Below are 57,540 nucleotides of genomic sequence, written 5' to 3' on the forward strand. Positions count from 1 at the left end.
GCGCGCAGTATATGCGACCGGCGCATGTGACCCAACATGCCGCTGCGAGGGGGAAACGGCGGCGCGGGGTGCTACAAAGGGTGTCCTCACCCTGAAAGCGGAGGCGAGGCGAGCGGGCATCGAGGCAACCTATATGATGACGTAATCACGTTTGTACTTGCAAAGTTGACGTGAACATCGGAAGAACAAACTCTGGAAAACTGCGCATGTGCACCCAGAGCAGAGGTGGAAAGGAGGATACGAAAGAGGGAGTGTTTTTTGGCTGCCAGATGTGACGCCGGAGTGTTTTTCGGGTTTGGGTTTTGTGACAAATAACTCTCAAACCTCGAAGGGTGAGGGTCCGAGCTAGTGGGTAGTCAACATGAGGATTCATAGCGCATACAATTGAGAGGACAATTTTTTTATTGCTCTTTTTTATCTCTTCCCTTGACACATCATGACTTTGACAAGATAATCATTGTTAGTAGGTTATACCTGTACCTTATGTGATCTTTATAAGGCTGTCAGCGCCAAATAAAGTTTATTCTGTTTAGCGCTCGAGTTGTGTCCCCTCAATTGTGTGCGCTATGGATCATGTCATCTCAAACCAAGACGTGCAAATAATGCCGAGGTCGAGGATGGCGCGCATTTCAGAGAACGGTTGTATGTGCCAGCGCAACGCCTTGTGTGCGCTATGCGAGCTCGGTGAATTTTGCTTTCAGTTCGTGGTTTAGGCAGTCCTACCTTCAACCTTCTCCAGACTGAGGTGAGTGCTGTGAGAATACTTCGTTGTGCACACACGATGTTGTTGCATACTTGCCCGCTACCTCTAGATAGTGTTCTTCGTCGCTTCCTCATCGCCCAGCAGCTTGTTGGCAGAACTGCTGCACGACAGCGCAAGTGTGCAATGGACTCTATTATTAATGCGGCGCCTTCGGATGTAACAATTTCGCGACAGCCTCTGAGTGAAGCCGCGCGGAGAGACTGCGGAGTGGCGTCAATGAGGTCGTTTCTTTGCGACTGTTACATGTTTGCTGCTGTGCACCAATCGATAGCCGCTGGCCTCTAACAAAATTTGCCTCTTTCAAGATTCATCTTCTTCGCGCATGGCCTCTTTATAAATTTTGGCTGCAGTTGTTGCGTCTGTGTGCCAGCTAGCGTAACCGCTCTGAATGTGGGATTTTATTGCCTTCCTCGCAGCTTCAGCAGACAGGGTACGCAACTTGCGCTATGAAACCGTCGGGCTTCGCGACAGGTAGGTGGTACTTACCTGTGCGAACCACTCATGTTTCTTATTTTTCACGCGGTGGTGCAGTGCAGAAAATCAGCTTCTTTGCACTGCCGAAGGGCGAAAGAAGGGGTTGCTGGCCAGCGGGGAGCCAAAGTTTAAATATAAGTTAGCTCATTGTGAAATAAAACTGGCATATCTCGTAGTGGCATCAACCTTCTGTACAGCTTGAGATTGCAGTAAAGTTTGTGCACAGGACATGTATGTAATGCATCCATTGTGTTTACTCGCTCAGGCCTGTCACTGCCAAGTAACTCATTTGTATGGCGGTGGACGCCACAAGGAAGTCATCTTGTATACAGAGATGACTTATTAGCCTTCAGCTTTCGAGGTCCGTGGAAATATTTGTAATTTTACAACCGAAATAACAGCATCTGTATACTTCCTTGAGCTTGTTTAAACACCTTGATTTAACATTTGGGATGCCTGTCCCTACCACAGTTTCTCAACATTTGTTCTGCATGCTCTAGTGCATTCAAGGAAGCTGTGGGAAAGTCTTCCAGAAAAAATAATGCACCCATTAATAACAGACAGTGCGAGGGGAGAGCTAGAGGCCACTGCATGGGCCTCACGTGGCCATCAAGCAACAAGGCAGCTGGTACTATAACCACTTTCCAGTGCAGTTCCTAGCAAGTAACATATATGGCACGTGATGTATCAATGGATCCACTGCACTGTTTGTTTGTTGCTGATTAATTGTCTTGTAAATGCACTAGATGTTCATGTGTGTGTTTACCAGTAGCTGCCAATGTCATTACTTTGTTTTTCGGCTGCTGCAGGAGCCCTCACTTGTTTTACTCATTCTGGGAGTGAGATTGTTGAATTTATCTGTGTAAACTAGCTGCAGTTGTAGCGTTACTCTGATCTGCAGTGTCCTTCTTTCTTGCCTCCTTTTTTATTTGCCTGTGCAGAGGCAGTGAGCTCTTGGGGCTGATGTGCGAGTTCCCAGCTCGATTCTACCTTGACCACAGTGAGCTGGGATTGGTATGACGATATGCATAATCTCACTGTTTCCACAGGTTCACATTGTGGCCCTGGTTAAGTTTAAACAGTTTGTAATTTTAAAAGGCTTATGCGCATTTAATTTTATTGTGGAATGTGTATTTGGGCATCTCTGCATTTCCTAGTATGCTGCTGTTTGAAAATTATTCTGAGCACTTTCAGCTACATGATTTGCAGAGAGAGAAGTTCGGGAAACAACATTGTGCCTGTGTGATTTCTTGCCAGGTTCGGAATGAATGCAAGATTCAGGCCGGAGCAAATCTGCACTTGATTCATAAGCATACAGTGTACCATATAAAACAAGCTAGACTCGGGTTCCTTATACAGCAAGGGTTCAGAAAACAAGCTCCTTGGAATACTTATTTGGTTCCTAAGATCCCTCTCCGTTGTCTGCACTCTTTCCTTTACCGACTTCATTTCGGGACTGATTAATACTATGATTGCTCATAGCAGAATATTTCACCATTCATCCAGTTGTTACTAAATGCATTTGGGTATTTTTGTCCTCCGTGTCTGCGTGATTTTTATGTCCATGTCAGGAAGGTATGAAGTCGGGACACAGGGTTCCACAGCAACTTGAGAACCCTTGTTCCACAGGCATGACCCTTGTTCGGTATGAGCACTTTTACTACTGGTGGGTGTTTTGTTCAGACACGCATCATGAAATCAGCCACGTCTGTTTGTAGTCACTTCGCAGTGTGTACTGCATTACATATGAGGCAGCATTTGGAGTGGACTTGGGAGCAGCAGGCTGGACACGAAGCTCGAAAATATACCCTACTTATGCCTACAGAAGTGACAATATTTTTTCTTTTCCTGCTGCCCAGCTCACTCACTGTCAGAAATATCAAATTTTTGTCAGCAAATTTTTTTTTATGTTCTGTGGTATCGAGTCATACCCTGGCCCAAATGACAAAGAAATGTACTACAGTATGTGGTTGGGCTAAGGAACATGAGATCCTCTATTAATAACCTAAAACAAAGAGAAAGCAAAATAAAAATAAAAAATCCCATTTGAGCAAAAACAGGTGCAAACAATTAAAAAGAAAATGCTGTATGTCGGCAGAAAAAAGCTCATTTGATCTCACCTGAAGCGGTAACAGCATGAAGAGATGTTCCTCGTGACGTGGCGTACAGTGATGACAGCCATTGCCTAACTCTGCCACTGCCGCTGGTACACCCACACGAAGTGAAACTTGGCAGCAGAGCGGTGCTTTCAGCAGTGTTGCTCGATTGTGGCTGCTTCAGTGTTCAGTCACCTTCTGTTATCAGATAATTAGACCGGCACTAGTTCATTGCACAGTGGTGCCTAATTACATTTCTGAGATGCTGCAAAATGCAATAAATGAGAGATGCACCCTATGTTCCTTTTACGGTTCCACAGCTCCTACCAAACATTCAGTAAATCGTACATGCATGTTGGCAGCTTCATCACTTAAACCACACAAAAAAAAACTTTACTTGCAAAATATATATCATTGCTGGGCTCGCCAAAGTGAAGCGTGGATGCAGCAAGAGAACAGTGAACCAATGTCTTTATTAAACACAGGTACTTATAGCACACTCAATATGAAAGAGAGTGAGTGTGTTATCGTGCATCCGACAGCGGCATGCTCCTGATTGCTGGAACCCATGCTTGGCGCACATGCGTCCACCAGCGCAAGCAGATATGATACAGTGTAGATCAGAAGTCATGTATGTACCCGCGACCTCCTCTTTTTCTGTAGGCTAATTTCACGAGTCGTTTTCGGGCGATGGACGAAGTTTTCTGCAAATCGAGAACCTGAGAGGTTCAGTGGCCCTCAGCTCACTGCTGCGAATCATATCACCTCATGCAGTTAGCACTTTGCGATAGAGTTGATGAACTTGAGAATAGCACTCCAAGAAAGAACTTGGTTGCACAAAGTTAGACGTCGGCTTTCCAGTGAAAAGCAGAAGTTTATAACAGTATGCCAAATACATTTTTTAAATTAATTTTAATGGAAAAATGTCACATCAGAATATTGACATGGATGATAGCTATTGGGAACCATTTACACAGAATCCCGAGAGAGAAAGAAATGCAAAAGCCATGGGTGTGTAGAGACTATGGGATTGTTGGACAACAGCCTCAAACACACACACAGGGAGCCAGTGCCAGAGTTGTACGTAACGTGTTACAGGTAATTGATTACTTGTAATTTTGTAATTAATCAGTTTCTTTTTTGAAGTGGTAACGTTCTGGGTAATCCAGTTACTTTCTTCTGTAATTGATTACTGGTAATCAGTTACTGTTCTTTCAAAAACAACTTGTAACCAACGGTACAGCGTTGAGAACCTCTACCTAATGGAAAGCTATCGCATTCCTTTCTCTATTTGCTCTTTTACTCCCACATTACTCCATTCCCTTGAGGATATCTTGTTTGTGCTGCCTATATCTGCGATCAAAACATGCGTTCCTTGTGGTCAGTGATATGTAATGCTTTGCCTGATGGCTTATTACATGATACATTTGCCATGAGCTTGACTAAATGCATTCTTACTGCTGGTAGCACGCTGCCACTTTCTTGTGCCTTCGACCAGTCGACCACAAAACAAGCGTGAAGTAACATGCATCCCTTATTTTTTTCATGCAGACTACTCCCGTACATTCACGGCGCTGCACATTATATATAAAACTGAGGGTAGAGCTAGCAGGAATGTTTCCTTCGTGACAGAGCGACAATGGACCGACGGCCGAGAAGCATCGCGTGCAATTGTGTCTGGACCACAGCCGGGTCACTGCCATCTTCTGCTGCAGTTCTCAGTCCCTAGAAATATCAAGTGACCACTCTCTATGGCTGCCCCCTCCTCCCCCCCATCTTTTCAGTTGGTGCCACAACTTACTTCTACACTGAGCTTCCACACAGAGCATGGACGCAGGGATATAGCTCAAGAAGGCGTGTAAAGCAAGGAGTCTTTTGAAACCAGCACTATTTTATTTATTTATTTACAGAATACTGCAGACCGAATTGGTCAAAGCAGGAGAGGGTGCATACATTTGTTAGTAAGCACTATGACTTAGGATCAGCAACAATGTTGAAGTTACAATATACAAGAAAACATAACAAAAATAAACAAGGTTACAAAGCAAATACACTTTGTGAGAGTGCATGCCCCAATCACAAACATAGACAAAGAAGAACACTATGCACTCTTAACAAATAATAATTTCTAACCATACAGTCAGATATAAAGGCGCTCAAAAGGTTGAAGAAAGGAGAGGTGAATCATGAGGCAGGGAATTCCAGTCGGGTATTGTTTTTGGGAAAAATGAATATTTGTAGAAATTCGTGCGGGCAAATATTGGCTTGATGCTGTGACTATGTTTATGTCATGAAGGTCTGGTTGTGTCCCTTTCGTAGTAGTCTTGTGGCTGAATGCCTAGTTTTTGAAAATACAAAGAGTGAAAAAAACACAGCCGGGCAGCCTTTCTTCTTCCAGGCAATGGCTCAAGGGCTGCCTGATGTAACATGGCGGATGGAGAGTCCCTTCGCTTATACAGGTGCACTTATATCTGCACGCTTATACCGGTACCGGTGCTACAGTGTTTAGTATTATCAGAAGGAAAAGTATGTGGACCATGTAAGCTTCTATTGTGGATAAAATAACAGCACAGCAAGGACGAAAAGACACAGGCTTGGCGGTGCTGTGTTTATTCAAGTTACTCACAGGCTCCTTTACATTGGAGCATTGTGTGAGTGGGGCAGTACATAGAAGTTAGAGAACAGCGCAAAAAGGACAGAAGAAAAACTTTATACAATAGTTAGCAAGAGGCACTCAGAAGAATACAAATAAAGTAATACAACACACAATAATTACGTGTTACAAAATGTGGCAACATGGAAATGGAACACGATTTGACAGAGAGGTTAAAAAGTGCACAAGTTAGTTCACACAAAGCAGCAATAAAACATTTTTCGCAAGAATACACAGAAATGAGACAACTAGGCAAAGATTGCGGTTATTTTATCACGAAATGTAGCAGGATTTCTGGTATTAGTAGCATCGTCAGGAAGGCTGTTCCAGTAGTTTATGGCACGTGGGAGAGCAGACATGTTGAATGCTTTTGTATGACCAAAAATACGCGTAAAGCTGCTATGATTATGGAGGCGATGAGATGTGCGACATGGCCGTGACAAAGGTAATGTGTGACTGTGAAGACTGAAAATCATTTTATGAAATAAGCAAAGAAGGGCTACGGTACGACGTGATTCTAAAGACTCAAGTGATAGCGATAACTTGATCTTAGTGACGCTGGAATGCCGGTTATAATCACGAGCGATGAAGCGTGCAGCACGGTTCTGTATAGATTCGAGATTACGTGTTAGATACGCTTGGTGAGGTGACCAGATGGGTGATGCAAATTCTAGTTGTGGGCGGACAAACGTCTGGTAGGCTAGTTTTCGAGTGTCAGATGGTGCACCATGAAGATTACACTTTAAGTATCCAAGGGTTCGTGAAGCCTTAGCTGTAATTTTATTAATGTGTGTCGACCAGGAAAGGTTTCGATTTAGGTGAATGCCGAGATATTTATATGAGGACGCTGTTGTCACATGATTACTGCTGAGCGAGTAGGAGAAAGAAGAGTTTGAAAGTTTACGGCTGAAAGTCATTAATTTACACTTATCAGTGTTGACCGGCATTAGCCACATGGAACACCAGTTTGTTATATGGTCTAGATCTTTCTGTAAAGCGATATGATCGGTTTGATTAGAAATTCTGCGGTAAATAATACAGTCGTCAGCAAACAAACGGATGTTAGAGGTAATGTCGGTTGGCAGGTCATTAATATATATTAAAAATAGTAACGGGCCCAGGACACTGCCCTGGGGAACACCGGACGATACTTCAGAGAGAGAGGATGAACAATTATTTATACTGGTAAATTGTTTGCGAAATGAGAGGAAATTTCTAATCCATGATAGCGTTAATGAGTCGATATTTAAAGCAGAGAATTTGGCAATTAAACGACAATGTGCTACCCGATCAAAAGCCTTAGAAAAGTCGATGAAAATGCAATCAGTCTGTTGGTTATCATTCATGTTAGAACTTCGTGCGTAAATTCCATGAGTTGAGTATCGCATGACAGTCCTTTTCTAAAACCGTGCTGATGAGGGTAAAAAAAGCGGTTTTGTTCAAGGTGCTGCGCAACATTTGAAGCAATAATATGTTCTAGGAGCTTACATGCAATACTGGTTAAAGATATAGGTCGGTAGTTACTGATGTTACTTCTGTCTCCGGATTTGAACACGGGGATGACTTTGCCTATTTTCCAATCAAACGGAAGTTCACCTGTAGATAAAGACTGCTGAAAAATGTGATACAAGATTAAGCTGCTCGAGTTTATAGTGAGTTTAAGAATTTTGGCGTTGATTCCGTCAATACCAGAGCTAGTGGACATTTTAAGGTTTTTGATAAGTGACGCGATGCCTTCAACAGTTAATTCGATGGGGGTCATATATCTGTAGTCGACTTCGGCGGTGGCAGGAATGTTAGAAAGATCTTCATGGGTGAACACTGAAGTAAAATAATTGTTAAAGATAGTCGCACTTTCTTCGTCAGTAATGAAATTTCCGGTATTGTCCTGTAGAGCGATTTGGGCATGAGTGTTAGTTGGGGATATTGTACGCCAGAATTTTTTAGGGTTGTTGCGCATAAGGGATTGAAGATCATGAGAATAAAATTTATGTCTCGCTTTACGAACGGCACGGCAGTATTGTTTTTCGCAGTCTTTCTGTTGCAGTTTCAGAGAGGGAGATCCAGATTTTTTCATTGCTTTAAATAAGCGCTTCTTTTTATTCTTAATTGTGCGAAGTGACCTATGATACCATGGCTTAGAAATGTTGACCCGAAATGAAGTTTGTGGTACGTGAGCAACCATTAATGACAGCAACTTTTCTTTAAATAAGGTCCAGTTTTCATTGACGGTACGGGAAGAGAAAGTGGAAAGGTACGAGGAGCAAAATTCTTGCAGACCAACGTTAAGAGCTTTGCAATCAGCTTTTTTATAGTTGAAGATGAGCTTAGACGTTAGATGCCGCGTATGTGATGGAATGCTAACTGCAAAATTAAGAATCAGATGGTCACTGAATCCCTCACTAGTAGAGACGATGCTTGAATTGTCGGGGCATGAAGTCAAAACAAGGTCAAGAATATTCGTTCCGCGTGTAGGTTGGTTTACTAACTGAGTTAAAGAAAAATCTAAAGTTAAGTCGATGAAATCTTTAGAAGAGCGAGAGTCAGAGGTGAGGTTAGACCACTCAATGTCCGGGAAATTGAAGTCCCCCATAAGAAATATATTAGCTTCAGGAAACTTGGTCCTTATGGCACTGAGGTTATCGCGCAAGTGAGATATGAAAGCAGCGGAGCTATCTGGTGGTCTGTAACATGCACCTATTATTGAATTAACGAATGATGACGTAATGCAGATCCATATAATCTCAAGGGGACTGGGTAAATTAACAAGATGAGATGCTATACGCTTCTTGACGGCTATTAGGACACCTCCTCCTCTTTTGTTTTCTCTATCTTTGCGGAAGATTATGTACTCGTTAGTATCGGGCAGTACCTCAGTGTCAGAAATATCAGGATTAAGCCACGTTTCAGTTAATGCTAAAATGTCACACTCACTGTTATCCAGGTATGAACATAGTTCAACACGTTTGGGTAGCAAACTACGCATATTAGTGCATGATAAGTGTAATCGTGATGGCGTGTGATTACGACAAGTAGAGTTTGAATGATCGATTGTACCAGCTATCTTTTCCCTTGTGAGCTATCTTGTAGATCGAATGACGCTCCCAGATGCAACATCAAATACGAAGGTGACGTCACCGATGTGCAGTCTGTCTACGCTAAGTTTATACGTGGCGTTTTGTGACTTCGCAAAATCAAGTAGGTGTTTCCTTGATATTCGTGTTTTTAACGAAAAATCTTCTCGTACAGCATAATTTGTATTCTTGAATTTGGGCCCCTTTTCCAGAACGAGCTGTTTGTCTTTGAAAAGTGCAAATTTAACAATGACAGGTCTGCATTTGACTTCCTGGTACTTCCCAAGGCGATGTGCGCGCTCTATTTGAGACGGCTCGACTGTTACACCGAGGGTTTCCGAGCATAAGTTTATTACTTTTGTCTCAGCGGATGACCAGGTTTCGTCAGAGGTGTCAGGTAGGCCGAAGAAAAGGAGATTGGAACGGCGTAGACGGTTTTCGGCGTCATCGCAGCGCGATTCGATAGACTTTAACTTGTCCGAGATTTCGAGAGCAACCTCGGGCGCCTGAACTGGTGAAGCACTACTGTTTTTTAGAGCAGCAGTGTCCACCTCTAGCACCCGAATTCGAGCTGACAGCTGTCTCAACTCAACATCAACGGACGCCTGCCAATTCTTTAAAGCGCGAAGGTCGTTGCGGATATCATCCTGGCCTAATTCAATTCTTTGCACAGTTTGCAAGACAGTTGCTAGAACTTCATCCGCTCCCGGGCCAGGATTCGATTCAACATCCCCTGACAGAAGCAATAGGATTCTACACAGCAGGTCTTTTACAAACTTGTCACAGTTCATGAAAGCAACAGACCACTCACTGGGGCACAACACCACAATAAGAAAACGATTGTCGCTCTTTACGCGGCAGTAGGAGCAGTCAAGGTAACTGACCTGAAAGAGCAACATCGGTGAGCGCTCCATTGCAGTCGTGGTGCTGTGCCCCAGCGGGGCGCGGTGAAATGGCGGTTGATATACTGTGCATCCTGTGGTGATAGCGTCGACACGTGTGGTCCATCCCGGTTGCCAGCAGAGGCGGTGGCAGCTGTCCAGAAGTGGCGACCGCTTCCAGTTTTCGCGTCCATCATGCCTGGTAGAGCTCGCGCAGGATTTTGCGGACTGTGCCTCCAGAGACGCGCCGAGAAAAAGGGCCACCTGAAAGAGCAACATCGGTGAGCGCTCCATTGCAGTCGTGGTGCTGTGTGTTTTTCTATTTTCTTTCCTCGGCATTTATATCTAGCCAGATTGAAGTTTGACACTCTGTGCCTTTAAGGTTGTGTTGTAGAAGCACCTAACAATGCAGCCAAGAAATCAGGAGCACCGAAATGGCTGTCCGCCAAACAAGCAAATGCCTACTGACAGCATGAACTTGCATTGTGATATCAAGATGCAAGGAAGAAAAATTTTAATCTGCTTCCACGGCACACCTACTTCTCTTGTGGCTAATACCCATAAATATGCGGAACGAACATCAGTGGTAGTGATCTGAGAATACAGTCATGCCCCGTTAATACAACCTCCGTCAATATGGACAACTTGAATTATGGATAGTTTTCCTGTGGACCACACTTTTTCAGTGTATTTAGGCTTCGTTAATATAGAAACTCGCTGTCCGGACAATGCACTAGGTAAAATGCATGGAGCCAATTGGGATCGGAGCCAATTGGGATCCCTGTATTTTTGTCAAACCGTTAAAGGAGCTCTGAAACAACTTCTGAGGAGAGCAAATCAGCTTGCTCAATCACTGCATTGTGTTGTCATGAAAACCTGAGCATTCAAAAAGTGACTAGAGGAGAGGGAAAGGTGCGAAGGTGCTGAAATTCAAATTTTGACTACAGATAACTCGGCTTCTACAAAGTGCATTAAAAAATTCTTACTGGACAATATTCGTGAAGCAGCGTGCTTTAACATCCCAGGCATACCACTACTTTATTAGAGCCCCTTTCAAAGACCTTTTAATATGAACAATGATGAAAACAAAATCCCGAGTAACACTACCAGATGTTTTGCTCCCTATAATTTGTGTGCATAACACCCGCAGTAGGCAGTGTGAATGTGCAAATGCCATAGTGATGGACTTTTTGTGTATGCATGGGTTCATGCTTTATAGTGGGAAGGGGACTGGTCAAAGCTACTTACAATTTATCACATTGTATGGATGGCTATGAAAAAATTCTCTATTTAAAACCATATTCAGCACTGTCCGTCTAGTGAGTACAGTTTTGTAGCGGTAGCTACATTATGGTAGCATTTCGAGCCTTAGCGGGGCGGTGCCGTGGCAGTGGCTGCGCTGCCACCTTGTGGCTGTGCCGCCACACTGTCACGTGGTTGGTCACGTGGTGCGGAGCATTTACCGGCGCCGCACGCCAATGGCCGATCATGTAGTTTGTCACGTGGTTGGTCAAGTGACCAAGTTCCACTCGGCCAGCTGTACCTATCGCGTCACTCCAGGTTTAACCAGAGCTAAACCACCGCCAGTAAAGCTTTGTAGGGGGCTAGTTGGTCGTTACATACTGAGACTGGGGAGCGCTACAATCAAGACAAGGGTACAACACCACATAAGAACACCACAAGACACGAGACGCGATTGCGCTCGTGCACCGCCAATTTTTTTCGGAAATGTGCAGAGTGGTCACAGTCCGCTACTGTGACCACTCTGCCCATTTCTCATAGAAGTTTCAGAGACAATTGAAAAGCGCAAAATTAAGTACTTTCACCAGCGCAACTTATGATAACCGTACTTGCAGAGGATTGCGTTTGCTTCATTTCGAAGACTGGCGGTGGCCGCGCATTGCATGCAGTAACGACTTTCACTTCATGGATTAATTCACACAAATAGGAGCAGTGATGGCGTAGAGGTACAGCATCCGCCTCGCATGCGAGAGGACCGTGGTTCAAATCCTAGTGCCGCGCTATTCTCCACCGGGCTTGCAAAAAAAAAATCGCCGTGTCGATGGAATTGCATAACCAGGCCTGGGGTGCGGCCTGATCTCGATGAGCAGAACCGACAACGCACTCCCTCACCAAAACAGGATTTGGCCACCCTGGTGTAGTACTTGGCCACAACCTCCTATGAACAAACCAATTAACCCTCGGCCCTCAGTCGCCAGCGGCTGCGGAGCAACTGGCCACGGCGGTGGTTCTACCTGTGACGCAGCGGAGGGTGCTAAGAATTTCTGGCTCCGAACAGGCCGCCATTGGAATCTGAACCTGGCAACATTTAACGCTAGAACTTTATCCGGTGAGGCTAGCGTAGCAGTGCTGTTGGAGGAACGAGCGGGAAATGGGATGTCTTAGGGCTTAGTGAAGTTAGGAGGACAGGTGAGGCATATACAGTACTAAAGGATGGACACATACTGTGCTAACGCGGATTAGTGGACAGACCAGAACTAGGTTTGGGATTCCTCATTAATCAGAATATAGCTGGCAACGTAGAGTAGCTCTATAGTATTAACGAGGGGGTAGCAGCCATTGTAATTAGGCACAATAGGAGGTACAAGCTAAAAAGTGGTGCAGGCCTACGTGCCTACATCAAGCCATGATGACCAGGCCGTTAAAAGTTTCTATGAAAACATGGAATCGGCAGTGAATAAAGTAAAATCACACTACACAGTACTCATGGACGACTTTAATGCGAAGGTGGGCAAGAAGCAGGCTGGCGAACACACGGTAGGCAACTATGGGATAGGTTCGAGAAATAGCAGGGGAGAGTTATTAGTAGAATTCGCAGATGGAAATAATTTACGATCATGAATACCTTCTTCCGCAAACGAGAGAGCAGGAAGTGGACCTGGAAGAGCCCCAATAGTGAGACTAAAAATGAAATCCACTTCATACTGTGCTCAACCTGGCATCGTTCAGGATATGGCCATCCTCGGAAAGGTGCGCTGTAGCGACCACAGAATCGTAGGGTCTCGAATTAGAGTAGACCTAAAGAGGGAACGGAAGAAGCTAGTGAAGGGGAAGTCCATTAACGAGTTAGCAGTAAGAGGGAAAGTAGAGGAACTCAGGATATTGCTGCAAAACAGATATTCGGCTTTAACTGAGGAAGACGATCTTGATGTTCATACAATGAACGATAATCTGACAGCCATCATTACAGAGTGTGCAGTAGAAGTAGGCGGTAGGACAATTCAACAGGATACCGGAAAGCTACCACAGGTGACGAAAGATCTCATTAAGAAACGCCAAAGCATGAGGGCGTCTAATCCGGCCGACAGAATAGAACTGACAGAGCTATCGAAGTTAATAAATAAGCGCAAGGTAGCCAACGTAAGGAAGTTTTATATGGAGAGAATCGAGCATGCTCTAAAGGAACGGAGGTAGCCTAAAAGCGGTGAAGAGGAAACTAGGCATAGGTAAAAACCAGATGTATGCGTTAAGAGGCAAGGAGGGCAATGTCATTAGCAATATGGATAAGCTAGTTAAAGTAGCCGAAGAGTTCTACACAAATCTGTACAGTAGCCAATGCAATCATAGCGTTAATGAGAGAGAGTAGCGTAGAGCAAAGCGTCATCCCACCAGTAACGAAAGAGGAAGTAAAGAAATTTTTAGGAGCAATGGAAAGGGAAAAGCAGTTGGGGATCAGGTAACAGCAGACCTGTTGAAGGATGGAGGGGAGATCGTGCTAGAAAAACTAGCTACCCTGTATACGCAATGTCTTATGACTTCAACCGCACCAGTAGCTTGGAAGAGTGCAAACATTATCTTAAATCATAAGAAGGGAGACTCCAAGGACTTGAAAAATTACGGGCTGATCAGCTTACTATCTGTTGCGTACAAGGTATTCACTAAGGTAATCGCTAATAGAGTCAGGGCCACCTTAGACTAATCAACCAAATGATCAGGCAGGCTTTCGTAAAGGTTATTCCACAATAGATCATATTCACACTATAATCAGGTGATAGAAAAATGCGCAGAATATAACCAACCTCTATATATAGCCTTCATTAATTTCAGAAAGCATTCGACTCGGTGGAATCCTCAGCAGTGATACAGGCATTGCATAATCAGGGTGTAGAGCCTTATGTCAAAATACTGGAAGATATATATAGCAACTGCAGAGCTACCATAGTCCTCCATAGTCCTCATTTATTGAAACCAGGTACTAAACAGAATGATAGTCTGCAAATCACGATCAACGATCAGCAATTAACTGGTATGCAATTAGCATCTCATTTTAACGAATACTTCACAACTCTTGCAAATAGCAGCCATAATGAAAATGCAAAACTCTTTTTAGGTGCACCTAATGCAAACTCTGCTTTTTTTGAACCTATTACACCACAGGAAACTCACTCAGTTTTTATGTCCTGCAAAAACAGCAAAGCACGAGATATAGACGGGCTGGAAATCAGGCCTATTAAGTTTGTTGTCGACCTCCTGGAAGATGTTATTGCCCATATTTTCAATGTTTGCCTAGACACTGGTGTCTTTCCAGTGAACATGCAGAGGGCTAAAGTAACTGTCCTGTACAAATCTGAAAAGAAAAATGAGCTTTCGAACTACCGCCCAGTTTCGGTGCTGCCAGTTATCTCAAAGGGATTTGAAAAAGTCATCTGTAAAAGGATTATGTCATTTTGTAATGAGCATAATGTTTTGTCGGAGCGCCAGTTTGGTTTCCGCCAAAATCTGTCTACGGAACTGGCTCTTCTAACCCAAAAAGATTTCATTATCAAAGGATTCGAAGAAAGAAAAATAACATTAGGTGTTTACGTTGACTTTTCAAAGGCTTTCGACAGAATTAATCATCAAACTCTTTTCGCTAAATTAGAGCACTACGGTTTTCGTGGCATTGTCCTTGCTCTCCTAAGATCTTATTTAGAAAACAGAAAACAATGCGTTTCTATCAGAGAAGAGCAGTCCACATTACGAAGCATAACATGCGGAGTACCACAGGGCAGTGTCCTCGGACCGGTACTCTTCAATATATACATTAATGATATAACACGGGTATCCCCAGAAGCCTCTTTGGTAATTTATGCAGATGACACGAGCTTTTTCATTCAATGTGACGATACGACGGAACTCGAGAAATTAGGAAATATTACCCTGAATACATTGTCAGAATGGAGCAAAATTAATTCTTTAGCAATAAACAATAAAAAAACAAAGGCTGTCATTTTCTCGCCATCACAAAAATTTGTTGACCGTTATCTTAATCTCTATTCAGGATCTGAGAAGATAGAAATAACAAAAGAAGTGAAAACGCTCGGTGTCACCTTTCACGAGAACTTGATCTGGGATATCCATGTAGACTGTGTGATTAAATGTCTGGCCAGGGCTTGCGGGATACTTTGCCGATTTAGACAAGTTCTTCCACTCAAAATAAAGCTGCTACTTTATAATGCTATTTTCAATCCTCACCTAAACTATTGTAATCTTGTATGGGGAACTACATCACTAACGAACATCAACAAACTCCTTCTTTTACAAAAAAGAGCTCTCCGTCACATAGCAGATGCTCCATACGACGCTCACACAAGTGACCTGTTCCCCTTACTTGGTGTTGTTCCTGTGACACATATGTACGAGCTGAATGCCCTATTAAAATACAAATATTCCCTGAAATTTAATCGGATGCCTTTTCTACGATTATGCAATTTAACAAAACCACCCGAGGTACCGTACAATATAAGAACAAGAGAAGTATGGTTGGTGCCGTTTTCCCGCACGAATCATGGTCAGAACAGACTACAATACATTCTGCCTACTTTACTTAACAACTATCATAATTCAAACACGGACATCCACACACTATCGAAACAACACCTCAAGCGTTTGTTCACTTACAATTTAGGAAGGTAACATCAATGTTTTGAAATCTTGTTTTATTATTGCAGCCTTTTGTACACGTATTTTCAATGGTGGCTGCATTACAGCTGTGTGTCGTAAAACTGCGGTCTGCACTTCTATGCCTGCAAATGTAGCAGGAAATGTTTGTAGTCCTGTATAGCCATATGTCAATTTCGCCGTTAGATGTTCTTCAGTGTGCAAAATATTGGTGATTAAGTATTAGTATTCGTCTTATTGAATCCATGTCTATCAGTTACATTGAACCGGTATTATTACTTTTTACTAATATGCGGCATTTTGTGTTTGGAATTACTATGTATATTATGTATTTTGTGTTTCTATATATTTTGTGTTTACAATTTCTATGTATACTGCATGCTCTTATCTTCGTACAATTTTTAATCGCAGCTTTGTATTATTTCTGCTGTTACCCGTTGTCAAGAGAAAACAAGGGGTAAGAACCGTTGTCAAGCTGCTCGAGAAGCAGCTTTTTGTTCTTATCCTTGCATTTATTTCTGTATTGAAAGAAATGCTAAATAAATTGATTGAATTGATTGATTGAAGTCAGCAATAAAATTCCAATAAGCAAGGGTGTCAGGCAAGGAGACACGATCTCACCAATGCTATTCACCGCCTGTTTACAGGAGGTATTCCGAGGCCTGAATTGGGAACAGTTGGGAATAAGAGTTAATGGAGAATACCAAAATAATCTGCGATTCGCTGACGACATTGCCTTGCTGAGTCACTCAGGAGGTGAACTGCAAATCATGATCAATGAGTTAGGCAGAGTAGATAGCTGGGTCTAAAAATTAACATGCAGAAAAGCAAAGTAGTGTACAACAGTCTAGCAAGGGAACAGCAGTTCACAGTTGGCAGCGAGGGGCTAGAAGTGCTAAAGGCCTACTTAGGGCAGGTAGTGACAGCTGATCCTGATCATGAGAGGGAAATAACTAGAAGGATAAGAATGGGGTGGACCGCATATGGCAGGTTCTCTCAGATCATGAATGGCAGTTTACCAATTTCCCTCAAGAGAAAAGTGTACAACTGCTGTATCTCACCGGTACTAACCCACAGGGCAGAAACATGGAGGCTAACGAAAAGAGTTCAGCTTAAGTTAAGGACAACGCAGCGAACAACGGAAAGAAAAATTGTAGGTGTAACGTTAAGAGACCAGAAGCAGTGGGCAGAGTGTGTGAGGGAACAAACGTGGGTTAATGACATCCTAGTCGAAATCAAGAGGAAGAAATGGACTTGGGCAGGGCATGTAATGCGAAGGCAAGATAACCGCTGGTCCTTAAGGGTAACGGAGGGGATTCCTAGAGAAAGTAAGCATAGCAGGGGGTGGCAGAAGATTAGGTGTCCGGATGAGATCAAGAAGTTTGTAGGCAAAAGGTGAATGCAGCTGGCAAAGGACAGGGTTAATGGAGAAACATGGAAGAGGCCTTTGCTCTGCAGTGGGTGTAGTAAGGTTGATGATGATGATGATGATGAAATACTCGCATGTTGCACTTGTCAGCATGAACACGGCCGTCACTTGCTTGTCATAGGAGAGGTTTCTTTTCCTAATTCATGTTTTTCTTGGCAAATCCGTAAATGCAGCGCCAGGATATGCTGAGAGCCGGCACTTTATTAGTGCATGCAAATTAGTTTGTCATAGAAAACTGGGGGCTCGGGTAAGTTTCTCGCGGCACGAACATATCCTATGCATGGACATAGGGCGCGTCCAGCAATAGCGCACTACACCAATGAAACGTTTCGATTTTTTACAATACAAAAACAGAAGCTTCTGTAACATAGTATTTTAAGCACCAGCAATTTTTTTGAAAAATTACTGGCTCTGAAAAGTGTCTCTCAAACTCAAAAATTATTTTCCATGCTTAGCTACATTTGGCGGCATGAAGAGAAAGTCATGATCAAGCCATGATAAAATTAGGCTATCGTTTGCTTTTCTGCTCATTTATTGCAATGTACAGTAAGCATATTTTATTACAGGACATATTGATTGCAAACCAATGTTTCCTTGCAACATATAATTTGCAAAAATTTGTATTTCTGGAGTCGTATTCATGTTTTAGGGCCAAGCCAAGTGCGCCTTGCTGTCTTCCCGGCATTCTCACGGTGGATGAAGTGCTCTTTCGTTGCTCCTTCAGAAACTCGCATAGAGGGTGGTGCCAGCTTTCCCTCTAAGTAATATTTAGAAACTCTGTGTGTATGGGTGTTCGGCTTGCAGAGTGGAACTCAGCTACAAAATATCACATTTCATGCAATTATATTAAGAAAAAATTGTCTTCCGATTTACCTGGGTAAGGTAAGCGCGACTTGGATGCGCGAGCACGTTTGCCTTTGTTTAGCTTAGTTTAGCCACTTTCGTGTGTAAATTCGCCTAGGTTCTCCCGACATGCCCATATAAGCGGAATCGGTTATTCTCTACTTTATATTCATAGATCCCGGGGGGCCATCGTACCACTTCTGGCGCAGTGGTGCACCAGTTAAGCGATGCGCCCCTGCCCAGGGAGGTGACTATTTTGAACACAGCCACTGGCGGGGCTTGCGAGACCCGGGTTGCTCTCCCCTAGCAACCTCTCGCGTGCAGTCATTAATTTAACAGTCGCCTGCCATGGTGAGCAGTTTGCTTGCAGTCTTATGGGCAGTTTCCCACCTTCCACGGTGGGCAGGTTGTGCACAAGGTCACGTTACCTAGGTGGCAGGTTGGCCACCTGCTTGCTTCTCAGGCTTCATTCGCAGACAGGACAGCTTTATCACTAGCGAGGCATCCAGTGCTAGCGCACTAATATTGCAAGCTCCTTCACAAGTTTGGGGCACGTTGGCCGCAGCCCACAGCATTAAAACACGTGAAGCACACACCCACAATCCACCACAATCATCCAAACCCAGGTAAACACAGGCACAAAGGGACGTTGGCAGGTGGCATTATGGCAACACTGAGTACCCTGCAGTGTCATTGGCAGTAGTGGCAGTTAAGCAAAAAAAGAAATGTGGTAGGGTTTTAATATAGTTAAACCAAGCAGACTTGCCAAAGTGTCTACCCTGGTTGGCTAGACACTTTGGTTTTGCTTTGCTGGGTCGTCGGCACGTCTGGCGACAATATTAGTTGGTAATAGTGAAGGGTGGTTTATTGGGACTTTCAAATTCAAATTTATTTGCCACCATGGTACAGATGATGGCGGGGACCCGTAGTAAAAGCTGTCGTAGTAAAAGCTTGACAAGGCCACGGGCCCCCACTTTGACAGCAATACAGTAAAGAAATAAAGAAAATACAATACAATACAATAAAGAAAATACAGGAAATACAGATAACAAAAAAAAAATACATATAGCAGAGTTGTTATCCGGTTACAGTAGTCAGCATAAAATCAACAGCATTGTCCTGGCTGGAAAGAAAACTTACAATGATGGTGAAAGAAAGAAGAATTAGGTAGACAAATCACAGAAAAAGGTTAGGTGTAGTGTAAAAAAAAAATACTCGAACAGTTTGTGGCGTGTTGTGTTTTGGAGATCAATATCTTGAAAAGCGCCGGTGACAAAGACTCTTCCAGAAGTAATCGATGAAGCAGCAGGGCGATAGGCAGGGTCACAAGGAGCAGTTCTCAACCATGACCGCCAGCCAGCCGCCTTAAGAGCTTTATTGTCACTTGTGTCAGCACATGATCACCTTCGTTCCAGTAGTATTAGTTAGTGAAGATGACGACGTACAATGCACAGCGTGAGAGTGTGTTGCAGTTTAACACGAGGCGTGTTCTGCTGCGGTGATAGCGTGGGGCTCTCATGCAGTGGCAAGCGAAGCTGATCGGTTCGAGTGACCACAGGTACGAATCGCAGTTGCGGCAGTATTTATTTTATTTATTTTTGGTTTGGCCAAGGTCGCCTTCAAGGTCAAGCTTCAGTCAAACTCTGTGAGCTGGTTTGACCTCGTGAAGTGACAAAATAAACCCGGCACGCTGGTGCAGCCCTTAATAAGCAGGTTGCTCTCTGTCGCGGTACAAGCTACGGCGCATGAAAGTGCCAGTCGCTGGCATGTGTACGTAATTATGAGCTGATGCGCAAGGTTTTCATACATTGTAATGCTGCCCTTCCCTCCAGTGCATACATTGAGAGAGTGTTCAGTGTCGTCGCTGATCTTTGGTGACAACTTGGAACAAGTCCTCTTGCAAATTAACAGCATGTAACAAAACATCAAGCAGCAAAAGGCGGTAGTTTATTGTACTCTGATTAAATTTGTATTATGGCAATAACAGCTGGACGGCAAATAACACAATAGTGATTGATTACTTTTCTGGGGCTGTAATTAACCACTTAATCAGTCACATTTCAAATAGAGTAATTGTAATCAGTTGCTTATTTTCTGTAATATGTACAAGATTGGCCAGTGCACACTAGGAGGTTCCACATTCTCATCAAACATAGTCTCGGCACTGCCCAGTCGCCCTTAAATTTTTGTCTCACTCTCTGTTCACATCACTTCTGCACTTTCTTTTATTTTTTTGGATTGAAACTAAAAAAAGGCCACCATATAGTGTTTCAGTGGATTCTGGGACACTGAAGAAAAGAGTGCCGTCAACAATGCCCTCAGAACAGTTCCGCTGTACAGTTCCGCTGTTTTCAGACTGGACGGCGCCTGCCTTCTTTCTGGTTTCAGGAGGAGTGGGGGAGCAAGGCACAGGGCTCAACTAGAGACTCGACATATTAAGCCTTTTAAGATGGATACTTGGCTTTTCCTGGTATTCAGTAAAACATGCTGTTGGGCTAGTTGCTACACTGCATTAAGAAATTAAACCAGCCAAAAAGACTCGCACAGGAAAACTGAGAAGAAGGGGAAGATAAGGAAAAGGTCCCTTCTTCTCAGTTTTCCTGTGTGCGTCTCTTTTGGCTGATTTAATTTCTTTCTGGTATTTGATGTTTGTCCAGCAGCAAAATACATATTCATTGCTGAGAAAGTTGCTGCCACTCGATTAAAATTTGCAACATCTGCACCGTGAAGGACTGGTTGCTGCCGTTTTCAACTAAATGGAGCTGTAGCCTGGCCTCCGGGACCTACGGAAAAATTGGGTGTCGATGCATGCAGGTTACTTTCGTATTTTAGCCTCTTCCGTTTTCAGTGAAACTAGCGTCTTTGTTAGTGTGCTAAATCCATCGATACAGGCAATTCAGTTTGTCTTCCTTGTCCCTTTAAGAGCTGTCACAGCCACATTTCGTTGCACAGCATTAATCATGAGTGTCTGTTTTCCTCAACCACCTAATTCTGTTTCTTTAGAAGGACTGCGGACTGAACTTAAGGGTACAGATTTTTTCAGCACAATGTAATCTTTAGTATAAAAAACGCCGGTTTTGACAATGGTTTTGTTGGAATCATAGCATTTTATGGGTAAAGTTTTGATCAGTGCACACTCTCTCCATTAGTACCCCATGTTGGAAGCAGTGAATGGTGAGTGTAGTAGCAATTGCACACTGCAAAAACTGAGGAATCAGAAACCGATGCCGCCCTAGCCAGCCAGACAATACTTGGATGATTGCAGCATCAATTTGCCCCTCTGCTTTGAAAAACAGTACAGCAGACTCACGTATGTCTCGATGAGTTTTCATCATCATCATCTGCACTTTCCGCTGACCCCTACTATGCTTGCCTTCTCTCTCGGTCTCTCAGGCTACAGCCAAATCCGAGGCCATCATTGCCCACCCTTGTCGTGCTGCTCAAAACAACTTTCCCAACCTCCATCTTCACAGTGCCTCTATTCCCTGGCGTAGCGAAGTCCCGTACCAAGGCCTACTCATAGACTCCAACCTAAAATGGGAAACTAACCCCTCTTGATCTACTGCTGAATTCCGCCAAGCAACCTGTGCACTCCAACAGCTCCTTGCACGAGGCAACGGATGCACAGCCACCTGGGCTCTCTGCATCCTTCGTTGACGACACTCGTAGATTCATCTGCAAACATCTCTCCCTCTCCCATCCTGATCCCCGCATAGTCTCTTCTCCCACCTTGTTACAGAACGTGGTCTGACAGGACACCTCCGCTTGCTCCTTCTCCACCTCTGCACTGGTTGTTTGGCAGCACCTACACCGCTGAATGAATGCTCGGCCAATGCTGTGCAACCAGCCTAACCAGCAGAGACATCAGAACCCATCTTCTTTTATAATAAGGGAGTTATTACTCATTGGCATCCACCCAAGCACAGCCATACGACTACAAAGCAGGTCTATACAGCTTTCTCAGAAACTTCGTAGTTAAAGAAGAATTATTCCTGGTCCAGGGTTCGAACCCGGGACCACTGCTTCACCAGAGCAGTCGCTCTGCCAACTTAGCTAACCGGGATGGCAAGCTTATGGTAGGGCGAGAGCGAATTGATCAGTAACTCGAAGTGGGAACAGTGATGGTCAAATGTTTAAGAGAATCCGCCAAGGTGGAGTAGATTTGTAATAAGGGAGTAATTATACTCAGCAGCATCCACCCGAGCACAGCCATACGGCTGCAAAGGAAAGCTCTACAGTCAAGTCATTACTCCCTTGTTACAAATCTACTCCACCTTGGGGATTCCTCTAAACATTTGACCATCACTGTTCCCACTTCCGAGTTTTTGTTCAATTCGCTCTTGCCCTACTATAAGCTTGCCGTCCCAGTTAGCTCAGTTGGTAGAGCGACTGCTCCTGTGAAGCAGTGATCCTGGGTTCCAGCCCCGGACCAGGACAAATCTTTCTTTAACTACGAAGTTTCTGAGAAAGCTGTATACAGCTTTCCTTTGTAGCCGTATGGCTGCACTTGGGTGGATGCCAATGAGTAATTGCGACATTATTATTATAATTACGTTTTCCACCAAACAATAAGGCAACACAAAAATGGCATCCGGCTAATGAATTCAGAATCCAACCCCCTCGCCGAACACTGTGAGCGCGCCGACCACCGGATAGCCTTTGAGGAGGTGAGCATCTTGCCTGTGGAGTCATAGCACATCCGGCTCACAAAGGTGGCGATGAATAGGCCTCCAGGAATGCTCCCCTCTCCATACGTTAGTGGACTGCGCCACGTGCTAACAAAGGGAGAGCGAAGACAGCAACCCGCTGCTGCTGCTGGCACACTTTAGTCACCCCCTAAAGAAGGGACCGAGTTGGTCTCGAAACATTGGGTAAAGTTAAAAATATTGGTTGGCGTCAGTTTTCTCTATCTCAAGAACCCAACCAGACAGACTTCCGTCGAAGATGTTTTCGCTCAAACCTTGGGTGATTCCCCTAAACTTTTGAAAACATCTTTTTTTACTGCCCTTCTTTCTCTATACCAATAAAGGCCGCATTTGGGCGAGTTGGTTTACCATGCCGAACGTAAAAGCGCAAGAAACAAGGACATAGAATAAGACAGACAACACGAGCGCTCACTTCCAACTGACTGTATTACATGCAAGAAACAGAATTTTTACTCTCAATAATGCCTGCAAGGCATCACCACAGAGTGGTGAATCACACTTGAAAGATAAAAGATAGGACATCTCTTTTTGCGACAGCAGAATTGACGGAGCACTTACGCAGTCATCGTCAGCTCTACGCTATTTGCAACGCCTCGACAATTTCGCGCGTAATTTGACATTTGTTGCCGTAAAGGACTTTAAACTTGTGAAAAAGAGGATGACAACCCTCTTTTCTTTTGCATTTTAGACAATGAATGCTCATGTGCCCCTCTTTATTATTGTTCACAACACAGTCATGCTCACCCAATAGCTCATTTAGGCATCTTCCCGTTTGCCTATATAATATTTACCATAGGATAACGGCACTTTGTAAACAACACCTTTCATTCATCTTGCGAACGGCTTTTGATGCCTGATCGTGCAACCAGTTTTTCCTGGGTTTTCTGAAGTGCTAAGCTTACATGATGAACTCAGCTTATATGGGGCAGAGAACAGCACGTCAACGTTTACCCTGTTGCCAATTTTTTTAAGACTGTGTGAAAGCTTATGTTTATAAGGAATGACTGCAAATTTCTTATCGGCTTTTGTCTTTTCCGGCTCTTGCTGAGACTTGGCTTCCCATTTTTTTCTTTTTGATAAGTCCTTCCGCCAGCTTCCCTTCTCCAAGGTTACAGAAACCTACGTTTACCTACATCCACCCTCGACAACCTGCTCTTTCCCAAATGCAGCAGGTCCTCACGCTCATCCGCTGTCTTCATCCTTTACCCCTGCAGGAGCATCTGCACCATGCAGATGATAGTGAGTTGCGACACCACGGCTTCCCGAGCATCTGCAGGGACACCCCCGCAGGGGGATGAAGGTGAGCAGTGCGCCACCACGCACCCGAGCACCCATGTTTAGCCATGCATGGCAGCGTCGGGTCCAAGGAAAAGGGGATCCTGTTGGTTGAGCAGATGCCGAGCGTTTGGACCTTTAAGGCCCCTTGGCGATGGCAATGCACCTTTTTGGCCCCAGCTTCAGCTCCACCCTGACCCGACCGGAGGAAATCGACAGCCATCTTTTCCTGTCCTCCTCCCCTCCCATCTTTCACTCTCCTGTCTCCTACTCTTCTTCTTGGTTTTTCCTTTTTTCCTGGCGGCGAGGGTTAACCTGTGCAGCCAACTACCCTGAGTTACGTCATATTTGGTTAAAACTGGGGTGTACACCTGGCATAGGCAGGACTTGTTTGCAAGTTCCTGTCCCGTCCCCTATTTGGGCTCCATGGTTGGTGGCTGGCACCACGACCGAGAAACAATGTTTGTATGGCTCCCTATCCCGGACAGTGTATTGGCACACCTGTGGCTGCAGGGCAGTGCGCACACACGTGAGTGAACTCTGGTGAGCCTCTGTGTATACATCAAACAGACGGGCTTGATGTCCCATCTGTTCCGCGCCAGGTAACTACTCGCAGTGACAAAACGCTCCGCGTGTGGTAACTTCGGATGCTTTATAGCTGGGCACCCCCACTCCAGTTTTTTTTTTGTACAGTTAGCCACGAGCGTGTGTTTCTGCCGTGTTTTTTTCTTTTCTTTTAGTGGTAGGACTCTGCAAGAGCGCGGCATAAAAATATTTACTGTGAGCGGTCGGTGCGCGACGGCCAAGGGAGAGAGTGTGCGAGAGTCAATTCCCCCACATGCAGACAATAGTCGCGCGCGACGTCGGCCTGGCGTGGGGCAACCCATCTGTGCCGGCATGGAAGACATCGCGTGGGCCGTGACCGGCTGTTCCCCCCCCCTCCAGCAAGCATTTGCACACCCCTGCACCGAGTACTCCTGTCATGCGCAGCGCAGCATCTCGCATTTATTTCCATACTATTTATTTGTACATAGCGTATATTACCCCCAACCCCTATTCCTTCTTACTATCACTCCCCCCTTTCTATCCCTCTCCTTGTCCTTCTATTACCACTAGGTGCAGCTCAGGTGCTTCAGGTTCTGATGGCAGATGCCGCGGCTAGCAGCATCTTTTCCTCTCATTCTTATTTGATTAATAAATAGCCACTAACAACAACATATGGCTCCCCCTTTTCAAAAACTATCGCTCTCTGAAAAGAGGGTGGAATGAAGCAGGTGACATTTTTCATAAAAGAAAGGTAACATTCCCCAAATTTCATGTAATTTATAGCGAAGCAGAAGAAAAACAAGCAAGAACCATATCCCCATTCCTAGTCTCAATGTGCTTGACAGATGCTTTGGGCCTTGGCTACAAGATATCAAAAATGGCCAGCAGTGATTTACTGCTTGAACTGCGTGACTCTGTGCAGTACTCAAAATTCTCAAACATGGTGTCCATAGGGGACATCCCTGTCTCCCTGACTCCCCACCAATATCCAAACACTCTCCGAGGTGTAATCTTGAAAATCGATTTTGTCCACCTCTCTAAGAAATGCTTGAAGGGCTTAATGACCAAAATGTAATAGATGTTTACTGGATCAAGATCCGGAAGGATAACAAGGAAATAGACACCATACACCCGATCCTGACTATCAATACCAGATTGCCTGAAAGCACTGAAGTGGGCTACATAAAAAAATAAATACAGGACTATATGTACCCAACCCGTGCAAATGTTTCAGTTGCCAGAGGTTTGGCCATGGCTAACACAGTTGTCGCGGCCACAAAACTTGCACAGAATGCACTTCAAAAGATTACCTATCTGATGAATGTGACACTGCCACGCGCTGCACAAACTGTGACAGAGACCATGCTGCATACTCCAGGACATCCTGGAAGAAAGAAAAATAATCACACTGAAAACTACTAAAGGCATTTCATTCAAGGAAGCAAGAAGGCGATTTGCTCTAACCACAAACACATTCTCTTTCACCGCAAAAGCAAACTTCGCCGATGTGGTGTGTGGGCGCGGCGCGCCACACAAGGCTTCGGCATCTGGCCAGGCCGCATGCAGCGAGCCTATGACAGGGCCATCCGCACCCCCAGGTGGAACAGCTAACACTACACCGCCAACCCCAAAGCAGGCTTTGCAGACCTTCGGGTCAGCGGGCCTCAAGGCCACTTCCCACAGGTCGAGGTTGAACTCAAATGTCTGTGTGCCTTCAGCACGGTCTTCTAGCACCTCTGAAGAGGTGATGGACATGAGCCAAGGCAGCTTTGTACCGTCCACGTCGGATGGTCGGATTGGTCAAAAATGGGATGCTCCAAGTCAGAGGGCGAACAAACACGTTTTAGGTAAGTTAAGCAACAAAACATAAGAAATCTTTGCTTCACTTTCTCCTGTGGCCGTTTGCGCATAAGAAACGAACCTAGGTCCCCACCACACAAATGTGCTAAAGTAATACGAGGTTTTCCACCGCGATCGAAAGCAGGCTTTCAGGCGAAGTTGCCATTGTAGCACAAAGTAGCCATTGTAGCAGCTCTTGAAGTACCAAAACTAGATTAGAGGCTGTAGCAGCCAATTAGCTGGTTACACATAAAACCATAACAGTGTGCTCCATATACTTCGAGCCAGACCTAGAAGCATCTCACTGGGAATTACAAAACCTTGTAGAGCGCAAGAAATGTTATAACTGTGCAAAAGACAAGGACATAAGGAACGAGGAACACACAAAACACCATGGGCATAGACTGCCAACTGTTTATTCATGAAAATGCATTGCAGTGAACATCAAGTGAAAACCCAAGCATGTGACTGCCTCGTCACTCGCACATGTTCAGATGGAATAGAGGTGAGAGCGCAGCTGAATAACCGTGTAATACTGCTGGATACTAAAGACCAATATAAAAAAATATAAAAACTTGAGCCAAAGGCACACTGCACTTGTTCAAAAAAGAAAAACATGGCAACAGTAGGTGAGCATGACAAAGATGGGAAGAAGGCAAGTGTTATTCAACAATTAACCGGTGTAAGGGTGGAAAGTGGGAAAAAAACATGAAGGCAAAAAATAGAGTAACAGACAACTAGAGTAAATGCGAATTGCAGAAATGTAAAAACGCATTAAAAAGGCAGAATGGGCGCAAGTGTGGGCACAAAAAGCCATGGTAAAAAAAAAGCGTTTAAACAGCCAATGACTCGTGAACAGTTTCATCCCTGGAACACTGAACAGTTCGAAAAAAGACAAGATTTTACAAAAAGCCCTCAAGAAAAGCAATGTCCTCTGGTAACAGCGAAACAGAGGGGGTACTGACACACATGTTACTGGATTTTCCTATGTTCAATGCTTCCAGGACTTCCCTTTCTCTCTGGTCTCTCGATCTGAACACAAAGGTCGTGTTTTGAAAGAGCGGCTTGCAGGGAATCATTTTCTTGCCCTCACCTTTGCCCTTGTCAAGGGATCAGACAGAAAGGGAAGTCGTGGATGTGTTGCACATAAAAAAATCCAGTAACATGCGTGTAGGTACCCCTCTGTTTCGCTGTTCCCAGAGGAAATTGCTTTTCTTGAGAACTTTTTGTAATATCGTATTTTTTCGAACTGTTCAGTCTTCCAGGGATGAAACTGTTCACGAGTCATTGGCTGTTTAAACATTTTTTTTACCATGGTTTTTTTGTGCCCACACTCGCACCCATTCTGCCTTTTTTATGCCAGTTTTTTCATTTTTCCAATTCACGTTCTTAACTTCATCATTTTCACCTTTACTTTGGCTGACTGTTGATTTTAGGATTTTATTATGGTTGTCTGTTGCTCTGTATTTTGTCTCCATGTTTTTATTCCCTCACTTTTCTCCCTTACACCGGTTAATTGTTGAATGGCATCTGCCTTCTTTCCATCTTTGTCGTGGTCACTTATTATTGCCCTTTTTTCTTTTTTAAATAAGATCAGTGTGCGTTTGGATCAAGTTTTTATTTTTTTTATATTGGTCTTTAGTATCCAGCAGTATTACAGGGTTATTCAGCTGTGCTCTCAGCTCTTTTTCATCTTAACATGTGCGAGTGACGAGGCGGTCACATGCTTGGGTTTTCGCTTGATGGGGACTGCAATGCATTTTCATGAATAAACAGTTGGCAGTCTATGCCCGGGGTGTTTGGTGTGTTCCTTGCTGCTTATGTCCTTGTCTTTTGCACAGTTTTAACATTTCTTGAACCAACTAGCCCACTAGAACGTCCTACTTGTAGAACAACTTCCAGAGCCTTGTCTCGTAGTTGGAGACTTCATAGCAGATTCCTCTTTTTAGGGAAGTGAGAAAATGATACCAGAGGTCAGATTATCATCGTCATCAGCCCGGCTATGCCTACTGCAGGGCAAAGGCCTCTCCCATGTGTCTCCAATTAACCCTGTCCTTTGCTAGCTGCATCTACCATATCCCCACAAATTTCTTAATCTCAGAAAAAAGGTTAGTACTGCTGAAATGAGACACAACAGGGGAACAGGAGCAAAAACTGCAACACAGGTGCAAACTTCCAACTGTTTATTCGAGACCGAAAGGAAAATGCTATATAAGGGATGAACCTAGGCGCATAACCATTGCTCATTCACACAAGACCTGATTAAAATCTGGATCACATTGATCAGATTTTTATGTTGCAGAAGGGCCAGTAAACCACAGAGCATTCAGTCAGCATGTCCCCAGACACTCCATGTCAAGAAAATGATTAAAAACAAGTAACGAACCTAACAATCGACTTGAGTAAAAAGGGTGAAAAATATGCGAAGTGTGAAGATGATGACCCAGACAAAGCAGATGGCTTGTGAAAACAAAGAAGATGGCCCTGCGCATCAGCCGTATTGCTATCGCCACGTGTGTCTGCGCCCGACCTGGTTGCCCTCGGATTGTTCTCGCCGCTGCTCCCTTCCTCCCAGCTCTTTTAACTAAACCCCTGCCTTACATTTGGTGGAGGAGCCGGGTAAAAGCCCTGGAATTGCGCAACCGTACTCTCCCACCACCTGCGATGCCTCACAACGTTCAACGTCAAGCCGTGCAAGTGGGCCCAGCTGTTACCAACGCCGGCTCCCTTCACTAACGGGACCCGGCCATCTTCAGTGGGACCGATGAGCAGGATGTCGAAGATTGGCTCACGTCTTACGAGAGGGTGAGCCTTTACAACAAATGGCACAATGCCACCAAACTAAATAACGTAATTTTTTATCTCACCGGCGTGGCTAACCTGTGGTATCGGAACCTCGAGGTGGACATCCGCACCTGGTCTGCTTTCAAGACAACCTTCTCCGAAGTGTTTGGTCGTCCTGCTGTTCGGAAACTCCGCGCCGAACAACGCTTGCGTGAACGGTCTCAGCAGGTCGGCGAAAGCTTTACCAGTTACATCGAAGACGTCATTGACCTATGCAAGCGTGTCAACCTCAATATGTCAGAAGCTAACAAGATTAAACACATTTTGAAGGGTGTTGACGATGCCTTTCAAATGCTGGTAACGCGCGACTTGCACACCGTTGCTGAAACCGGCGCCCTCTGCCAAAGCTTCGAGGAGCTGCGGAAGCAGAGGCTCCTGACTCGACAGCACCCTCGACAGGTTGAGTTGCTTGCTGGACTGACACCAGCACCTGACACCTCCTCCTTGCTGCTGCAACAAATCAGACTTTGTTCGGGAAGAAGTGGCGCGTCAGCTTTCTCTTCTGCCGAACCCGGCTTTTCCGCCGCCGTTTCCCAGTCTACGCGCTACCTCCCCCAGCTCCTGCGTACTGGCCTTCCACGAGTCAGTACTCCGGATCTGCTGAGCCGCCGTCTAGTCGTCCTTTTTCTCCTGACCGTTCAGCCCTTTCTAGACGCCGTTCACCTTCACCGAGGCGCCGCTCCGTTTCTCCTATGCGATGTCGCCCCAATCTCTCTCAGGAGGAAAACTAGGTGCCGCAGTTCCTGAGGCGAGAACTGCGTCCCCGTTGAACTTTCCAAGGCCTCACATATCACCTGCTAATCTGATCGAAATTTCTGTCGAGGGCATTACTGTCTTGGCCCTTGTGGGCACCGGTGCTGCGATTTCTGTTATGGACGAAAAGTTTTGTAGTTCGTTGAAGAAGGTAAGGACGCCGATTGCTGGACTGTCACTGTGTACGGCCAGCGCTGAGCACATCAAGCCGTCCGCAGCGTGTACTGCTCGAGTTGTGATTCAGGACTCCCTCTACACGATAGAATTCGTCGTGCTGCCTTCCTGTTCCCATCCTGTTATTCTGGGCTGGGATTTCCTTTCCGCCCATGAAGCTATCATCGACTGTGCTTGAGCGAAAGTCGGGTTCTCTTCTATGCCCAATCCTTTTCTGGACGCTACTCCTCCTGTTGCCTGTGTTAAAGCCCTCGCCGCCGAAGACATCGACATTCCCCCGTGCTCTTCCGTTCTTGTACACTTGTCTTGCGACTCTATCGGTGACGACACTGTCCTCTTTACTCCAAGCCATACTTTTCTGCACTGCAAGTGTCTCCCTCTGCCATACGCCGTACTGACTGGGTCCGCTGGCCTTTCGATACTTTTGGTTTCTAACCCGTTTTCCTGCCCTACCGCTCTGTGCCTTGGTGAATGCCTCAGCAGTGTGCAGCCCATCGCATCTCTGCTCATCCGCGAGGAGACTCCTCGCCATGAACGTGCTCAGCCCTCCTGCCTCTTCGCCACATCGCTCTTCTACCAAATTGTTCTTGTGCTCCATCGACGACGATCTTCCTCCGCCGCAAAGAACACAGCTTCTCGCCCTCCTTCATCAATTTCGCTCTTCCTTCGACGCTCGCCAAACTTGCTTGGGCCGAACTTCCACCGTCACCCATCGCATCGACACTGGTGCCCACGCACCGCTGCGGCAGCACCCCTATCGTGTGTCTCCAACCGAGCGCCAGGCTATTACAGAGCAAGTCGACCAAATGCTTCAAAACAACGTCATTCAGCCATCAAGAAGCCCTTGAGCATCGCCTGTTGTCCTTGTGAAAAAGAAAGATGGCTCCATACGCTTCTGTGTCGATTGCCGCCGCCTTAATAAGATAACGCACAAGGATGTCTATCCGCTCCCCCGCATAGATGATGCTCTGGACTGTTTGCAAGGGGCGGAGCTCTTTTCCTCCCTTGATTTACGTTCTGGGTACCGGCAGGTCCCCATGGAAGTGGCCGATTGTCCCAAAACTGCTTTTGTGACCCCTGACGCATTGTATGAATTTACTGTGATGCCATTCGGCCATTGTAATGCCCCTGCAACCTTCGAACGGATGATGGACACCATTTTGCGTGCACTCAAGTGGAAAGTGTCTATGCTATCTCGACGACATTATCGTCTTTTCCTCCGACTTTGAAAACCCATCTAATCCCGTCTGAAGCATGTTTTGACCTGCCTCTCTAACGCTGGCCTGCAGCTCAACTTGAAGAAATGCCATTTTGCTGTGCGTCAGCTGACAATTTTAGGACACATTGTCTCCAAGCACGTCGTTTGTCCCGACCCAGCTAAACTTCGCGCTGTCGCAGACTTTCCCAAACCCACTTCCATCAAAGACTTGCGCAGCTTCTTAGGTCTGTACTCTTACTTTCGGAGGTTTATTCGCAACTTTGCTTCGATTGCTGCACCTTTAACACAACTGTCCGGCAGTTCCGACTTATCGATGTGGTCTCCGGCGTGCGACGATGCGTATAACACCTTGCGCCGCCTCCTCACAGCGCCGCCCATACTGCGCCATTTCGACTCGCCGCTCTTACCGAGGTCCACACGGACGCCAGTGGTGTCGGCCTCGGCGCCGTACTCTCCCAGCGCATCTGTGGTTTTGATGAATACGTTGTTGCCTACGCAAGCCGCACACTTACGAAGGGTGAAACTAATTACTCCGTCAGTGAAAAAGAGTGTTTGGCCACCGTATGGGCCCTTGCCAAATTCCGCCCGTACCTCTATGGCCGCTCTTTTGACATTGTGACGGACCATCACGCGCTTTGTTGGCTTTCTTCCTTGAAAGACCCATCCGGCCACCTTGCCAGGTGGGCTCTTCGTCTGCAAGAATATGACATCGGCATGGTCTATCGTTTTGGCTGCAAGCATCAAGACGCTGATGCCCTGTCCCGCTGCACACTTCCAGCCGAGATCGCCAGCCTTTCCACCTCTGAAGTCTCCCCGTTGTCTCTTCACATCAGCGACATGCCCTCAGCGCAATGTACTGCCCCTGGATCACTTCTCTTCTTGACTTTCTCTCCAACCCCACGGCTGCTTCTCCATCCCGTGCTCTCCGCCGCCATGCTTCCTTCCCACTTCGTGATTCGCGATAACCTCTATCGCCGGAACTACAGCACCGACGGCCGCAAGTGGTTACTCGTTATTCCTCGCCACCTGCGCATGAACATATGCGCCTATTTCCACGCTGACCCACAATCCGGTCACACGGAAGTTTTCAAGACATACACCCGCATCTGGCTGCGCTATTACTGGCGCGGCACGTACACCTTCGTACTTAAATACGTATGCGCCTGTCTCACCTGGCAACGTCGCAAGCCATCTCCTCATCGTTCTGCTTGAGAGTTGCAGCCACTTCCTTGCCCATCACGCCCTTTCGATCGTATCGGCATTGATTTCTACGGCCCGCTTCCGTACACTGCGGCCAGCAACCGTTGGGCTATCGTTGCGGTTGATAATCTCACGAGATATGCTGAAACCGCCACCCTTCCGCCTGCCACAGAGACAGACGTTGCCTCCTTCCTTTTGCAACGTTTCGTCCTTCGTCACGGTGCACCCCGTGAACTGCTTAGCGACCGCGGACGCGCCTTTTTGTCCGATGTCATCACCGCCAGTGCAACATAGTCCATCGTACCACTTCCGCCTATCATCCGCAGACCAACGGCCTCACCGAGCAATTTAACTGCACCCTCGGGGACATGCTTTCTATGTATGTCGCATCCAACCACTCGAATTGGGATCTCATCCTCCCTTACGTGACTTTCGCCTACAACACCGCCCAGCAGTCCACTACTGGCTTCTCTCCCTTCTTTCTTGTTTACGGCCGTCATCCATCTGCTACAATAGACACCATTCTGCCTTACCAACCTGACGCCTCCGAATATACCCCTGTTTTCGAAGCCGCGCAACACGCAGAAGATTGTCGCCAAATCGCCTGGTCACTCACAACTAACGCCCAATATCGCCAGAAATTCCGCCACGACAACGCTCACACCACATCGCACTTCACTCCTGGTGCGCTTGTGTGGCTCTGGATACCATCAAGTACTCCTGGACTCTCCTCGAAATTTCTCGCCAAGTATCACGGCCCCTACCGTGTCCTGGAACGCACATCTCCAGTTAATTCCGTCGTGGAACCCCTCACGCCATCTCCCGATCTCCACCGCCGCGGCCGTGAGACAGTGTTCACATCCAGCGTCCCAAGCCTTACTACTACCCCTCCATATTGCAGTCGCCGTAAGTCGCCCTGATGGCTCCTCTTCGCCCTGGGGGTGATTGTGAAGAAGATGATGACCCAGACAAAGCAGATGACTCGTGAAAACGAAGAAGATGGCCCTGCACGTCAGCCGTATTGCTATCGCCACGTGTGTCTGTGCCCGACCTGGTTGCCCTCAGATTGTTCTCGCCGCTGCTCCCTTCCTCCCAGCTCTTTTAAATAAACCCCCGCCTTACAGAAGTGACAATGCAGGTGACCCAACAGACATGGAGTGCAAAAAAAACTGCAATAATATCATGGTGTGACTTATAGAAAAACTGGCACGAGAGCATGGAAACAACAAAGAACAAGAGTAAAGGTGAAAATTAAAACCAGGTAAAAGAGTTGAATGAGGTATGGAAAAACAACATTAACATGGAAGCCAACAAAGAACAAGTGTAAAGGTGTGCATAAAACCAGATGAAACTACATTTCTGGCCTTGATGTACACCTTAGGAACAAAATTAGGACAGAAGTGATACAATTATCGGTGGCCTTCTAAAAACGTGATTTCATTCGGTGAAAGTGAAATGGAGTGCTGACATTTTTCACCATTTTTTACAATGTGATGGGCTTCAACCACTTCCCTTTCCATTTTATCTCTTGATTTAAGCAAAAAGGTAGTGTTGTGCAAAACTGGGGTGCAAGACACTTTTTCTTGCCCTTACCCTTCCCTTTATAGTTCTTACAATGATGTGCCAGATGACCTCCCATATTGTTCTTCACTGCTAAATTGTGTTCGCATGCCTATTCATTAAAACACCTACCAGTCTGCCCAATGTAAACTCTACCACATGTGAGGGGAATTTTGTAGACAAGGCCTGAATCGCACTTTGAGAACTTCTCTTTGTGATTGGTATAGCATTGCGGCCTGGTTCTCATTTCTGTCGACGTCAAAGGGCAGATGCTGCTCAGCTTAATCGGTGCTGACAAAACCATCCTGACACCATATCGGTTTACCACTTTTTTGATGTTGTGGGATACCCAGTGTATGTAAAGCATCATCTGAAGTGGCTGTTCCTCGTCCTTTTCATTCTTCTTTTTATGGCCTTTAAGATTCTGTAATAGGCTTTCACACGCTGCAGTGATGAGGTGGGGCAGATAACCAGCTGCCCGGAAACGTTGCACTTGATGATTTTTCTAGGCCAGACTGGCAGGCAAAGATTACGTTGCCACGTTTTATGAGCTTAGAATGTGCACTTCCAAACATCATGATTTTATCGCATTTTCGTAGTTTTTTTTTGTACTGTGTCTGTTGGGTCACCTGCATTGTAACTTCACATATCTTTCACCCTCTTTACTCAGGTTGACTGTTAGGTACCTTACTTGTTTTTAATCGTTTCCTTGACATGGAGTGTCTGAGGACATGCTGACTGAGTGCTCTGTGGTTTATCGGCCCTTCTGCAATGTAAAAATTTGATCAATGAGGTCTAGATTTTAATCAGGTCTTGTGTGAATGACAGTGATGGCTATGCACCTAGGTTGATCCCTTGTGTAGTTTTTGCCTTTCGGTCTCGAATAAACAGTTGGAAGGCTGCACCTGTGTTGTCATTTTTGCTCCTGTTCTCTTGTGTCTCATTCGCGCAGTACTAACCTTTTTTCTGCAATGAACCAACTACCCCGCAAGAACGTTCTACTTTTCAATCTCATCCGCCCACCTAACTTTCTGCCGCCCCCTGCTACGCTTGTCTTCTCTTGGAATCTATGCTTAAAGACCAGCAGTTATCTTGGTTCGCATTACATGCCCTGCCCAAGACCATTTCTTCTTGATTTCGACTCGGATGTCATTAACCCACGCTTGTTCCCTCACCCATTCTGCCCGCTTCCGGTCTCTTTACCGTTATACCTATCATTTTTCTTTCCATAGCTCGCTGCGTTGTCCTTAACTTGAGCTGAATCCTTTTCGTTAGCCTCCATGTTTCTGCCCCATAAGCGAGTAGTACTGGCAAGATACAACTGGTAAACTGCCATTCATTATCTGAAAGAAACTGCCATATGCACTCCACCCCGTTCTTTTTTCTTTTTGTTATTTCCCTCTGATGATCCAGATCAGTGGTCACTAGCTGCCCTAAGGTCGTATACCTTTACCACTTCCAGCATCTCGCTACCAATTGTTAACTGCTGTTCCCTTGCTAGACGGTTGAACATTACTTTGGTTTTTCTGCATGTTAATTTTTAGACCCACAATTCTTCTCTACCTGTCTTGATCATGCTTTGCAATTCATCTCCTGAGTGACTCAGCGAGGCAATTTCATCAGCGAATCGCAGAATATTTAGGTACTCTCCATTAACTCTTAACCTAACTGTTCCCAATTCAGGCCCCGGAGTACCTCCTGTAAACAGGGAGTGCACAGCATTCGCGAGATCATATCTCCCTACCTGACGCCCTTCCTTATTGGAATTTTATTGCTGACTTTATGGAGGACTACGGTAGCTCTGCAGTTGCTAGAGACATGTTCGAGTATTTTGGCTAAAGGCTCTTCTACACCCTGATTCCGCAATGTCTGTATGACTGCTAAGGTTTCCACTGAGTCAAATGCTTTCTCGTAATCAATGAAGGCTATATGTAGGGGTTGGTTATATTCTGCGCATTTCTCTATCACCTGATTCATAGTGTGAATATGATCTATTGTGGAATAACCTTTACGAAAGCCTGCCTAATCATTTGGTTGATTAAAGTCTAAGGTTGCCCTGACTCTGTTAGCGATGACCTTAGAAAATGCCTTGTACGCAACAGTTAGTAAGCTGATCGGCCTGTAATTTTTCAAGTCCTTAGCGTCTCCTTTTTTATGAACTAAGATAATGTTTGCGTTCCTCCAAGTTTCTGGTACGATCAAGGTCATAACGCATTGCATATACAGGGTGGCTAGTTTTTCTAGCATAATCTCCCCTCCGTCCTTCAAGAGGTCTGCTGTTACCTGATCCTTACCAGCTGCTTTTCCCCTCTGCATTGCTCCTAAGGCTTTCTTTACTTCCTCTTTCGTTACTGGTGGGATGATGCGTTGCTGTGCTCTACTGTCTCTTATCATTAGCGTTCTGATTACATTGGCTACTGTATAGATTTGTGGAGAACTCTTTGGCTACTTTAAACTATCTTATCCATATTGCTAATGACGTTGCCCTCCTTGTCTCTAAATGCATACATCTGGTTTTTACATATGCCTTGTTTCCTCTTTGCCGCTTTAAGGCTACCTCCGTTCCTTAGAGCATGCTCGATTCTCTCCATATTAAACTTCCTTCAGATTACAGAGGATTTTATTCTATGTAGTAAAGTTTATTTGTTGAACTCTGGTAAACCCACATACTGCTCCCCAACCTGGGGGGAAAATGAGCTGTTTAGATTTGTCTTTTAGTTCACCGTCAGTTTTTAGTGATTTTAAATGGGATGTTTTAGACGTTTCATATGGAATAGATCATCTCCCTCTCATTTTAAGCCCGTGATTCTAGCCAACAGTCATCTCAACAAAACCACCGCATTGGAAGCTACATTTAGCTGACTGGGCATTGTTTAAAGAAAAAGCCAGTTTAGAGAATATAATTTTAGAAAATCTTAGCATAGATGAAATAGACAAAATGTTCACAGCATGCATTCTCACTGCTGTACACCTATCAATTCCAAAATCCACAGGAGTAGCACGCCAGAACCGTAAAGTGTGTTCTGAAGTGTGAAACGAGAATATAAGCAGGCAAAAAAGCAACAATAAAGCCTGGGGAGTCTTTTGTAGATACCCAAAACATGAGAACTTTGCCATCTTCAAAGAGGCTAGAGCAAAAGCACAGTGGTGTATTCGGCACATTGCCGAGAAAACATCATGGAAAGATTATGTGCCTTCTATAAACAGCCCAACCATATTAAAAAAAAAAGTGGCAGCAAGTTTGAAAACTAAATGGGAGCTATACACCATTCACAACTCCTCTTTTGACAACAACTTGTACACAAACAAGTATGGGGGAACCGGCAGACATACTGGGGGAGCACTGTGCTGCGGTTTCATTATACCTAGTCATTTTTAACATACAGAAACATAGCGGAAAAATGAAAGCTTCTGACAAGTGGAGGTGCGAACGAACAATACAACAGTTTAATTACTCCAAGAAATCGATAGAGTACTGTCTGCCAGCAAAAAACTGCTCCAGGACTCAACCAGGTACACTATGAAATGCTTGCTCATCTTTCTTAGCCTGTTGTCGAGAAACCTTTGAATTTCTTTAACAAGATATTCATAGAATGAAAAATACCCAAGGAGTGGAAAAGAGATATTGCAGTACCATTCATGAAACCTGAAAAGCTGCCAACCTCCCCTAGTAGCTATAGGCCAGTAGCCCTTACAAGCTGTCTCGCCAAGTCTTTGAAAGTGCTCTGCCGTATTTACGCTCATAATTTGCGCACTTTTTATTAAGAATTTAGGGCTCCAAGAAGAGGGTGCACAAATTGCGCGGGGATTTCGTGAGCGCGACTTAAAAACTCCACAAAGGTCATAACGCGCAATATAGGTATAGTGTATGTTGCTGCGTATACGTCAGCACCCGGACCTGCACCCCACGCTGGCCGCCCCCCCCCCCCCCCCCGAAAAAAGTTCACTCTAAATGAAAGGCCGTGCACCCACCCCCCCCCACCCCTGCAGGATGGCATGAAGGTGCCCGCACGAAGCTGAATAAGACGCTAAAACAGTGTCATCGCTTGCGGCTCAGCCAATTGTTTGGTAGTTTCGGACTCCGTAAGTTTGCTTTTGCAGCTTCGTTCGGGAAAGCAACCGCAAATCAATAAATCAATTATCACACCACAGAATTGTTTAACAGTACCGCGCGAGCGTCGACCAAACTGCTTGTCGGCGCCTTATCAGGGCGCAGAGCTGTGAAGCCAGCGAGAATAGCCATGTGCGCACAAGTTTGCCGACACAAAAATTGTCGTCTGTGGGCAAACTTGTGCACACGCGGTTATTCTCGCTGGCTTCGCCGCTCCGTGCCGTGATAAGGCACTGACAAGCAGTTTGAAACTTGCCGTATAATTGTGATATCCCATTACAAGACACGACCGAACACAAGCCGTCAGAGCCACCAAGAAAAGCGTAGCCGGCAGTCAAGTCGCATGCATCAGCCAAACAAACAGTGGTGTTGGCTCTTCTATCAGCTGCTGGCCGTTCCGAGTGGCGATGCCGCTCGTGCCGCCGTGATTGTAACAGCGGTCCCCGACACCATCGTGAACGCCCAGTGCACAAAAGATTCAAAAAGCCTTCCGAACAAACACGCGGAATAGCCGAATGCTACTGGGTAGAGCCATAAGGTAGAGCCCGCATGCATGATGGTGGTCTAGCTCAGCGCAGTGCGTAAAATATGAGAGTAAAATTTTTTTTTGTAAACCTGGGTGATAAATTAAGGGTGCGCAAATTATGCGAGGGCACAAATTATACGCGTAAATACGGTAAATACAAGACTATCTTTTGTCCTTGAAGTATGCAAACTTTTGACATCCATCAGTGTGGTTTCAAAATGGCATGCTCAACAACTGACCATCAAGTTCGCCTTGAAAATACAGTCAGAGAAGCTTTTATACGCAAACAACACTGCCTTGCTATCTTTTTTGATCTGAAGAAAGTATACGACTTAACCTGGAGGTTCGGAATTCGTTGTGACCTACAAATGTTTGGCATCCGTGGCAAGATGTTAAACTGCCTAAATGATTTCCTGTCCAACCGTTCCCTTCACATACACCCATGCTCAAGGAACTTCGCTCAAGAAAATAGAGTACCTCAGGGGTGTATTTTAAGCACAATGCTCTTTATTGCAAAAATGAATTTCATAACTAAAATAATCCCAAAGTCCATAATGTATTTAGTCTACGTTGACGATCTTCTAATAGCCTGCGCATCCACAAATGTAGCAACATGCGAGGCAAATACAGTTGACAATAAACGAACTAGTGACATAGGCAGATAGGATTGGATTCCAGTTTTCTGCACACAAAACAGTGGCTGTTCTGTTCTCGCTCATATGAGGCCTACAAACCGACCCCACCTTACACCTAAACGAAAGCGAATTGCTTATACAAAATGAGCTTAAATTTCTTGGCATTACATTTGACTAAAGACACATTTATACCTCACATAAACGCTCTCAAAAAGGCCTCACAGTCCCTGAACATACTCAAAGTACTTTCACGAAAATACTGGGGTCCGATAGAACATGCCTTTTACAAATCTACCGTGCAGTAGTATGCTTTACATTTGATTATGGAAGTGCAGTGTATGGGTCAGTGAGACCATACTAACTTAGACGACTGTATCCGGCAGAAAACTTATGTTTGCGTTTCTCAACTGGTGCATAGAGAACATCCTCCATTAATAGTATTTATGTCGAAACCGATGAACCACCCCTCACAAAAAGGAGAACAATGCTTATGTGCGCATACATACTAAAACTAAAGTCCTTACCGAAACACCTCTGTTGTCCCAAAGTCACAAAGTGCCCTTCCAAGACTCTCTTCAATAATATTTCCTAATAAGACCCCTGTTATTACGCTTTAAAGATAAATGTCAAGAGTTAGGATGGCTGGATGCCCTACCTGAAATTACCCTAAGATGTAATCCACTGCTGCCATGGTACAGCTTCTCTTCACATTAACACATTTTTGCAGAAAACAAATACCACATGAACACATACTACAGGAATATCTGGCTCTTAAGGAAAAATATGCAAGGTACATAGAATTTTATACGGATGGCTCAAAATCGAGAAAATATGTTGGGAGTGCTGCAGTACAAGGAAACTGGAAAGAAATAGACTGCCAAACTGTGCATCAAATTTCACAGCTGAATATTGTGCTGCGTGTGTAGTAGCTATGGGCAGAATAATGAATTACAACACTAAAGACAGCATAATTTACACTGATTCACTCAGCCTACTCCATGCACTCCTAGAAATGCAGTTGAGCCCTTTAGTTGGATGCGTAATATGCACAACATAGAAAAAATCAGAACAGAAGGTCGCATGACAAGATTCTGGGTTCTGAGCCACGTCGGGATAGAAGAAAATGAAAGGCCCGTGTATTGTGCGATGTCAGTACCCATTAGAGAACCTCAGGTGTTTGAAATTTCCGGATTCACATTTGAACAGCGCAATAAAACAACGGGACACAACGAAGAATGGACACCACAAGCGCTGACTCGCAACTACACTTTCATTCACGGCAAAGGTCTCTTAAATACAAGGAAAAACAAACACAAAAGAGAGGGAAAACAAAAGAAAACACAAAAGCTAATCATGCCCACAACGGTGACAGTCGGCACGAGCGCAAAGCTACACATTTTGGCCGGATAAGTACATCATCTCTTTATCAGTTAGTGAGACAGAAGGGTCACTGATACAACCACCTGTTTCCAAGCAGATATGAAAAGCCTCTAATATTTCACGCATTAGGCTGTCATTATGTTTATCTAAGATGACTGTGTTGGAAAACAGAGGGGTGAATGTACCTTCTCTTCAGTGACAGGCAAGGTTACAAGATGATCCATTATCTTGGGACCTCTGGTGCTCACTTAGACGAGCGTTAACAGAACATCCAGTCTGGCCAATATAAGTCACCCCGCAAGTGCACGGTATCCTGTACACAATACCGACATTACAGGGCACAAAAGGGCTCTTATGGTTGGTCTGACAGCTTCCACTCATTTTCTTAGCGGTTGTTGCTTTTGCCTTCGCTTCCACCTGCCTGCACACACCTCTAAGTTTCCTTGGCGATGAAAAAAACACGTCCACATCACATCTAGCCGCCGCATTCTTTAAACCATGCCCTACAACATGTGTGTAAGGCACCACCACAAACTTCTGTTTTTACTGTTTTGGTTTATCCCCTCTCTTGATCCATCTTAGAAGTTTATCGCTTTCCCTGGAAATCACATGAGATGGGTAACCGCTAGATTTTAATTGGCCAACTTGAAGCAAAATGCTTTTGTTGATTCCTTCAAGACATGTCTTGTTCATGGCAGATTGTCAAGCTAGAAAAAACAATGCCATTTTTTACTAATTTTGTGTGGCCTGATTGGTAATTTAGGAAAGACTTGGTAGAGCGAGGGGAGTATTCCCAAGGCACATGATGCACTTCTAAGAACAGTCTTAAATCCAGAAATTGAAGAACCTCTTCTTTAGGAAGTTCAGTCGTGAAAGTTAGGCCCAGAGCACATTCTTTGAAAACCTTCAGTACATCTGCCACCGACATACCGAAAGATTCTCAAAACTAACCCGTCACATCTACTGTTTATGGATATGTCTACCCTTGCAAGGAACATATTGGCTAATACAGGTGCTACTTTAGATCCTATGCACACACCATCATTCTGCACAAATGATTTTTCTTTCCTTTCAATGACAGTTAAACGGAAGTAAGAAGACAGAATCTCTAAGAAGCTCTCAAGGGACACACCGCATCTAGCAATAAATTCCGTTTCATTGTCGCGATCAGCAATGCACATTTTAACACTTTTCATGAGCTCACCATGGGGTAGAGAATAATAAAGGTCTTGCACATCAATACTGCAAGCATCGCACCTTCCCGGGTTATTGGATTTTAGAAAGTCAACTATAGCTTCGGAATTAGAGATGTGAAAAGGATCCTAAATTTTTCAGACACGACAAATGCTTTTGAAGATAGCTGGACCCGAAGGACTGCCAAGTGCCGTGCTTAGACACGATAGATCTAAAGGGAACATTGTCCTTATGTGTCTTCACAGTAAAGAAAAGCTGAAGGTGCAATCCTTTTGCACCCTTAACAAAACCAGTGTGACGTTCCAAGTTGTTTCCCTCCAAAAGACGAAGGGCACTTGCCTTGACTTTGTTAGCTCTGAATGTCACAGACTTGAAGTTCAATGTTAAGGCTTTACGCGCTTTTTCTTCTAAGGAGCCAGCAGGGAGAACGACGAAGCACCCTTCCTTGTCGTTGACCATTATTCTGAGGCCACTAGATGCTGCGAAGTCAACGAGCTTCATCATGCAGCAGTAATTTCCTTGTTTCTCCTTTGTTCTTTCGAAAACATCGACACATTCAGAGATGCATTGAAACTGGCTTTCTTTGCCTGCCAGCCGGGAAATTTTCTTTCACAAGGCAAGTTTCTCGATAGCTTTCAACCGCTGCTCATATGCAAACCTCAGTCCCAACCAGAGTGTTCCTAGGTGTTTTTCCGGCACGTCGCAGTCGCCCAGGACAACAACCTTTCCTTGCTCTGCAGCGTCCTTTTTCTTTCTCGGCAAGCCTGCGCGGACTGAGTTCCAGAGGAACTCTGTAATGAGTTCTATCGTCGCACACCACTCCGAGAATCCTTGCTGCTGACCAGTCCTGCCCCAAATAACCCGAAGATGGTCTTTGAAGAACCGCGCTTGACGCCACAATTCGGACTTCATGATCTTGCATACTCACCTGGTAAGTCTTCTTGACGGCTCTAAAGAACCACACACCATTTGAACGTTAGGAGGGCAAAGCCCGTACCTGACATGCCAGGAGAGAACTCTGGCCCTGCACACATATACAGTGATGATGGACACGATGATAGCAGAATTGCCTACTGGGAGGTGGTTAGAAAGATTAAAAAGAGGGGAGCCTATGGTACTAGAAATTGCATTCAATAATATTTGTTTTCTTTTGTTTCCCCTCTCGTTTGTGTTTGTTCTTCCTTATATTTAAGAGACCTTTGCAGTGAATAATGATCTAGTTGCGAGTCAGCGCTTGTGGTGTCCATTATTTGTTGTGTCCCATTGTTTTATTGCGCTGTTCAAATATGGATCAGTACCAACTCGGCCAGTTCGCAGCCTTACTGAAATTTCCGGACCCTTCACTAAGGCGTCCCTCATAGCCTGAGTGTATTTGGGACGTTAAACCCTCATAAATTGAAATCTTTCTGCTCTGCATCTCCTCTACAAGAGCACCTAAAGGACAACAGACACCAAATTTTTGCTTGCGTTTTCTTTCAAATGACGCATTAGACATTATTTTACATGTACTACCCCATGGCATTCACCTATCAGCGCTAGAAAATTTATAATTGAATTTCTTCTTGCTGCAGTTTCAGTTTCATCAACCAAACAATGGCTTTGATGTGTAGTTGATCTATACGTCACTTGAGGCACAATAAAAATGGCAATATAGTTAATGATACATTGTTTGCTGCCATTCTATTTCTTGACGTAGGCTGGTTAAAGTGTTGTAGTGAATTAAACCTACTTATCAGAATTTATACTGCAGTGTTTTCATGCATCATGTGACCTTAAGGCCAACTACACATCACAGGCATTGTTCAGTTGATAAAATCGAAACTGGAACAGCAACACAGAAGTCAATTATAAATTACCTAGCAGTCGTAGTCGATCACCACGTGGTGATCCATGTATTCTTGGATGTATTGAGGTGCCATTTGGGCATCTGGTCCAAAGGGAATCAGATGAGGGGTTGTCCTGAATTCTGGCATATCCAAGCAACTGCTGTAGATGTCATCAGATCTGAGGGCATGCTGTGTCATACATGTTACAATACGACGCTTTCAAGTGACCGCAAGCAGATACAGCCTATTCCATGCCAAGTTACCTTGGACAAAGACATCTTTTAGACATTGCCACACATAAAGGTGCTCTCACAAAAACATAGCTGTCACATCTGCATAAGAGGCTGAGTCTAGCTTGTTTTATATGCCACACTGTATGCTTATGAATCAAGTGTAGATTTGCACCGGCCTAAATCTTGCATTCATGCCGAACCTGGCAAGAAATTACACAGGCACAATGGTGTTTCCCCAACTTCTCTCTCTGCAGATCATGTAGCTGAAAGTGCTCAGAATAATTTTCAAACAGCATACCAGGAAATGCAGAGATGCCGAAATACACAATCCACAATAAAATTAAATGCGGATAAGCTTTTAAAAATTGCAAACTGTTTAAACTTAACCAGGGCCCCACTCTGGACCTGTGGAAACAGTGAGAGTATGCATATCATCATAACAATCCCAGCTCACTGTAGTCAAGGTAGAATCGAGCTGGGAACTTGCACATCAGCCCCAAGAGCTCACTGCCTCTGTACAGGCAAATAAAAAAAGGAGGCAGAAAGAAGGACACTGCAGACCAGAGTAATGCTACAACTGCAGCTAGATTACACAGATAAATTCAACAATCTCGCTCCCAGAATGAGTAAAACAAGTGAGGGCTCCTGCAGCAGTCGAAAAACAAAGTAATGACATTGGCAGCTACTGGCAAACACACACATGAACATCTAGTGCATTTACAAGACAATTAATCAGCAACAAACAAAAACAGTGCAGTGGATCCATCGATGGAGTAAGTGCCGTATATGTTGCTTGCATGGGACTGCACAGGAAAGTGGTTATAGTAGCAGAGCTGCCTTGTTGCTTGACGGCCACGTGAGGCTCATGAAGCGGCCGCTAGCTCTCGCACTGTCTGTTATTAATGGATAGATTATTTTTTCTGAAAATCTTTCCCACAGCTTCCTAGAATGCACTGTAGCATGCAGAACAAATGTTGAGAAACTGGTAGGGACAGGCATCCCAAATGTTAAATCAAGGTGTTTAAACAAGCTCAAGGAATTATACTGATGCTGTTATTTCGGCTGTAAAATTACAAATATTTCAACAGACCTCGAAGGCTGAAGGCTAATGAAGTCATCTTTGTAAGCAAGATGACTTCCTTGTGGCGTCCACCGCCATACAAATGAGTTACTTGGCAGTGACAGGCCTGAGCGAGTAAACACAATGAATGCATTACATACATGTCCTGTGCACAAACTTTCCTGCAATCTCATGCTGCACAGAATGTTGGTGCCACTACGAGGTACGCCAGTTTTATTTCACAATGAGCCAACTTTCCTTGCCAGCAACCCATTTCGCCCTTCGGCAGTGCCCACAAAGAAGGTGATTTTCTGCACTGCATCACCGCGTGAAAAATAAACATGCGAGTGGTCCGCACAGGTAAGTGCCACCTACCTGTCGCGAAGCCCGACGGTTTCATAGCGCAAGTCGCGTACCCCGTCTGCTGAAGCTGCGAGGAATGCAATAAAATCACAGTCAGCGCGGTTACGCTAGCTAGCACACTCAGACACAACGACTGCGGCCAAAATTTATAAAGAGGCCATGCGCGAAGATGAATCTTGAAAAAGACAGAACTTTCGTTAGAGGCCACCGGCTATCGATCGGTGCACAGAAGCAAACTTGTAACAGTCGCAAATAAACGACCTCATCGCCACTCCGCGGTCTCCGCGCGCCTTCACTCGGAGGCTGTCGCAAAATTGTTACATCCGATGGCGCCGCATTAATAATCAAAACCATCGCACACTTGCGCTGTCGTGCAGCAGCTCTGCCAACAAGCTGCTGGGCGATGAGGGAGCGACGAAGAACACGAGTTGGCGGGCAAGTACTCAACAACATCGCGTGTGCACAGCGAAGTATTATCACATCACTCACCTCAGTCGGGAGAAGGCTGAAGGTATAACTGCCTAAAAGCAAAATTCGCCGAGCTCGCATCTACCAGGGCACAGCATCCCCCGGATCGAAGTGCTCGTGATTTGTTTGGGTGTGAGAGGTTTGGGGGTTATTGGCCGGGAAAAAGCAAAATAAGAAAAACTGTGGCGTCACATCCGTCAACCAGAAACTCGTCATCTGTGTTCTCCTTTTTGAGAGGCCGGGAAAAAGCAAAATAAGAAAAACTGTGGCGTCACATCCGTCAACAAAAAACACTCGTCCCCTGTGTCCTCCTTTCCACCTCTGCTCTGTGCGCGCATGTGCAGTTCTGCAGAGTTTCTTCTCCCGATGTTCAGGTGCGAGATTGGCCTGTTTCGGCGATACCTGTATTTTGGTTCTTGCTATTTTCTACCATACAAGAGCTTTGTTTTCAGTAAGAGTGACGTTTTTGTGATCAGGAGCTGGTATTCTTACGATACAAGCCAACTTCAATTTCTCCTTAGTGTCTCTTTGAGCGTTCGTTCCTGTTCAGTTTAGCAGTGCGCTGCGCCTGCACTGCTGAACTGACGCTGCATATGACTGGGGCACTTGTTTTGTCCTGACATGTACTGGTTCACGCTGTGTACGTAGGGCGAATCGAACGGACCGCGCCTGGCTCCCTCCTAGGTCCTGCACATCGCAGCTACCCTGACGAAACTGGTGGCCATGTCACTCGCTCAAAGTTCACAGAAGTTACCAAAGTTTCTTGATGCATGAGCAGTGAAGAATGGGCTGAAACTTTTAGCAGACGTACTTACTATTCAGCCCGAAAATGGGCACGGGGTGGGAAAAATGCGAATGAAACACGGAAGTACGGAGCTTCCGCGTCATAGTGACGACGAAAAATTGCGAATAAAAAGAAAGTTTGCGTTTAGATATTCAGGGCTCCCTCGGCTTGAGTAAAACCGGAATTAAAATTGCGGCCAGTACGACATCACTATGCCTTCGGTATACTGACACTTCGTACTCCCTCGGTGGGCAAAAGGCATTCAAAGATGCGTGTGTAGCAATCGTCACCAGTATTTTAAAATTTCCCGCTTTGCGACTTTTTTACTTGTGGCGCCATGCAGCGGCACTAACGCGAAACCGCTACAGAAGAAATACAGTGGACAAGGCGGGACAGGACGAAGCAAGAAGTTATGCCCCTGTCAAGCGGGCAAGTTCAGTGCACTCACGGGGAGTGTCACTCGCTATAAGCGCACAGGGGTAAACATACACAGCAACAACAGTAGTCCCGTCTCGTGCGCTGTATTTCTCCTCAGCGGGTGGGAATCTTACGTTCTACGGTTCTACTCCCGCTGGCGCTATCACATTTTGTCACTTGACGTGGCTGGAAATCATGCGATGTTTTCGCATGCCTTTTGTGTTGCGAAAGCTGCTCGCATCCTACGAACGAGATCCATGCAGCCAAATTATGCATGAATGCTGGTCTCATGCACTCAAAATGGGGCTGATAATAATATTAATAATTGGTTTTGGGGAAAAGGAAATGGAGCAGTATCTGTCTCATATATCGTTGGACACCTGAACCACGCCGTAAGGGAAGGGATAAAGGAGGGAGTGAAAGAAGAAAGGAAGAAGAGGTGCCGTAGTGGAGTATTACTTGAGGAGAAGAAGAAGAGGGCTCCGGAATAATTTCGACCACCTGGGGATCTTTAACGTGCACTGACATCGCACAGCACACGGGCGCCTTAGCGTTTGTCCTCCATAAAAACGCAGCCGCTAATCGCTGCTGCACCAATTTTCGAGGAGGAGGAGGAGGATAAACTTTATTTTCGTCGACCAAGGTACACCGGTTGGTGTGGGGTTATAGCCCCGTCAAGTGGCCATGAGCCCGTGGCGTTCGGCGACTTCTAGGGCTCTTGTCACAACGTCACAACCCGGAGCTGTGTGTCCGAGTCGAAACTGAGCAATGCGGCATCCCACTGGTCTGGATTCGAGAGCTGCAAACCCCGCGGAGGGGAGTCCTGAGGGCAAGCCCAGAGTATGTGGGATAGAGTGGCATGTTGGCCACATAGTTGACAGGAGGGAGAGTAGACGCAGGCATATATCGCGGGGTTGGGGAAGGTGTTCTTTTGGAGTTGCCTCCACGCAACCTCTTGGGGTTTGGATAGAGAAATATGTGCAGGGGGATACAGAAGTCTACCTAAGCGGTAGTGCATGGTTACGTCATGAAATGTCATGAAATGTAACCATACGATCTCTCGCCGTCCGCAGGACAGGCGACAACTCATCACGGTCGACGAATCCTCGGGCATGATTGTGGGCCGCCTCTTTCCCTGGGTGGGATGAGTGCGCAGGGACCCAGATCAATTGGATCGGGCGGAGTTGGTCCTTGGTGGAGCGGAGGAGAGATAGGGTGACGGGGGAGACCCGGCCTTTGGCGAAATTACGAATCGCAGATTTAGAGCCGCTAAAGATGGTTTCTGCAGAGGTGGAGACTATCGCCAAGGCTATGGCCGCCTCCTCGGCCTCTTCAGGCGATCTGACGGGAATGGACCAAGCAACCAACGGCCGTCCACAGTAGTTTACAACCGCGAGCGAAGAAACATCGCGATCATGGTATTTTCGAAACCAATTTTCGAAACTCGCGCGGTACGCGGAACTAGGACTGGGTGCCTAAAAAAAGCAACCAATTCTAGTAACCGTGCTTAAAAGCTGTGGCGACGACGCTTGCTGTGGGACCGCATTCCTATTTTCTTGCATACTTCGAACGAAGTCATCATGGAGACTTCCACGAACCATATGGCCATGAAGATGGGGCTTTAGGCATATCGCCTGGCGTACGTGGCACGGTGAAGGATGTCAGAACTAGTGGCCAAAACTTTGAAGTTGCATATGACGCCGTCCGAACTGACTTCGAGAGCCTTGCTTGTGTGCCCTCCAAACAACCCTGCGTGACAGGACATACCCCCGTGAGTACTGCGCAGTCAGGGCGCACTATTAATCCGGAGCCCTCTAAATTGATCCGGAGCCCTCCACTACGGTGTCTCATAGCTCATGTGTCGTTTCAGCGCTGAGCCACTGTGCAGTGTCGCAACGCCCCAAGTGCCGTGACAGCCCAACATCGGTGTTTTAGCTCAGTCAGACCGACAGACTTAGCACGTATATAATTAAGCTGCGCATGGGCGAGTTGCGCAGCTCTGCCTGCAGTTCACTGCAAGCTTTGCATTTTTCTGGCGAATGTTGCTTCTTCAGCTTGCTCCCCCATCCCCCTATTCTTTCAGACGAAATTTTTTAGATATATCATCTCAAAATGATGCATTTGAACGACAAGCACGCGAACTTGTTTACGTCTAACCCCGCACGGACCAAGCCTCAAGCTAGTCTAATTTATTGCCGAGGCTAGCAAGCAGTGAAACCCTTTACCACACGTAGACGCAGCAGCGCACGGAAAGCAGTTTTTGTTTTACAGCGAAAGCTTTACTGGCCGCGAACTTGCGATTTCGCTGTGGCGATGCTCCGAGCATGCACACGACGTCACAACGCGCTCCTCGCCGCGGATATTTCTCTCTCTCTCGCTCCCTAGTCACTACTGCGCATGCGCCACTATAGTAGCACCGCGCCACAGGTGTTCCGCCGCTGCAGCGCTGCGCCTTTCCTCAAAATCCATCTTTCAATTTCATTTCTCTCTTCTTCCCTCCCTCCTTTATCCCTTCCTTTACGGCGCAGTTCGGGTGTCCACCGAGATATGTGAGACGGTTACTATGCCATTTCCTTTCCTCAAAAAAGTTGGGCGGAGGCTTTATTAAGCCTGGATATCTCGAAGCTTAAAGCTTCGTGGCGATGCTCGTGGTTTAGCTTAAGGTTTCATACATAGGGTTACGATTTGGGTATACCTTTCGAGCTTTTCTAAAACGTTTGAGCCAACTCCCACGCTACCACTTCTGGGTCTTCTTCTGCTTCTATGGCGAAAGGTCAGACGACGGAGGCAGCGCGCGGCGGCGACGACGGCTGCGGCAGCAGTGGCCACCTGTGCTCCGCGTGACGTCACTCGGTTTCGCGCATGCGCAGCTGTGGCAAATCTGTAGTGTGGCTCACGCGAAACCCGGTGTTGACGAGCCCAGTGAAGCTTCTCGCTTCAAAACCAAACAAAACAAGTGAGCCGACAGCGTTCATAGAGTTCATTGGCGTTGACAACTTAGCAAACGCCCTTCATTTTGACGAAAGGAAAGGCGCACACCTGGCTCCGTGGGTCAGTGGAGACCTCAATCTCGCTTTCATGTACGTACGTGGCGTTGGTGTCCAACTGCAAAAGCCTGCTTTGATTGCTTTCCGCACACTCCGACAGCGCTCCCTCCCTGCCAGCCTGGAAGGTGGCATGCAGTTAATGGTTGATCACGAGAGATTGATCACCAAATGAACGCTGCGGCCTATAGCTATTGCTGCAGTGCCGCATGTCAGCCACAACATTGTCAGCGCTAATGCAATCAGGCCACATCTCTCTCTCACCATCGCCACATGTATCAAAGCACGAATGAGGCATCCGCATATCCTGGGAGCCAATTATGCGCCCTTCCTTTGCTCAAGGCGATCGCCGTCTAGAACATTGTCGACGCCAACGCCAATGAACACAGTGAACGCCGACATCTTTCGCTTTGTATACCCTGTATTAGCTGAGTTAATCCACATTAATTTTTTTAGGTACAACGTGTTGCGTTCTTGCATTTATTGCCACACCCGTGGGCTGTGCAAAAGAACCATAGGTAGTCGAAATAAATCCGGAGCACTCCACTACTGCGCCTCTTTCTCTTCACTTTCTTTCACTCTCTATTCCATTCTGACCAACGTTTGTAGATATACTTCAGTTTCGAAACTCCTCGGCGCGCCCACGGAGAGGAGCCGGCCCGCCGCGGTTCCTGCCACCGCGGCGCTGCGGTCGACGGTTGAGCTATCGGAGCAAGCGTCGTCTGCTAGCACCCAGCGTTTCGCTTGCGCAGGGGTTTCCGAGTTCGCTGGTGCAATGTTTGTTCAGCGACCCTCTTCGACAACTAGTCATTATTTCAATAAGGCACACTTGTTTTATCGCGTGGATAAAAGTTTGAGTCACGTTGGCTTTTTTTTTTGGTAGCACTATATACGTTGCGCACCCGCTCCTGCTAGCACACAGCAAAGAGATGCGTCTACATGCGGCGTTCACCGTGCTGACACCTGCGACAAGAGTGCACACGAACTAGTGTGCATATGGGGCTAATTTAGGCGTGTTGCGGTATAATTTAAAATGCATTTGCTCGTCGTCTGTCGTGTCAGGCCACCGTATAGCTCCGTGCACACGTGTCCCGGCGACGTCCAATAATTTTAGTGCGCTCAGCGCCCCGCTCATCTGGTTTACGTTGCCGCTCATGATGCAACATTCCTCAAAGTACTGATTCATGATATACTCTAACTGCAGCACTGGGCAACGTACCATCGTTTTAATGGGAACATTTCTAATGAAGGATCGCGTATGAGGTAAGCAATCACCAAAGAAGTGACACCAAGAAAACTATATTGAGAGTAATAAAAGTACGATATTAAGGCTATTAAAAATGAAATGATGCACTTTAATTTATTGCCAATTTATATTGTGGGCATATTTAGAGGTGAACTACTACTAGCGTTCCTTTATTTTTCCAGCCGGTGTTAGGCTGCTCCAGCCTCGCTCTGGGCCCGGGCGACCTAACACCACTATAGACGCTCTCTTTGCACGGATCTATTTTTTTTCATCTTACTTTGCAAAAAAAAAATGCATGTGTGTTAACGAATGAACCAATTGGGCTCACCTAGCGTTCCAGCCAGCTGGAAAACTGATGCTCAATTCTCTTGAAGATAAACAGCCTCTTCTTTCCGTTTCAAAAGAAAATGCACTTGCAGACGATCAGGCTCCGGTTCTAAAAGCGGCATTAAAGTAATTTGACCTTGTGAGATCTTCTAACTCTGAGGAAGTCGCAGGGTGCGAAGCATCGTTTTCGCTAATAGCTGCGAGATAAGTGCTCTCCAAATAATTATGTGGCTCGCCTTTCTTAACCTGAGTTAAAAGATACAGGTTGCGTGCTGCTATAAACTCTGTCCACCCTAGATCTTCGGCGATCGCCGCTTTTTGAAGATAAACGACAGGCGGATAATCAGGATTGATCAGAAGTCGCGTAGAACGGATTTTTTCGTCAGTGCGCCTTGTGTATCTCCACGACGTCACCATTGATGTCTACGCTTCTACGCTAAGTGATTGTTTGAAACTTAGTCACATATATTGTGTGTTTTCTCGAGCAGTCTGACAGCGCAGGGATCTTCCTGTTTTTCACTTTTTCAGGAACAGAAGGTCACATAGTGAGCAAATTGCAGCCATTTTTACATATCCTTAGCCGCTTGTGCAACCGCGTATGAAGCAGGCAGTCATATTTGTTGAATATCAGATAATCATAAAGCAGTGCCGCACCGCTTAAATGCTGGGAAGTCCGATAAGAATAACACTTCCTATAATATCTGTAAACGTTGATCCTGACCTCACGGAGGTGTTGATGAAGCTGAGGTTTCCACTAGGGGTTCCCGCCAAAGCTCCAGCCTCTGCTTATTGTAAATGTTTTTTTTTTCTCTCTGTTCCTCCACTGAGCATGCACTTTTTATGACCAGATTTGATTTTTATTGGGTTCTTTTCTGCCAAAAAAGCTTGTTTATTTATTTTTATGTACTAAAGTTCAGTTTTATCCCCGTCTCTTTTGTAGCGCCCCTTAGCTTTGAGGTGGAGGAGGTGCAGGTGTTTGCTGAAAGTAACCTCCAGTATCGTAAACAAAGCACTTGTTTTCTTTTCTTCCTTTATTTACGAAACAGTAAATTTATTGTATCAGCAGACAAAGCAAGTTTTATTCTTTAATGTGGCCAGACGTTCTTGAGTCACAGTGTGGCCAGTTTTTGGGGCAAACAAAAAAAAATTTCATGATATAAAATTTGGATCACATTTTAAATAGGTTATGTTGCAATAAAATTTTACGGTGTATATTTTCTTACAGATGAATGTAAATATTTGCAATCTACTGACCAAAGTTTGTTGTTGCCAGAGATTTGCAATATAATTTTGAACATTGTTGTTTGATTTCCGCAGTTTGCATACAATAAAATACTGAATTCGTTGAATGTTTATTTAAAGTGTTTTTTTTGCAAACTTCAAAAAGAAATGTACAGCAAAGAATATTCAATAAGTCTAACTTAGGCTAGTATATCCTATAGTGTGTGTGGTCCAAGGTGGCGCTGCAGCTATAGTGCCCAGAATATACCGGCCGACTAGTGAGCCGACCGGGGCCTCCCTGGTGGCACCGCGACAGGGTAGCCACCCTAATCACGAGCGATGAATGTCGACGGACGCCGCGTGGGCAAGTCAGGAGGGTGCGGGTCCACAGATCACTGTGCGGGTCGCGCCGCCTCGCTCTCGTGACATCAGGTACAGGAGCGCTGTGTATTTTCTTTCGTTAAGCCGTAAGCGACCACAGGTGCCATGGAGGCAGCTGATTGCAGGTTTCAGTGTCTCTTTTGAGTCTCCGACTAGAAGCTGCACATTCAGTGCTTGTCTCTTGCGAGAAAGCTTCTATGAAGTTCAGTTCATCTTCGAGCTTCGAACATCCGGTGCTTACGAAGGGAACAAAGAATTTGTTTTCTAGACGCGATTACAAAAGTACTCTTTCGGTAACATTTTCTCTAACGAAGTAGGTGAAACGCGCCAGTTAATTTTATGGTCTTTTATTTAGGTGTGGTGCGTGCTTGGTTTTGAGCCACAATGCTTTGGTACTTAAAGAAAGCTGAGGACTCTCCTTCGGACCTCGCAGATAACAAACACTTCTCAGCAAAAAAACTTGCCTTTGTTGGAAGCGTGCTTCACTGATGCCGGCTTTATATACGCCGCATCCACAACTAAGATTTGTGAAGGAAACCTCCTTGACCAAGGATTCGGCCTCTTTACAAGTTAATTGTGATGGTATATATGTTTTGACTCCTTTCAATTCCCCTCAGGTACACCGCGGCTACCGCTGATTGCCCATCAAACAAAGTTGTGTTCTTCAGCTCCACAATAGGCGTAAGCTAATTAATCTGCTGACACAGATGGCACTTCCAACCATGTAACTGGAATAGAGATCTCGTAGAGTATAGGACCGGTGCATGCACTGCACTATCGCTGGTGGTCGGCAGGCGTTCACAATTCACCAGGGCTTGCTTGTTTAGAACCACAGCGTGTGGTGCATTTTTCAACTAGTAGAGCTTCGTTGTCGGCACCCGATTTGGCACTCAATGGTAGCACAACTCGGAGGCTTGTGACACAGCACGCCTAGCAGTGATGCTTTGCTGGAGGCTCTTGCTCGCACAGATTTCTAGTTTTGCTCTTTGCTGATATTTTAAGTACAATGTGTTTTAGATAATGCGTGAATATCGTGTCGTGTTTCATACGCGGTTTACCGTGGGGAAGCTCTCTGGTGACTCACCTGCGCATCACTATTTCGGGCGCACTTGCGCATTTCAACTCATAGCTAACCCAGGATGCCCTTGACTCAGGACTCCTATAAACTCTCACAAAGGACAGATGAATAGTTTTTATTCCCAACAGCCCCCAAGTTACGTGTCTAAAATGCCAAAGACACGGCGATGCGATGAGCTTAACTGCAGCTAGCCTATGCAGATATAGACAGTATTGTGTGTTTTTATCGCTGAAACTTTCAAACATTTCCCCGCCTCAGCCGCTGGCTCGTTTGCGGTGAAACTGCACACAGAGCTTGCGTATTATGGTAACTTTTGTATCGTACCAAGTTTGACAACGGTACTTACGTAGTTGAGCCATGCATGATGCGAAAACATAATCGTCTACGTAGAGATCGGCAACCAAAACCCGCAGACGACGCTTTTTCGCTGAAGGGCGGCAGTGGCGCCATCTGTTTGCGGTAGCGCAAAGCGTCACGACAAGGCCGTCGAGGAGAGCGTTGCAAGGAGCGCGGGCCGTTTGAATATGCCGTTCCTGTCGTTTCGTCTGCTCCTACTGAAGCGCTTACAACATTTTCGACTAATTAAGCGGAAAAATATTAGATCAAATGATTTAACGAGGCTTTACCTTTTAAAGAATATTGTTTGCAATGCTCGCCTCGGCAGCCTTGTCGTAACGGTTTCCACTTCCCAAAACAGATGGCGCCGCTGCCGGTTCTCAGCGAAAAAGCGTCGTCTGCGGGTTTTGGCTCGCCGATCTCTCGTAGACGCTTACGTTTTCGCATCATGTGCGCCTGAACTAAGTAAGTATCATTGTCAAACTTGCTACGATACAAAAGTTACCATAATACGCAAGCTCTGTGTGCAGTTTCACCGCAAACGAGCCAGCGGTTGAGGCGGGGAAATTTTTGAAAGTGTCAGCGATAAAAACGCACAATACTGTATATAGCCTGACCAGGCTCAGAAGCCTGTAGGTGCCGCTCGCGGGTCGTAAAAATCTCAGCTAGGCCGCTGAATGTGTTCTGCAACCAATTAAAGAAACGGCAAATGAATTGCTAGGACAACCGCGATACAGCAAGCTATAGCTAATATCCAACGAGACCAAGCGCGGTGACTAATCAACTTTTCTCGCATTTCAGCAATGTTCTAGAGTGCAGCACCACGAAACAATAAAATTGCTCTACATCAACATCTCGACCAAAAGCTATTCAATGTTGCGAGTGCGCAGGAAACACATTTATACGAACGTTACAAACCCGTGCCCAATCGCGGCGTCATCGATTTACTTGAGATCATGGCATTGCTCGACGTTACATCATGGACTTCTTTGATTTGACAGTCCCACTGAGTACCGGACTGAACAGGGCCCACTCTCGCCGCGGCTCAGATCATGACCTGAATGTGAGCCCGTATTCGCGGTTCGCATCATGATCTGAATGTGAGCCCGGACTCACAAATGACATCGTGATCTGAACGCGAGCCCGAACTCACAACACAGATCATGATATTCACATGAGCCCGGGCTCGCTCACGGCTCAGAACATGATCTGAATGTACGTGAGTCCGGACTCACTCCACGACTCAGATCATGATCTGATATGAACGTGAGTGAGCCCGAGTGAGTCGACTCACGAGTGATTTCGCCGGCCTATGCCTTCTCTCTTCTCTTTTGAAGTTTCGTTCCCATTGTGCAAGCCGTGTATACCATAAGGTGGTGTTGTAAACATATGGAAACACGCTCCTTGTTCGAGCGGTAACCGCCTTTACACAGGGGCACACGAAAGCAAGTCTCTTTGCATGGTCGGTTTGGTTATGACATCTTTTTGTGCCGTACCATCTAGCTCGTTTAGTGATGGGCACGTGAAAAGAGCAATCGGGAGCTCAGTCGATTATTTTACTACACCACTAGAATGCGCAGAATGGATACACGCGCGCACAGAACGCGCGCACAAAACCGACGAATTCACACAGAACTACAGGCAGGAGCGGACGCGATGACATGCATGTGCAAGCAGCCATACAGTACAACAAACAATGCACCTCGCTCAACAAAAAAAAAAATACGCGCACAAGCAGGTTAATCATGAACGCACAAGACCAGGTTGCTGCCTTCCGAACCAACTAAACCGCGTCGTCTGCTGCGACAGCACCCTCCCGACAAGCAGCGCCCTCTGTCGCCATCGGTGGGCTTTCATTGCAAACGGCGCCACCATCCCCCATTGCGGAGCGCTGGCGCTCGGCGCACTAGCCAGTGTGTTCTAGGCACTATAGCTGCAGTAGGGTGGCCAGAATGGGGATTCTAGCCACCCTAGCTGCAGCCCAGAGCGTCGTCTGCATTCATACAGTATTGTGCGTTTTTATCGTGAAGACTTTCAAAAATTTCCCCGCCTCAACCGCTGGCTCATTTGCGTTGAAACTGCACACAGAGCTTGCGTATTATGGTAACTTTTGTATCGTAACAAGTTTGACAACGGTACTTACTTAGTTGAGCCGTGCATGATGCGAAAACGTAATCGTTTACGTAGAGATCAGCGAACCAAAACCTGCAGACGACGTTTTTTCGCTGGATGGATGGATGGGTGGATAGATGGATATGGCTGAACCCTTTACATCGGGCGGTGGCTCAAGCCACCTAGCCATGTCTTGTGAAATTATACTCCTGTCTTGCTTTTAGCCACCAATCAGATAACCTTCGCTTGGTTACTTCTAACCTCTTAAAATCCACTTTCCTTTCACTATCCCTAAACCCCAATGTCTTGGGTAAGTCAGCCCCGCTGCTTTCCACTGTAGGGTGAGCCCTTTACAGAAAATGGCGGCAGTTGCGCCATCTGTTTTCGGCAGTAGAAAGCGTCACGACAATGCCGCCGAGATGAGCATTGCAAACAATATTCTTTGAAAGGTAAAGCCTCGTTAAATCAGTTGTTCTCATATTTTTTTTCACTCAAATAGCCGAAAATCTTGTAAGCGCTTCAGTTGAAGCAGACGAAAAGGCCGGAACGGCATATTCAAAGGGTCCGC

General features: G+C 45.7%; 1 long non-coding RNA gene across 1 annotated transcript; it reads right to left on the reverse strand.

Annotated features, from left to right (window-relative positions):
• Positions 1-5,204: 5,204 nt before the first annotated feature.
• Positions 5,205-46,229, reverse strand: LOC144109950 (uncharacterized). Its single transcript, XR_013309655.1, has 4 exons — positions 46,048-46,229; positions 45,571-45,625; positions 25,952-26,025; positions 5,205-10,205 (listed from the first exon to the last, which is right to left on the reverse strand). It is a non-coding gene; the product is annotated as an uncharacterized LOC144109950 (long non-coding RNA).
• Between the last annotated feature and the right edge of the window lie 11,311 nt (positions 46,230-57,540).

This window comes from Amblyomma americanum, chromosome 1 (genome assembly GCF_052857255.1).
Source record: "Amblyomma americanum isolate KBUSLIRL-KWMA chromosome 1, ASM5285725v1, whole genome shotgun sequence".
Classification (NCBI taxonomy): Eukaryota; Metazoa; Arthropoda; class Arachnida; order Ixodida; family Ixodidae; genus Amblyomma; species Amblyomma americanum.